Here is a 72,089-nt window from a genome sequence, read left to right as displayed (position 1 = left end):
GAGATACCCTCCGCCAGACTCCGATAGATAGCTCGCAGAGTATGATGCCGATGCAGGTATTTCTGTGCCTTTTAATTACTTTCCGTTGTAAATAACATTATACATTCTGCACGTAATAAAAACTTCATTTAGTCAGAAATTCCACTAAATATTTGTACATTTTTCAAGGCAGTTGTGGGGTCTTGCGTTATATTGCTGGATATTACTTTTGATAGCCTGGCCATGAATGTGTACCAACACCATAATTCCAGGAGCTGGAGAGGCACGGATCTGGAGAATCGCTGCTCCTTGTAGCTTTACAGGAGGTCATCCATCAATGGACACAATGGTGTCAATTTGAGCGCCTCACTCAGAAGCGAGACTCACAGCCGAACACTGCAGAGCGCCACTCAGTGACCCAGTTGACTGGCACTGTTTCTTATGGTACGGTGTAAGCGGAAAACGTTGCATAGCGGCCCGATACCTAAACCCAGCCTCCAGTAATCTGTTCCCAGCGGTTCCTAGTGGTACTTTGCCTGCATCCCCTGCAAGGATTTTTGCTTTTGTCTTCCGTGTATTCGTCAGGCTCAGCTGAAAAATCCTATCATCTTTTCGTGGTGCATTCCTCCCAGAATGATCTGTGCCTATAGTTCTTGCCACATTGTTGCCCTGAATATCATCTCGTCATCAATCGTTCTGCAGTTGTCTGTGCGCTGTGTTGGTATGATGCTCCCAGTCCCCCATGCCGATGATTCGCCTTTTCTCAAGGTCCGAAAGATTAGGATAAGTTGGCCGTGCACATCCTCTTGGACACGATGTTCTGCGATCTCCATCTGAAAAGAGCCAGCAAGGATACAGGCACTCAATAGCCATCATTTACTCACGCCGTTCACAACGGGTGGTTATAATTAAAGTGCAGCTACTCAAGGAGGTCCAGTATGGGCTGTAATTATCGTGCGGTAACGAAACTTGGAAGAAATGCTTATGCCTTAATGCGGAATCGATTTACGTCGGAGAAAAATTAGTTCAAATTTTGGCCACCAGGTGCAAATCTGGCGCTCCACACCATCTCTCCGACGCTTCCGGTGCTCATATAGAACAAATTTTGTAAGTGGTGGTTAAAAATAAAATCAACATTATGTCTTTCTCATTTGTTTGAACTTTTCTGCCCATGTCCCGCGCCTGATCTATTACATATGGTATTGCTACATTTTTATAGGTTTTTCTTGCATTCACAGCGCTAGATTTGCACGAGATGACCAAAATAGAAACTAATCTTTCTCCAGCGTAAATCGGCTCCACATTAATGTGTTAGAATATATACCAAGTTTTGCTTCCGTACGATAATTACAGCCGACACTGGATCTTTGTGATAGCTGCACTTTAATTACGAGGGGCGTTCGATAAGAAATGGAACATATTTTTTTCTGGAAGCAGGTTGGTTTTATTCGGGATTCCAGAGCACCATATTATTCCCCATTCTTTTGGCTACAAAATCCAATTTTCAATATAATCTCCTTTCAATACGACGACCTTGCGCCATCTTTCTGGGAGGCCCTGTATGTCTGCATGGTACCGACGTCTTGCTTCATAGTAACCTCGCTGTTCTCCACGTACTGCTTCTCGTAGAGTGCATCCTTCATTGGACCATACAGATAGAAGTCGGAAGATGCGTGATCCGGGTTTTAGGGTGGATGAGGAAGAACAGTCCAAGGAAGTTTGTCACTTTCTCTCTGGGACACAGACTTGTATAAGGCCTTGCTTTATCATGGAGAAGGAGAAGTTCGTTTGCGTTTTCGTGGCGACGAACACTCTCAATGAGCGCCGTAACATGCAGGAAATTTCCTTTGTTGCTCTTTATGGTCTTCTGTTAGCTGGCGGGGAACCCAATGGGCACACACCTTTGAGTACTCCAACTGATGGACGAGCGTGTCAGCGGTACCACCAGAGACGTTCAGTTGAGCAGCGAGGTGTCTGACTGCGATTCGTCCATTACCTCGAACGAGAGTGTCCACACGTTCCAACATTGTAAGAGTCACAGCTGTATGTGGTCGGCGGGCACTCGAGAGATCTGATAGGTTTGGCCGACCTTGTTGCGATAATGACATACGCCTTGCCCAACGACTTACCGTGTTTTTGATCACTACCAAGTCTCCGCAGGTATTCTGCAAGCGCCTATGAATATCTGTGGTTTTCAGCCAAAAACAATTCAATGATAGCTGTCTATTTGGAAGGCGCCTTCGTTACAGCCACCGTTTTGAAGGCTACGCATAGTGCCGCCACCTATCGGAATTTTATAAATCTATAGGGGCTGAAGTAGGAATATTCCAAGGTGTTCTACAACAAGGTCCGGATTTTTTTAAACCGGGATTGGCCGGGAAAAGAAGTATTGCATGACTTACTGAATGCCCGTCGTATATCCACCCAGTATGTAGGAATAGCTTTATTCAAATAATAAGATATAAGAATGACTTTTTAATCAACATATCCCACACGCATCACGCATGTAGTGTTCGGCCAATGTGTTCTTGGTGTAACACTTTTCATTTCCGTCGGTGTAATTTGTCTTAAGGTTCTGAAGTTAATGGAAATCATTGACATTAGGTGGAACTCCTATCAGTCAGGCCCACTGTTGCTCCAGTCGGTGTATGGCACTTGCGGTACCGTCCAGTCACCGAGGAAAATCTTTCGCCGACGAGATTCGTGGTACGTACCGAGTGAGCTGCGAAGTAGTTTTTAAAGTCGCAGCCGTCCTGCCGTCCCCTGCACGAGTTGTTAAAGACATACCCGAAAATGCGGGCGGTAATTAATATAGGGTAAAAGTGTTAGCGGGTAGCTGGGCTTTGAGCGGTGGCGTGCCCGCGCTAAGGAAGCATGGCCGCTGGCGGCCGAACAATGGGATTCTGGGCTATTTCTACTGCGGGCCGGGCCCCGTGCCAAGCCGGCGCTGCCGCCGCCGCCACTGCCACTCAATAACTTGCCTGCCGCCGCCGCCACGGTATTGCAGCTAATCGATAACGCAGAAATTAAACGCGAACCCGCCCGCCCGGCCTACGCGTGTCCCGCCGCTCGGCAACACGACACGCAGTTCAAATTTTCGACGCCGGACTTTTAGCATCAATCGTCAACACGTTGGCTGATAATTGTGAGGCCTGCGCCCCCTTTGCGTTGCTTACTAGTATTTCACTCGTCCGATTCACACGTACTCTTTCACTTCCGAGTGTTGATCACGCTGGAAATGGAACACGAAAAAGAAACAAACTGGAGTATTGAATTTCTTTCCGAGTCTGTTTACATTTGATAGTAGCTTCAGAACTGGTGTGAGCCGTCCTAGAATGTTACTCAAGCGCGTGGGCCTAACAGGGCTTAATGAACCTATGCAAAGAACGGCAACGCAAATGGTCACAGGGTTATTTGACCCATGGGATGCTGAAAATCTGTCTGTTCTTTCGGACGTGTCCTAAACAACAAACTAAACTAAACTCCGCCCAAACAGGCCATGAAGGCCCAACGCTACTGACCGGCCGCCGTGTCATCCTCAGCTCATAGGCGTCACTGGATTTGGATATGGAGGGGCATGCGGTCAGCACACCGCTCTCCCGGCCGTATGTCAGTTTCCGAGACCGGGTCCTAAACAACAGACACCACATATATAATTAAGGTGTGGCTGACCGATGATCCATATCTGCATGTATCTAATGTCAAATACCGAGTGTGGTGGCGCAGTGATTAGTACATTGGACTCGCATTCTGGAGGACGACGCGTTTGGCAATCTAGATTTAGGTTTTCCGTGATTTCCGTAATAGCCCCAGACAAATGCTGGGATGGCTCCTGTGAAAGGGCACGGCCGATTTGATTCCCCATTCTAATATTCCTTCCTTCTCAAAGTCAAATAATGATTCACAGATAATTTGCATAGAAATAAAGTAGAGTCCAGTTTGAGTGAAGGTGGTTCGATGAAGCCACTGCCAGGCACTTAAATGTGATTTGCAGAGTATCCATGTAGATGTTGATGTAGATGAGGGCCAGTTTGGTTGCACCATGTCAGTACAGCACACAATCCATATCAAGGAAGTCTCTCTTCCCTCTGTTTTAAGACCTAGACAACAAGAGCAGAGTAGAAAAAAAAACTAACAATGATTTTCGTACAAATCAGGGGGAAATAATTTCGTATATCAAAGGAGAGGGCTGAGACTGTACACAGTGTGTGCCTCTAATCAAACTCTTCCTCTCAGTAACTCTAAGACACTCTAAGACAGTAACTCTAAGACACTTCATTGACACTACTATGAAAGCTATGCACAAGGGATATGAACGTAAATGACTATAAAAGGTGGCTCTGTGTAGTGTCACTGAAGACGATACACACTATTTCTCACTACCAGACTCCTCCTACTATCTCCCATATAATTAAATAAAATTATTAACGATGATCAAAGGATCTTGTGAACTAGAATGAGAGAAAGAATTAAGTATTACGATAGATTTATTCATAATATACCTACAAAATATGGAATGTGGGTCAACATAACACCTTGATTATACACTATCTTATATTCATAAAGGAGAATGATATGATTGTACCCGGTCGAAGCAGGCCTCGGCAGGCCCAATGGTACCGACCGACTGCCCTGTTATCCTCAGTCGATAGGCGTCATTGGATGCAGATATGGTGGGGTGTGTGGTAAGCACACCGCACTTCTGAGCGTTGTCAGTTTTCCTCACCGGAGCCGCTACTTCTCAGAGAATGATATTATTGGCGGTTGGCGAAGTTCAACCAAGGGTGATAACTCGACTTTGACTGCGACATTAAAGTTATAGCCCTAACTGACTATCATCAATACAACTGACAGGATTGTGAACTAAACACGGAGACAAACTATTATAATGCACTTGGATTGGACTACAACTGCTGCTTCCGTGAATGAGCACTAAAGGACGAGAATCTTCTCTCAAGATTCCTAACGCTGGTGCTGCGCAATGTTGGAGAAAAATATAGAAAACTCGAGATGCGTTTGCGTAGTGCACCTCGGCGTCGGGTCAGACGGTGGACCCTTCATCTGCACTCTCCCTCGGAGCAACTCCGAATCTTGTCATTGCTCTTCCACCGATCCTCAACTAATAATAAACCGAGGTGACAAAAGACGTGGAATAACTCCTAATATCATGTCGGGCCTCCTTTTCCCCGGTGTAGTGGAGCAACTCGGCGTCATATGGACGTGTCAAGTCCATTGCGACAGTGTTCATGTTGGGCTGTCTGGATGGCCAAATCATTCGCTCGAAGCGTCCGGAATTTTCTTCGACCAATCGTGTCATCCAAAAAATTCCATCGTTGTTTGGGAACATGAAGTCCACGAAAGGCTGCAAATGGACTCTAAATAGCCTAACATAACCATTTCCAGTCAATGATCGGTTCATTTGGACCAGAGGACCTAGTCCATTTCATGTAAACAAAGCCCACACCATTATGGAGCTATCACCAGCAAGCATAGCGCTTTTTTGACAACTTGGATACATGGCTTCGTTGGGTCAGCGCTACACTCGAACCCTGTCATCAGCTATTGCCATCTGAAATAGGGACTCGTCTGATCAGGCCACGGTTTTCTAATCGTCTAGGGTTCAACCGCTATGTTCACGAGCCCAGGAGAGACGCTGTAACCGATATCGTACTGTTAGTAAACGCAGTCGTGTCGATCGTCTGCTTCCATAGCCCATTAACGCCAAATTCCGCTGCACTGTCCTAATGATTACGTTCATCGTACACCCTTCATTGATTTCTGCGGTTAGTTCACGCAGTGTTGCTTATATGCTAGCACTGACAACTCTGTGCAAACGCCGCTGCGCTCTCTCTCGTTAAGTGAAGGTCGTTGGCCACTGCGTTGTCTGTGGCAAGAGGTAATGCCTGAAATTTAGTAATCGTGACATACTCTTGACACTGTGGATCTCGGAATGTTTAATTCCCTAACGACTTCAAAAATGGAATGGTCCCATGCCTAGCTCCAACTACCAATCTGTATCCAAAGTCCGTCAGTTCCCGTCGTGCAGCCACAATGACGTCGGACACCTTTCCATATGAATCACCTGAGTACAAATGACAGCTCCACCAATGCACTGCCCTTTTATACCTTGTGTACGCGATACTAGCGCCATCTGAATATGTGCTTATCTTTTGTCACCTCAGTGCATACTTCCACACTATTGCGCAGACCATGGCCGAATATCCTCTTTCACACAATATCTCCCAGGCCGCGGAATGCTCCGCGTGGAGTTTTTGCCAACAAACTAAAACCGTCAGTCGAAAGCTCGGGAAACACTCGTGTGCCAATTGCGCATCACTTCTCGTACTGTACAGCGTCCCTCCATAATATGGGAAAAATTGGTCCTCCAATCCTAGTACATCGACAGGCGTCTGCTGTGACGATCTCTTACGTCACGGACTGCGTTGTTATCAATATAATACTGTTTCGCACGCAGGAACTCGTGCCTATGTGACCTGGAAAACACGTCTCAGTCTTCTCAGCCACCCAATCTCTGGCTAGCAGTGGTGTTTCTGAGAAATGTTTTTGCCAAAAATCATATACCGGTCTTAACGGAAACGGGAGGCAATATGAAGCCCCTGCTGAAACGTTGACTGCACCTCCCTTTGGCCAGAAACAATTGCCTTTCTCTCATTCCTACGCAACTTCTGCGAAAGAAGCTGGGCATTTCTCCTCAGGCTACAGGGGCAATACAGCTCACGATCTGCTGCTGGCTCTCCAGTTCTGCGTGTCCGGTGACTCTTTGTGGTTCGGACTGCAGCCTCTTGTTACGGCCATTGCCGTGTAAAGTGCTGGCCGGCTGCCCTTTGCATGCCTGTGGCCTGTTCTTCTCAGAATTCACGCTATTCAGCCTCACATGGCACAGCGGTGGCTGCCCTATGGAAAATAATCGCTCATATCCTCCACCAAGCGACCGCATGCACTTCGCTACGACTGAATTCAGCGTTGCGCCCACTGTCAACCCTCTCTAATAATCTAAATGACCACAGAACATGAGCAAATAAAGTGGAATAAATGTGGGACGAAAGGACCTTTCGTCTTACAACTGTTTTAGCAATTGCAGAATTCTACTTCCGAAGCTACCAGAGGTAGCCTGTTCAAATACTGTGGTGAAAGAAAGCTTCGTAACCAATATTTGGTCGGTTAGGGTAGAAGAGGCGGTGGTGTATCGTTTCTTATCACCAGACTACGCACCAGTGTCGTGGATTAAATCTAAAAGCCTGTCCCTAGCGTTTGTTAGAGCGGAGGCACGTGGCGCTGTTGATCATGATCGTCCATTTGCCAATGTCCTGTTACTCTTGATGCCTTACGAGTAGAGCAGGCTGTGTCGTAACACTGCGTCCTAACTTCTTCTTCCTTTCCCTAACCGTTATCGGCAACGTAATGCCAATGCACTGCACACATACTGACCGGGCATCTAACCTAAAGAGTCGCACTTAAGGCACAACGCTCACACTTCGGAAGGAAAGGCCATTGTGCGCCGAATAAGAAAAACTTTAGAAGTTAGGCGGATAAACTACTCTTCGAGTAGTTAGTAACGCACCACGGATTTAGTTTAGACCTCATATCTTGAGCTATACACGTTTCAGTACTTCCGAGTCATCACTAAAGTTTCACGACGTTATGTGCCACGTTTTAAGGTTATGCAGTGTTATTAACTTCGCTTCGCCACCAAGTTATGCTTATACCACACGGATGTTTGTAGTTGTTTATCCCATGAAGCAGAAGAAACAAATGTCTTATCATTGATGAAAGTCGGATGTGTTCAGCTATGCACCACGTAGGCACTAGGCCTGCCTGTCTAATAACCACTTAACGTTTGCATGATGTGATATATGTTAACGGACGTTCGTCAGAAATACTGAAGTGCTCTTCTTTCCTCCTCGTAGTACCCCACGTATTTGTCGTATGGATGATTGTGACGAATGTTAGCTCAGTATGCTGTAGAGGTTTGTATGTCTATTTATTGGACATGAAAACGGAGGGAGGTGTGAAGTCCGATGTGCACGCACATAATCCACACTTCTCAAATAGCACCAACAGGGCCACCAAACTTAACGCCTTCATCTAACGAGCAGATAGTCATAATCATTGTTGAACGTACGCATTCCTTGAAGAAATGGAGCCCAGTTTTGTGATTAGGGTTCGTTATCCACCACTTTTGCTCTCCTTGCCTGCCAAATCACGGTGACAAAAATTTATTTTGTAAACTGGACCCGAACCGATGACTCATGGTGGAGCGCGATCACACAATAAATGCATCAGCTACTTCTGATAGCTGTTACTGTAGAGGATCTCTGTACCCGAATCTGCTGCAGCAGAGTGCACTGGATAAGGACTAAAACTACTCGTGGGCTCCTTAAGTTGCTACTTATGCGTGACGAGGCAGTCCCCTCTTTTTCCTTCGATGTAATTTGCAGCTACGTCTACATCTGTACTACACAACTCGGTTTTATTCCCTATCGTGAATTCACTGACGACAAGACATAGTACGTTAAACGAAATAAACTTGCAATGTGTAGCTTATCATTCATGATAAACTGCCACGTAACTAGTATCCTAACTGCAACGAGTAACAGACAGTTATTGCTCATTGTTGCTGATTAGCGTCTTGTTCAAAAATGGTTCAAATGGCTCTGAGCACTATGCGACTTAACTTCTGAGGTCATCAGTCGCCTAGAACTTAGAACTAATTAAACCTAACTAACCTAAGGACATCACACACATTCATGCTCGAGGCAGGATTCGAACCTGCGACCGTAGCAGTTACGCGATTCCAGACTGAAGCGCCTAGAACCGCACGGCCACAACGGCCGGTAGCGTCTTGTTGTTTCAGTTTTAGATATGTATAAGGACCAGTCAAAACATTTTCGTTCGAAGCCCGTACAGTCCAGAAACGATATGACAATCAGGCAAAATCGCAATGAACATTGAGGCAATCATCCCACCACCGCACCAGATTGAAGATACCTGTTTGCAGAACACCGTTTCCAACTGGGTGAAGAAGCCCGTAAGTGCGTGCTGTATATCATTGTCAGAAAGGACTCGTCGACTCTTCAAGGCATTGTTCAAGGATCGAGGGCGTGATACTCGCATGGGGGGAGATCAGAACTATAGGGCGAGTACTCGATTCTCTCTCACTTGAGTTGACCTAATTCTGCGTTACATATGGTGAATGGAGTCGTGCATTGTCCTGAAGCAGCAGCACCGCTTGGCGCACCGCTCCACATCGGTTGTTCTCGACAGACACGCTGCCCGATACACATTCTTCATCCTCCGATGGATGTCTACCGGTGTTCGTCCTTCGGCAGCCAAGAAAAGAATAACAGCACGTTGGTCCTGTTTGGACGCATTTGGTAGTAACGTTGCCATAGTTCACGTTTTTCGCATTTACCGCATGTACGTTGGAATGACGTGAATGTCACACTCATCCCTCGCCTACATGTCGGTGCTTATATAACCGCATCGGAGTCGTGCTGCGTTGCATATACGCCGCAGCAAAGACCTCAAACAGAAACTTTTTGATTGCCCTTTACAGTTGTTTATAGGGGTAATTACATTATACATATTATAAGTTATATAATTATGTACATTTAATTACGTTACTGAACCAATTTTTATATGTCATGCTGGGCAACGACCAGTGAAGGAATGGGAACCATGCACTGGCGAGGATCAACGTCCGGCGGGACAGTATCGGATACATGTCAGATTATTGCTTCATAGAACAGAAGAGAAGAGTACTGTGGCCCACAGTACCACGTCCTCTGTTTGTCGACTAACTGTGCTTCCGTAACGTAGGCTCGGGCTTGTAGTGAAAGGCTTTACCAACAGGATAGGCCTGGTCGAGCCAGAGTTAGACGCTATTCTCAAACATAAGTGTACATATCAGCGGCGAGGTTCGTATAAGTTGCTAAATCATTATCTGACACATAGTTGATTAAAAGTTGAAAAAGTTTATTCACTTAAAAAAAAATTCTATACGTGAATATTGCTCCATTGACACCACAGCAATAAGCAACTCTGGACGAGGGAAGTAGGGTTAACAGTCCTTCTGCGTTATCGACAGCATCTCCATCGACCGCAGCCGGCACGGGCGCCGCACGCCGCACACAGATACGCGAGAGACGGCACTTCTGTAAACCTCCCGCCAGCGCGCTGCCGCGCGGGGGCGGGCTCGTTATCCATCGCTCGCTATTCTGCGTCGGGTGGCGCCACGCATACACACCACTAAAGGACGCGGAAGTAACATGACCTCACTGCACGGAGCTCTGATTGGCAGGCGCGTCCTTTCAAGCAGCCGCAATTCAGAGCTCTCCCCACATCGAGTGAATGTACAGAGTGATTTTTTCCACCTTGTTGATCGATGAGAGCATACGGAATAAAAAGAGGTCTAACGAACTTATGTGCGGAAATGCATGGTTTCCATGCTAGATACCATTTATTTAGTCATACTGTGTAACTGAGACTGCGGTATAATACGTGTAGTACCATGCAGCCACAGTTACAGTATGCATGGTTTCCTCCGAGAGGGTGGTACTGTTCCTCATGCGCCATGCCCTAGTGCCCTCTTCTGCCATAGTAATTGGTAATGTTGTGTCAGATTATTTTTCTTGCTGACTCACCTTGTAGTAGCTACAGCGTTGTAAACAATGGTTCAGTATTCGAATCGAGAGCTTGTCGACAAGGTGTTTACTTACGGAAAGGTAAATAGCAACGGGCGGTGGGCAGCAAGGTTCTATCAGGAGATCTATCCACACCGATAGCAACCATAGTATTCAATGTCTGCAACAGTGTTTCGCAGTTTGTCTGAGACAGGGTCGTTTCAGGAAGCAGGAAATCATGAAGGACATACCCGAAATGTTCGAACACCGCTGGCCGGAGTTGCCGAGCAATTATAGACGCTACAGTCTGGAACCGCGCGACCGCTACGGTCGCAGGTTCGAACCCTGCCTCGGGAATGGATGTGTGTGATGTCCTTAGGTTAGTTAGGTTTAAGTAGTTCTAAGTTCTAGGGGACTGATGATCTCAGAAGTTAAGTCCCATAGTGCTCAGAGCCATTTGAACCATTTTTTTGTTCGAACACCAGACTTGGCAGAAAATATGATTAACACTGTGGAAGGCGACCACCGTGTCGGTACCAGGCAGTTGGCCGCCAGTAAAGGGGAAGACAGACGACCGTGTGAAAAATTCTCCATGACAGTTGTTACTACCCTTATCGCTTGCAGGGTATGTAGGGGTTACTAGCGACAAACTTTCCACATCGGCAGCAATTTTATCACTTATTTCTTCACCAAGCAACCACAATTCCGGGATCTGTGTCATCCATCCTATTCACAGATGAGGCGATCTTTACGCGGACTAGTATCTTCAACTTTCATAAAAAAATGGTTCAAATGGCTCTGAGCACTATGGGACTTAACATCTATGGTCATCAGTCCCCTAGAACTTAGAACTACTTAAACCTAACTAACCTAAGGACATCACACATCACCCAGTCATCACGCTTTCATAACAGTCACTTGTGGGATTGTATGCAGAGGCCCCATGGTATAGTGACCGCGAATCATCAGCATCCGTGCAACCGGAATGTGTGGGCCGGAATAATTGGCGATCTTCCTTCCACGCCACCTAAAAGGCTGGAATTATCGGCGTTTCTTGTGGGTGACTTTGCCTCCCCTGTTGCAAGAAGTGCAATTGATGGTTAGAACGGTTATGTGGGTGCTGTATGATGGTGCTCCAGCCCACTTCGCCGTTAACGTCTGGACGCAACTCAAACGTTTCTTCCGTGGTCAATGGATCGGACGAGGTGGTCCAGTTTCATGGCCTGCTCGTTCACCGGATCTCAACCCGTGCGATTTCTGGTTATGGGGCCATCTCAAAAGTATCGTGTATGCAGAGCCCGTTCCAGATGTGGAGGCACTGGAGAAGCATATTCATGCTGCCTTTGACACTGTTCGGATGCAGCCTGCTCGATGTGAACATGCTACGGTGTGTACACGCATGCGTTGAGGCACATGAAAACAATTTTCAACACATACTGCAACTATGGCTGCATAGCACAGCGCGTATTACACCGCAGTCTCTGTAAACAACGTATGATTGAATAAATGGTCTCTAGCATGGAAACCATTCATTTACGGATATAAGTTCATTAGACCTTCTTTGTTCCGTATTCTGTCATCGATCAGTCCCTAGAGTTTGTACACGCTGGAAAAAATAGCCCTGTATAGAATTAGAAATATTAGTGCGGAACATTGCAGTGGGGAATGTTACATCGAAGAGTAGCACGACGTTACTAACAAGGGAACCTCCCCATCGCACCCCACTCAGATTTAGTTATAAGTTGGCACAGTGGATAGACCTTGAAAAACTGAACACAGATCAATCGAGAAAACAGGAAGAAGTTGCGTGGAACTATGAAAAAAATTAATACAATATACAAATTGAGTAGTCCATGCGAAGATAGGCAACATCAAGGACACTGGCAGTCAAGGTGCGCCGTGGTCCCGTGGTTAGCGAGAGCAGCTATGGAACGAGACGTCCTAGGTTCAAGTCTTCCTTCGAGTGAAAAGTTTAACTTTTTATTTTCAGTTTATGTGACAAACTGTCACGTTTTCATCACTATTTTGGGAGTGATTATCACATCTACAAGAATACCTAAATCGGGCAAGGTAGAAGAATCTTTTTACCCATTTGCTAAGTGTACAAGTTAGGTGGTTCGACAACATATTCTGTCATGTGACGCACATGCCGTCACCAGTGTCGTATAGGATATATCAGACGTGTTTTCCAGTGGAGGAATCGGTTGACCTATGACCTTGCGATCAAATGTTTTCGGTTCCTATTGGAGAGGCACGTACTTTCGTCTACTAATCGCACGGTTTTGCGGTGCGGTCGCAAAACACAGACACTAAACTTATTGCAGTGAACAGAAACGTCAATGAACCAACGGACAGATCATAACTTTGCGAAATTAAAGAAAGTAAAATTTTCAGCCGAGCGAAGACTTGAACCAAGGACCTCTCGTTTTGCAGCTACTGACGCTAACGACGGGACCACGATGCTGCTGAGCTCGCAATCTCCTTAATGTTGCCTATCTTGCACATGGACTACTCAGTTTGTATATTTTACTAATTTTTTTCACGGTTCCATACAACTTCTTCCTGTTTTCTCGATTGATCTGTGTTCAGTTTTTCAAGGCCTATCCACTGTGTGAACTTATAACTAAATATGAGGGGGGTGCGATGGGGAGGTTCCCTTGTAAGCAGTGCTAACATTGTGTCTTATACTATGAGGTGACAAATGTCATGGTATAGCGATTTGCACGCATACAGATGGCGGAAGTATAGCGTACACAAGATATAGAAGGCAGTGCACTGGCGGAATTTCATTTGGACTCAGCTGATTTATCTGAAAATGTTTCCAACGTGATTATGTCCGCACGACAGAAGTTAACAGACTTTGAAAACGGTATGGTAGTTGGAGCTAGACGCATGGGACATCCCATTTCGGAAATCGGTAGGGAATTCAGAATTTTGAGATCCACAGTGTCAACAGTGTGCCGAGAATACTAAATCTCAGGCATTGCCGCTCATCACGGACAACGCAGTGGCCGACGGTCTTCACATAACGACCAAGAGCAGCGGCTTTTGCGTAGAGTTGTCAGTGCTAACAGACAAGAAACACTGCATGAAATAACCGCAGAAATCAGAGTGGGACGTACGATGAACACACGTTAGTACAGTGCGGCGCAATTTGGCGTTAATGCGCTATGCCAGCAAACGACCGACATGACTGCCTTTTCTAACAGCACGACATCGACTTCAGCGCCTCTCCTGGGCTCGTGACCATATCGGTTGAACCATAGACGACTGGAAAACCGTGGTCTGGTCAGATAAGACCCGATTTCAGTTGGTACAAATTCGTCCGATCTCCTGTGGGAATCTCTAAGTAGCGAACAGGAGTATATTGGACAGGGACTGTAGATACGTAACGCTCGGTGGGGGTGTGGATCGGCCGTTAGGGGTACCGAGATACTCTGTGCTGTTGCGATAACGCTGTGTCCCCCATGACGCAGTGGTTACCGCACCTGCATAGGAAGAAGAAGATCCTGGGTTCGAATCCTGGTCCAGTACACATTTTCGCTTGTCGCCGCCGATTTCGCTTAACGCCCCACTGCAGCTGATAGCAGTATCACCCTTTGCTTTACCTCTACATTAATGGTGCCTCACTAGTCAGCTTTGGACTGTAGTCATTTTCAAATGCAGCTGTATGTTATGACGTGTGTGCCACGGCAGAAATTCCTAAGAAATTTTGGTCTTATGTCAAAGCGGTAGGTGGATCAAAACAAAATGTCCAGACACTGTGATCAAAATGGCACTGAAACAGAGGACGACAGACTAAACGCCGAAATACTAAATGTCTTTTTCCAAAGCTTTTTCACAGAGGAAGACTGCACTGTAGTTCCTTCTCTAGATTGTCGCACGGATGACAAAATGGTAGATATCGAAATAGATGACAGAGGGATAGAAAAACAATTAAAATCGTTCAAAAGAGGAAAGGCCACTGGACCTGATGGGATACCAGTTCGATTTTACACAGAGTACGCGAAGGAACTTGCCCCCTTTATTGCAGCGGTGTACCGTAGGTCTCTAGAAGAGCGTAGCGTTCCAAAGGATTGGAAAAGGCCACAGGTCATACCCGTTTTCAAGAAGGGACGTCGAACAGATGTGCAGAACTATAGACCTATATCTCTAAGGTCGATCTGTTGTAGAATTTTGGAACACGTATTATGTTCAAGTATAACGACCTTTCTGGAGACTAGAAATCTACTCTGTAGGAATCAGCATGGGTTTCGAAAAAGACGGTCGTGTGAAACCCAGCTCGCGCTATTCGTCCACGACACTCAGAGGGCCAAAGACACGGGTTCCCAGGTAGATGCCGTGTTTCTTGACTTCCGCAAGACGTTCGATACAGTTCCCCAAAGTCGTTTAATCAACAAAATAAGAGCATATGGACTATCGAACCAATTGTGGGATTGGATTGAAGAGTTCCTAGATAACAGAACGCAGTAAGAGTGATTTCAGGTGTGCCGCAGGGGAGTGTCGTAGGACCGTTTCTATTCACAATATACATAAATGACCTTGTGGATAACATGGGAAGTTCACTGAGGCTTTTTGCGGATGATGCTGTAGTATATCGAGAGGTTGTAACAATGGAAAATTGTACTGAAATGCAGGAGGATCTGCAACGAATTGACGCATGGTGCAGGGAATGGCAATTGAATCTCAATGTCGACAGGTTTAATGTGCTGCGAATACATAGAAAGATAGATCCTTTATCATTTAGCTACAATATAGCAGGTCAGCAACTGGAAGCAGTTAATTTCATAAATTACCTGGGAGTAGGCATTAGGAGCGATTTAAAGTGGAATGATCATATAAAGTTGATCGTCGGTAAAGCAGATGCCAGACTGAGATTCATTGGAAGAATCCTAAAGAAATGCAATCCGAAAACAAAGGAAGTAGGTTACAGTTCGCTTGTTCGCCCACTGCTTGCATACTGCTCACCGGTGAGGGATCCGTACCAGATAGGGTTGATAGAAGAGATAGAGAAGATCCAACGGAGAGCAGCGCGCTTCGTTACAGGATCATTTAGTAATCGCGAAAGCGTTACGGAGATGATAGATAAACTACAGTGGAAGACTCTGCAGGAGAGACGCTCAGTAGCTCGGTACGGGCTTTTGCTAAAGTTTCGAGAACATACCTTCACCGAGGAGTCAAGCAGTATATTGCTCCCTCCTACGTATATGTCGCGAGGAGAGCATGAGGATAAAATCAGAGAGATTAGAGCCCACACAGAGGCATACCGACAATCTTTCTTTCCACAAACAATACGAGACTGGAATAGAAGGGAGAACCGATAGAGGTACTCAAGGTACTCTCCGCCACACACCGTCAGGTGGCTTGCGGAGTATGGATGTAGATGTAGATGCCATCATATTTAAAACCAATTCTTGTGGTGTAAGAACAGAAATTTTTTCCTAGACACAACTAATATTACTGTTCCCACATAACGCGAATTGACTTTTCATATGAAGACACACACGTCATTGGTCTAATTTTCAATTTGAAAAATGGCCTTCGGTCGAAACCGATTCGTAATGCACAGTAAATGTTGAAGTATAAGTTTAAACTTCTTCCCGAAAATTGAACTGACAATAATGGGCGAAATGGGTTTGATCTTCGAAAGACACGCTAAGGCTGTGGACATGATTATGGGGAAATAATATACATTTAAACGTACAACTGTCTCTTACGCCTGTTAACTTTAATTTCCCTTGGTTTTTTTATTAATTTTGCCGACCGCGAAAGCGAGCTTAATGCAGTATAGGCATACAATAAATAATTTTGCGAGAAATATACGAGGTGAACATTAATAAAAACGACAAACTGCAGCGATGGATTCCTGACTGGAAACGGAGGAAAAAAGGTCCTATGAACATGTGTCCGGAAAGGTGTGCGTGCAACGACAACAAATGGTTGCGGAACACAGTACAGAGCTGAATCGCTTCCATGGGATTGCAGGTGACAGGGATAGTAGCGGTTGTCATGCAGGATACACATAATCGTACTTCGGCTTACACCATGATGACGGGCCACTTGCTTGGAGCTAGTACTAGGGTTCGTCTCAGTATCCTGCAGAGCGCGGTCCTCCAAATCTGGTGAATCCACTGTCAGCCACCTTCCTGCACATTCGTCTGTCTGAAAGGACCTATGATTACGCAAACGCTGAAAGGGTTTGAAATGATGTACGATGTGGCTGGTGTCAGTAAGGGTGTTCTGGTATGGTCGTGCTGACTCTCGATCGTTTCCATCTGCTTCGCCGTACACAAACACCGTCTCGGCTTGTTCCCGACATTAATATCGGACCATTCTGCTGTTTACAGTACGCTGCGTCAACCACACAGTCTGCAACACACAAGGAATTCACAGGATGTGTGATCAGAGGAACCGTCATTCGTCAGCGAAATCTGTCGTGGCAACGATGCATTTCCAGACACATGCCCATAGGACCTTTTTCCCTCCATTTCCAGTGAGAAATTCGTACCTGCCGTTTGTTGGTTTTATTAACTTTCACGCTGTATTTATCATTACGGATAGAATTCCACTGCACGAATTAGTACCCTTTGGCGGGAATTTCTTTTCATATCAAATGGTTCAAATGGCTCTAAACACTAGGGGACTTAACATCGGAGGTCATCAGTCCACTAGACTTAGAACTACTTAAACCTAACTAACCTAAGGAGCCGGCCGAAGTGGCCGAGCGGTTAAAGGCGCTACAGTCTGGAACCGCACGACCGCTACGGTCGCAGGTTCGAATCCTGCCTCGGGCATGGATGTGTGTGATGTCCTTAGGTTAGTTAGGTTTAAGTAGTTCTAACAAGGGAACCTCCCCATCGCACCCCCCTCAGATTTAGTTATAAGTTGGCACAGTGGATAGGTCTTGAAAAACTGAACACAGATCAATTGAGAAAACAGGAAGAAGTTGTGTGGAACTGTGAAAAAATAAGCAAGATAAACAAACTGAGTAGTTCATGGAAGATAGGCAACATCAAGGACACTGGAAGTGCAGGAGCGTCGTGGTCTCGTGGTAACGTTAGTCGCTGTGGAACGAAAGAACCTTGGTTCAAATCTTCCATCGAGTGAAAAGTTCAATTTTTTATTTTCAGTATATGTGACAAACTCTTATGTTTCCATCACTTTTTTTGGGAGTGATTATCACATTCACAAGAAAACGTAAATCGGGCAAGGTAGAAGAATCTTTTTACCCATTCGCCAAGTGTACAAGTTAGGTTGGTCGACAACATATTCCTGTCATGTGACGCACATGCCGTCACCAGTGTCGTATAGAATATATCAGATGTGTTTTCCTGTGGAGGAATCGGTTGATGGTGGTGGTGGTTAGTGTTTAACGTCCCGTCGACAACGAGGTCATTAGAGACGGAGCGCAAGCTCGGGTTAGGGAAGGATTGGGAAGGAAATCGGCCGTGCCCTTTCAAAGGAACCATCCCGGCATTTGCCTGAAACGATTTAGGGAAATCACGGAAAACCTAAATCAGGATGGCTGGAGACGGGATTGAACCGTCGTCCTCCCGCATGCGAGTCCAGTGTGCTAACCACTGCGCCACCTCGCTCGGTGTTTTCCTGTGGAGGAATCGGTTGACCTATGACCTTGCGATCAAATGTTTTCGGTTCCCATTGGAGAGGTACGTCCTTTCGTCTACTAATCGCACGGTTTTGCGATGCAATCGCAAAACACAGACACTAAACTTATTAGAGTGAACAGAGACGTCAATGAACGAACGGACAGATAATAACTGTGCAAAAATAAAGAAAGTAAAATTTTCACTCTAGGGAAGACTTGAACCAAGGACTTCTCCTATTGCAGCTGCTCACGCTACCACGGGACCACGGCGCTCCTGGGCTGCCGGTCTCCATGATGTTGCCTATGTGACCCATGGACTACTCGGTTTGTATATTTTGCTTATTTTTTCACAGTTCCACGCAACTTCTTCCTGTTTTCTCAATTGATCTGTGTTCAGTTTGTCAAGGCCTATCCACTGTGCCAACTTATATCTAAATCTGAGGGGGGTGCGATGGGGAGGTTCCCTTGTAAGTTCTAGGGGACTTATGACCACAGCAGTTGAGTCCCATAGTGCTCAGAGCCATTTGAACCATTTTTTAACCTAAGGACATCACACACATCCATGCCCGAGCCAGGATTCGAACCTGCGACCGTAGCAACAGCGAGGTTCCGGACTGAAGCGCCTACAACCGCTCGGTAACAACGGCCGGCTCTTTTTATATCTAACTAAATATTTCTCTGAGACCGTCATCAGGAACAACTTTTCTGTACTTCTTCCTTCGTCTTACTCGGATTCACCAGCGATACGGAAAAAAAACTATTCTTACAGTTTATTATATACGATTTCTACGATCAACCGTGTAAATTTTCTTGTTTAGCTCAATGGTTCAACGAAATGGAGTTACGACAAGAGACATCTCGGTTGCATTTCCTTTGCCCCAAAATACGTGTACTATTCTAAAGAGCATTTCAAGGCATAAGATACTTTTTGCGATACTGTTTACAGTCCTTGTTTACACAAACATTTGGTACCATCATAAGAATGAAACGTGCGAAAATCTTTCTCGAAATAACTGGCACGAATATAGTTTCCTTTCCACCAGCAGTTTAAAATTTCTGTGAGAGGGGCGTCAGGTTAAATTACTTAAAAATTAATGTGTTAAATTTTGAGGAAAAATGCTCATAGATACCTTTCGCAGATTGAAATTTTGGCTTTTGGCTCGCCTAGTTGACATCCAAACACGAAGAAAAACAGACGAAATTTTCAGATAGAGGATAGAGGATAGAATCAGAAATCCAAGTCCCTGTCTCTTCTGTCCCTGATGCATTCACGATCCTTGCGACGTACTTCTTATCTCCCATTTATTGCAGTTAACTATTCATGTCTGTTCACGTCAGTGTCGTCGTGTTATAAAGAAATCTCTGACCCGGAAAGACTGGAGCTGCGACTTTTGGAGGGATGGGTTGCGTGCCGGCTTTGCGTCGCCGTCGGCGGGGGACGAGTGAAAGACCGGAGCGCGGCCCGGAACAGCCGGAGCAATTCAATTAAGGCAGTGCCGTCTTGGGCCGCGGCGCTGTGTCTCGCGAAACGAAGGGACGTCACGCCTCGTTGTTCTCTTTAAGTCTCTGCTTTCCACTTTAGCCGTACAGTGAATTCCTGCTCACCATTAGCTGTTCGTTTCCACTTCGTTCAGATATAGTGGGAGAAATTGTTCTGTGGCAGAAACGTTGACGTTGGCGACTCGTAAATGTGATGTGCTATGTCATCCTAGTAGCGGAAACGGATATTTTCTGAATTAGCAGCTTCCAATAACGCTATACCTCGGAACGCTTCTTCTGGATACGACACCGAGCGAGGTGGCCAGTCGTTGGCATACTGGATTCGCATTCGGGAGGACATGGTTCAAATACACGTCCAGGAATCCAGATTCAGGTTTTCCATGGTTTCCCTAAACCGCTCCAGGAAAATGCCGATGGATGCTTTGGAAAGACACGGCCGATTTCCTTCCCCATCGCTGCAACAATCCTAGCTTGTAGTCCGTCTCTAGATGTCGGCGGGACACCAAACACTCATCTTCTTTCCTTTTTCTGGACACGGTGGTTATACGCAGTGATATAAAACCGTTTCAGCACTCTGCTATTGGAAGAATACTTAGAGCTATTTAAAAGATGATAGACGGTTGTTACAAAGACTGGTAGCTGATCCTCAACATAAGTAAACACAAAGTAATGTGTATAAATAGACGAAAAAAAAGAAGGAAAAAACCAGTCACTGAACTGTACAATCGGTGATCAATCATTGAAATCAGTTACAACGGTCAGGTATACAGGAACGACCACACAAATATAGTCGTGCGGTAGGCAGGCGCAAGGTCGGCATTTCATGGAAGTGTGATTCATTTAAAAATAAGGGTGCGACCAGTTCAAATGTTCAAATGGCTCTCAGCACTGTGGGACTTAACATTTGAGGTCATCGGTCCCCTAGAATTTAGAACTACTTAAATCTAACTAATCTAAGGACATCACACACAGCCGTGCCGAGGCAGGACTCGAACCTGCGACCGTAGCGTCGGACGGTTCGAGACCGAAGAACGTAGAACCGCTCGGCCACACCGGCCGTACATGAAGACATCTCAGGAAACAATGTAGGGCCGGCCGCGGTGGTCTCGCGGTTCTAGGCGCGCAGTCCGGAACCGTGCGACTGCTACGGTCGCAGGTTCGAATCCTGCCTCGGGCATGGATGTGTGTGATGTCCTTAGGTTAGTTAGGTTTAAGTAGTTCTAAGTTCTAGGGGACTGATGACCACAGCAATTGAGTCCCATAGTGCTCAGTGCCATTTGAGCCAAACAATGTAGGGATTTTGCTACGGTTTTGACTAATAGACAGACTGATTCCCGAGGAAGGTTTATGTATATACCCACATAAAAAAAGTTTTGCATCACCCCGGTTTGCAAAACTCCTGAAGATAGACGTTGACTGTGGATATTGTAGCACAGACACAGTACCTTTGACTGTTCAGAGATGTCACTAAACCCGCCCAAAGATGTAAACAACCATGCATGAGTAGCGCCTATTAGACGGAGGGGGTCAGACAGTCGATTAGTTCCTGTCACTCCACCAGGAAGGAGCTACACGGCTCGTGTTGTCTGTAGTTCAACCATGCATAGACGGTCAAAACCGAGGTTCGATCGTGTCCACATTGTTACTTTGTACCAGCAAGGGCTCTCAACAAGGGAAGTGTCCAGGTGTCTCGGAGTGAACCAAAGCGATGTTGTTCGGACGTGGAGAAGATACAGAGACACAGGAACTGTCGATGACATGCCTCGCTCAGGCCGCCCAAGGACTACTACTGCAGTGGATGACCGCTACATACGGATTATGGCTCGGAGGAACCCTGATAGCGACGCCACCGAGTTGAATAATGCTTTTCTTGCAGCCACAGGACGTCGTGTTGCGACTCAAACTGTACGCAGTACGCTGCATGATACGCAACTCCACTCCCGACGTCCATGGCGAGGTCCATATTTGCTACCACGACACCATGCAGCGCGGTACATATCGGCCCAACAACATGCCGAATGGACCGCTCAGGATTGGCATCACGTTCTCTTCGCCGATAAGTGTCGCATGCGCCTTCAACCAGACAATCGTCGGAGACGTGTTTGGAGGCAACCCGGCCAGGCTGAACGCCTTAGACACACTATCCAGCGAGTGCAGCAAGGTGGAGGTTCCCTGCCGTTTTGGGGTGGCATTATGTGGGGCCGACGTCATGGAAGGCGCCGTAGCGGCTGTACGATACGTGAATGCCATCCTCCGACCGATAGTGCAACCATATTGGCAGCATATTGGCGAGGCATTCGTCTTCATGGACGACAATTCGCGCCTCCATCGTGCACATTTTGTGGTTGACTTCCTTCAGGATAACGACATCCCTCGACTAGAGTGGCCAGCATGTTCTGCAGGCATGAACCCTACCGAACATGTCTGGGATAGACTGAAAATGGTTGTGTATGGACAACGTGACCCACCAACCACTCTGAGAGATCTATGCCGAATCGCCGTTGAGGAGTGGGACAATCTGGACCAACAGTGCCTTGACGAACTTGTGGATAGTATGGAACGACGAATACAGACATGCATCAATGAAAGAGGACGTGCTATTGGGTGTTAGAGGTATCAGTGTGTACAGCAATCTGGACCACCACCTCTGAAGGCCTCGATGTATGGTGGTACAACATGTAATGTGTGGTTTTCATGAGCAATAACAAGGGCGGAAATGATGTTTATATTGATCTCTATTCCAATTTTCTGTGCGGGTTCCGGAATTCTCGGAACCGAGGTGATACAAGACTTTTTTTGATGTGTGTAATTTATTATCGCTAAGTTGATAAAAGTTGTTATCGGTTCCAAATTTAATTGGCGTTAGGAGCGACATCTCGTGGCGGTGATGGAAGTTACGAGCTGATCAGCTACAGAGGAGGCGGTGTCTGACGAAAAAAGCAGTGAACTAATTATAGAGCAGCTAAGCTCGACCAGAATCTGTTCATTCATGGTCCGATCAAAAGTATCCGGAAGTCTATTAGTGGTGATTAAAAAATGGTTCAAATGGCTATGAGCACTATGCGACTTAACTTCTGAGGTCATCAGTCGCCTATAACTTAGAACTAATTAAACCTAACTAACCTAAGGACATCACACACATCCATGCCCGAGGCAGGATTCGAACCTGCGACCGTAGCGGTCACGCGGTTCCAGCTGAAGCGCCTACAACCGCACGGCCACACCGGCCGGCAGTGGCGATTAATATGGGTTGTGACAGCTCTGCGCCTTTATGATGTCTTGAAACCTGCTGGGGTCACTTTCAGTGAAGTGTCTGAGGAACCGAAACCAGAGAAGGTAGTCATGTTGGATGCTGGGGTACGGAGTGAGCAGACGTTCTAACTTATCCCAAAAGTGTTCCACTGGGTTCAGGCCGGGGCTTTGAGTAGGACAGTCCATTTTAGAAATGATATTCCCCACAGACCACTGTCTCACAGATGCTGCTGTATGGAAATGTGCATTGTCATGCCGATACAAACAATCATCGTCTATGAACTGTTCTTCTACTGTACGCAGTACACAATAAAAAGTGTTCATATCCGTCCACATACTGCGTTTTTTAAGCGTAGTAAGAGTACCACATCGTAACCTTGTCTGTGACTTCCAGCCACTCTTAGCCACTCTTCTGTCTTCCCCCCTGTCCCTTCCGGGCTCCAATCCGGATGTTCATTTCCGTGGATGGGAACTAGAGGGCAGGCATACTTGTGAAGTTGACAAAGGTACAACGAGGGATCGCCATATTGTGCCCAAACCACATCGTAACGCCTTCACATCTCCGCCTTCCATCCGAGAACATGTAGTGGACTTCCTGTAACATTCTGTGTCAGGCCGTATTATTGACCGGAATCTAGTGGCAGCCGGACTAGGGAATTACCGTCACATGCGTAGGCTGCCATACACAACACAACAGAAACTACTGCATTTAGAATGCTGCCGCGATCGGGAAGCAGTCGCACTGTGTTCAGTGATGAATCGTGATTGTGCACTATCCGGGATGATCATTGTCAGAGAATATGGTGGGGATCTGGGGAGAGGTGCCATTCTTCCAACGTCTTGGAGAGGCACAGTAGTGTTAGCGCTGGCGTCATAGTGTGGGGACTCATTGAGTATGACACCAGCTAATGGCTGGTAGTCATTGAGGGAACTTTGACAGCACAACAGTACGTCAGGAGTATCCTGCGTCCTCATGTATTACCCCTCATGCGAAAGTGTCATGGGGTCATTCTTCAACGGGAGAACGATCTTCCAAGCATGGCACGTGTCTCTATTAACTGTCTGCGTGATGATGAATTACTCTTGTGGCCAGAAAGATCCCCAGATCTGTCTCCGATAGAACATCTGTGGGAATAGCTCGGACATCAGCTCTGTCCAGTGCCAGTTTCCAGTATATCGAAGACCGATTACAAATAGCTATGGGCCGGCTTGCCTCAAGAGACGACACAACGGCTTTATGACACACGTGCATACACTCAGATTAGAGGAGGTGCTACGTCATACTCATAAGTGGACTCATACCGCCAAGTTATTTGTAAATCTGACTCGAATTTGCAAGCACTGAAATAAAATTACATACCCTTTCAAACTGTGAAGTTTCATTAGTTTTTTCGTCCCCTTCTTGGTGCTTCACATTTTTTTTATCAGGCAGTTTAGTTTTCAGATGAGGGAGGGATTGTTAGGTGTGAGTGACGGCGGTGAGTGATGATTTTGGTGAGTTGGGAATGGGGTATAGGAGAGGAAGCGGCCCCACCAAAGTACGTTCTTCAGGGCTACCATGACTTTAGTCTCTCCGCTTGGCTTCTCTCCATTATTCCAGTGTCACAGCAAAGTACAAGCCTTTTTGCCTCCACCTCTTCTATGTTACTGACGTTCTCGTGATTGACCTGTCACGCTCCGATAGGGAGCTTATCAAAACCAACTAACTCTGACTGTAGGCAATGCTGCTAACGATGTAGAAGTGAAACTGAAACGCAGCACCGAAGTATACTAATTGAAATTATGGCGTAATGATTTAGAATAAAGTTTTCCCTTGTTTTCTTAAAACCTTCCAGACGATCGACGGGATATCTGGAAGTGCAGTCACGCCACATGCCGTTGCCAAATGCGTGCGAGCAGCCGGGCAGCAGCGACCCCGTTTGCGGGAGGTTAGTAGAGCGAGTAGCGAGCGGGAGAGCTCGTTCAGCTGGAAGCGACGCAAGACTGCACACCCCACAGTTCCTGCCTCCCCGAGGCAAGTCAGGGCGCCGCAACGGAACGTCTAAAGCACTCGAAAGGCACTCGTCTCGAAATTGTATTTACTTAGGAGGAGTGTCTGCCGTTCTCACACTCATCGAGTGCCTCTGTTGTCGAAGTTAGTGGTCAATTACTTTCTGGTGAACTTCCTATCGGAACCCGACAGACCTATCGCAAGAGAGGAAAACATCTGAAATCTAGAAATGACTTCGAAGATTGAGTCAGAAAACTTTTTAACTAGCTGTATCTCTGGGGCATCAGGAAGGAGTTTCACACTGGTCTGCTAAGTGCAATTTGTGTGTGATGAGCTTCCAACGGATCTCCACCCAACTTATACCACCATATCCATTATGATATGTGCTCATGTTACTAAATACAGCATATTTATCTTTCCTTCCTACTCCAATACATTTGATTCCGAAATCATTTTCAATCACCACATACCCTTAAATATTCCTAAGTTACTTCACTGTTGCCACTGGTCCTACACTCACACATCACCTCTTCTCAGCCACATTCCTTCTATCATCTCCATCCCCCTAGTGAGGATTTTTTAAGTAAAATCTTTTTTAAAATCCGCTGTGTGCATTTTCTTTGCTTTAAAAATCGGTTAGCTGAAGAGCTTGTTTTACACTGCTGCCAGCTCGCTTCCCATCTTTGCGGAAAAACCGAGCGAGGTGGCGCAGTGGTTAAACACTGGACTCGTATTCGACAGGACGACGGTTCAATCCCGCGTCCGGCCATCCTGATTTAGGTTTTCCGTGATTTCCCTAAATGCCGGTATGGTTCCTTTCAAAGGGCACGGCCGACTTCCTTCCCCGTCCTTCCCTAATCCGATGAGACCGATGGCCTTGCTGTCTGGTCTCCTTCCCCAAAAAACAACAACTCTTTGCGGAAAAAGGAGGATGAAACTGAAATGTGAGTTTCTTCTCACCAAAGACAAGAAATAATGAAGACTGATTTCCTGCTTCCGAGACTAGAACACCATCAAAAGAATACCATAGTTACACACACCATCCTGAGCGTCATACAGTTACACACTAAACTAATGGATTTAGCAGCAGGAAGTGACGTCAGAGTTAAACGTTCCATGGGCGATGAGGTCATTAAAGGTGGAGTACATGCAAGTTAGACACATGCAGGGAAGGAAATCGGCAGTGACCTTTTCAACGGAATCATCTCGGCAGTCGCCTCAATGGATTAATGGAATCAGCGGAAAACCTAAGGCTGGATAGACGACTGGCAATTGAAACCTCGCTTCTTCCGGAGGTGGTGCCTGTTTGTTAACCATTGTGCCACCTCGCTCTTTTAGGATTTAGTCTTTCGTATATGCAGATACAATGCCGCTGTGGATTTCGTGAGAGAAGCCATTTTCCTGCGTGGAGTTTGATTCATAATTTAGCGGTTAGCTAATTTCATTCCCTTGAGCATTATCGAGCTACATCACAACAAAAAGCGTATTGAATGTTACTTACTTCCTTATCCATCGGTCACCAGTCCTGCAGACAACGTGCTGCATCAACAATAAGTGTCCACTGCATTCTAGTCTGTCTGTTACTCTTTCGTCTCAATTGACTTAATTCAGAGCTTCTCCATCTTTCTTTACGTCGTCCTCACATCTGTTTCTTTACCTACCCATGGATCTTTTTGTTGTAATATGGGCAATCAAAGCCTGTTTAAGAAGTTTGGTCTCTGGCACACGGATTACATGACCTGCCCACTGGAGCTGTCTGTTCTTTTGATGCTGTAAAAGTTTGGCTACTTCTTGATCTCACAGATTTCATTATTATTTTTTGCTCTTCGAGTATCTCTCACCTGACCCTAAATTCTTCTCGTCGTCTTTCTTCCAAATGTTAGAAACTTTTGCGTCTCCGTATTAGTTACTGTGCACCCTTCTGAATCATAGAAAACAATGGAGCGTGTAATGGCACTGTAGATCTTCATTTTCGCAGAATATGGTATGGCATTTTCGTTTACGTCTATGGGTATTTGCTTACAACAACCATATCAACATCCCCGGTGTTTGAGCTGAACAATAGACTTAAACTTGTGTCCGTCAATTGTGAAAGTGCTGGTGTGCACATTTAGTTCTGCCAGCTTGCGTATGTTCTGTTTTTTACTTACTTATGAGTAGTACTGCTTTAGTTGCTGCTATGCCGATACTTTTATTCATCTCCCCAAGGTATAGTTCACTCTCGATCACTAACACTATGTCGTCTGCGTAAGCAAAAATCTCAAAACTGCTACCTTCCTTTCGTACCCCATTACACCCTCCATCATTGCTCTCCCTTACGAATTCCTCCAGTGTGATTTTAAATAGTAAGAATGACAGTAGCCGGCCGGGGTGGTCGAGCGGTTCTAGGCACTTCAGTCTAGAACCGCGCGACCGCTACGTCGCAGGTTCGAATCCTTCCTCGGGCATGGGTGTGTGTGATGTCCTTAGGTTAGTTAGGTTTACTCTAATAATTTCATTGAGTTTACACTGAGGTGACAAAAGTCATACGATAGCGATATGGATATGTAAAAATGGCATTACTATCTCTTACACAGGGTATAAAAGGCCAGTGCATTGGTGGATCTGTCATTTGTACTCAGGTGATTCATGTGAAAAGGTCAAAGGCGTTATTATGGCCGCACGACGTGAATTAACAGATCTTGAACGCGGAATAGTGGCGTTTGCTAACAGACAAGTAACAAGTAAAATATTTTTGAAAAATCAGCATCTTATTCAACAGCTGTGTCACTTCTTTGTTTAAAATACGTTAAACAACAGACCATCCACACGAGGATAAAAAGTGACATACAGCTATTGGGCAAAAACGTGATTTTTCAAAAAATTTCGAACAAGTTGACAGACGGTTGTGAAAAGAATTTGAGAACGGATATGAGTGATATAGGGGAAGCTGCGTGATTTTTGGGCAGTTTATTTTGTGAAGTGGGAAATAGCAATGCTGCGCGTTATCTCTAACAATTCTATTCCGGGCCGCGCGGGGTAGACGCGCGGGCTAAGGCGTCTTGTCACGGTCCGCGCGGCTACCCCCGTCGGAGGTTCGAGTCCTCCCTCGGGCATTGGTGTGTGTGTTGTCCTTAGCGTAAGTTAGTTTAAGTTAGATTAAATAGTGTGTAAGCTTATGGACCGATGACCTTAGCAGTTTGGTCCCATAAGACCTTATCAAAAATTTAAAAAAAATTCTATTCTGTTCATCAATCTGTGCATCTTAACTCAGATTTTCGATAGAATTAAACAATCATTTTTCAGCATACACTGCTTCCACAGCATTTCAGATCGAACAGAGAGTAACAGCGTATCTAGACTTTATCTCATCAGGTACGCGAAGGTAAAACATTTCATTTCAGGTAGTCAGATGTGGATATCTTTCAGGATGATCGGTCACCTGTTTCTTAGTGAGATCAAGGGAATCACCATCCATAACTTCTCCATTTTTTTCAAGTTACCGCAAGTGCAGCGATAGTAGATTAAGGTACACTTAAAGTAAATGGATCCTCCTAAAATTTTGCCACTAATGCTCACAGTTTTATGTTTCGATGGTAAATGTTCTGGTTTTGAGCGCTTGACAAATAGACCCAGAGAGAAACGGCAGCGGGATATGATTAAATGAGCAATGTGGTTGTAAACGCATTATGTATGTTTAGAACTGTGGAATAATCGTGGTGACAAATTTACGAGAAGCGTGAAATTCGTGGTATATTCTTCGTAAACATTTTGATTAAACTCTATGTGTATACTCGATATGTCACTTAACACGGTATCTTTGTGACTGATTTGAGATCATTAGATGCTCCCTTGCTTATTCCATTCGCTTAAAGGCGAGGACTGTTCACTTTCGCTAATCCACTGATTCTCTTAACTTATTGTGATCCCTATACAATTTATATGTAGGAGGCACTAGAATTATTTACAGTCCATCTGAATCATTGGGGGAATGAGTATGACCAACATCGTTTCGTACGAGGAACGGTGCCATTTTTTACAACGACACAGACTTTAATTCTGTTAATATTCGCGTAAGATTTTCATATAGAGTAAGCGACCGGTTAAAAAATTAGTCGCGTGCTTGTACTCCTTTTTGTTGTGAGGAAGTATCGAAAGAACGTTTTCCACTTTTTTTTCATACTATCGATAAGAATGGCTCATTCACGTTGAAATCATTATAGACGAATAATTTTTACACTGGATAATCTATTTTTTATATACATAATTTTAGAGGGGACATCCGAAAATTCTGACAGAGCCCACCATCTCCCCAAACACCCCGTCCCCTTTGCTCTCCTGCCTCGAGAATCAATTCAGTTTTGTCTCACGTAGCTCAGAGCGTCTGTTAGATGTAGAAAGCGTGTCTTAGTCATAGAGTGGGAACAGTTGAAATATTGCGTAACAAGGGGCATGGCTGCATTCGCATTGACGTGGTAGGCTGTGTGACGTGTTCCGCGTGATTCAGAATGTGGCACTGCTATTTAAGTGAGCAGATGATGTGTGAAGAAAGTTAAAGGGGACAGCCACTTTACAGTGAGTTTGGGCTTCAGCCGAAACACCGGTGTTGCTCGTCTCCTCGGACCACTCAACGTGCTTTCCACGCGCGGCTAGCCTCACCGGTTAGGATGTTGGGCAAGGTTTCGAGACGAGAGCTCGAGGAAAGCACCACCCGAAATAGCCAAGATAAAGCTATGCTTCTAAACATAGCACCCTGGCGGCCCCGCCTGCCAGGAACACATCTCCGCAAAGCTCAGTTGTAACTTGTTCGTGGGCGCCTTATCGGCATGTCCGTAAACAGAGTAGAGTAGCCATCAGAGACGCCTGCCAGGTCTGTGTCATCCGCGCTGCAAAGTGTCCCGACAGCGTCTACTTCCTAATCTTCACTGTATCTTGTCTCTTAATAAATAAAAGCGGATACCTACTAAGACCAGGAGCGACAATTTCTGTATTACTGCAGTATGTGACTCATCTGCTCGGATGCACGTGAGTTTACATTCTTTCGGTTTTTTTTTTTTTTTTTTTTTTTTTGCTCCCTGAAACTTGGAAGGTCACCTGTCGCCCATAAGTTCCACTTAAAATGAAGTTACGTTAATGGTAATTATTCTTATCCTCATAAACTATTTGACGGAAATTCTAAGAGCTGTTCATTCATGTGTTAAAGTCTCCACGTTCCTTTGATACCTTCTAAGTTTTCCTTCTGACGAGCGTATATAAAGAGCAGTCAAATGAAGACGGTACGGATTAAAAAAAATAAGCAAACTATTTATTATTTCAAAATTTATCACTATAATTATTAAAACATTGTTATTTTACTCATGGTGGATCAATCAACAGCATACACATAGTCCTGGAAAACCATATGGACCACAACAAAACAAACTGCCATTCATTGGAACTTACGTAAGTGAATACAAATATTTCACATTGTGAAGTTCCAAAGTTAATGGAGGATATGTCCAGCAACTTGGGTACGGAATATTTTTCATTTTTTTCCAGTATCCGTCACAGTTGCGATAACAGTTGTCTCTTTGTGGCGTGTAACGCATGAAGAGGCACTAATTAATTAAGTTCCAACATAAACGAGGGTAGGACTAGCAAATTAGGTACGTAATCATTTTTTATTTTTACAATATCCGTCACAGCTACAATAATAATCATCTCTTTGTGGCCACAAAGAGATGCTTATTATCGCAATTGTGATGAATATTGCAAAAAAACAAAATTTAAAAATTTTCAGATTATATAAAAAAATACAAGCACTTTAGCGTTTTTTAATTTTTGAAGCATCTTGCAAAGTGGCAGTGAATATTCAGATGTCTGTGTGCAGTGCAGGGGCAGATGTCACGTTGCTGGCCAAAACGTCTATGTAACTGAAAATATTAGCAATCTTAAGATGGGCACTGTAGCCTGAAACCGGTTATGGCATTTAAATAAAACATTTTAAAAGTATTTGTGGCTAGTTGCGTTATTCACTTACATTTGTCCCACTGTGAGACAAGACTGTCAGTGCCTTCATGGCAAAATTTTTGAGGTTGCCTACGGAACTATGGTTGTACCCAGGCGTGCACCTCTTCGTCCGAAGCAAATCGTCGGCCACGAAAGTCTTTCTTCAGGGTTCCAAAAATCGTTTGGCGAGAGATTTGGACTGTATGGAGGATGTCCAATGGCATTCCAACATGTTGCCAAGTTGGTTTCGAGTGCGTTGCAAAAGTTTCACTGGGAAGCCCTTACACATAGTCCATACATTCCCTATCTCTCCCCCTGCGATTTCCGTATTTTTGGAGCTCTGGAGAAAGACATTCGTGGCTGTTGATTTGCTACGGAGGAAGGGGAGCTCACCTGGGTACAACAATGGTTCCGCGAGCAATCGCAAACATTTTTCCATGAAGGCGCTGACAGTGTTATCTCGCAGTGGGATAAATGTATTAACAGTTATGGCGATTACTTTTGAAATAATGAACAGTTTACTTTCCATTTTTCCATCTGTGTCCTTTTCATTTAGCTGCCCCATATAGAAATTTCATGGAATGTGGAGTTACAGATGTTTGAGTAAATCTGAATATCAGCTCTCTGCGATGATGTCGTGAATTACTATTTTGACGTTTGTTTTCGTGTTGTCACAAATGAAACGTACTTTTTATCTTACTCTCCGGGCAACCTTAGTTTGAATGGATGTTTTATTAGTCGAATATGCACCCTCAGTGTCGTACTAGTGGAAAAGTCGTACTAAGGGTGGAACTGTTTTATACGAAGAAAACTTTCATCTGTATTTTCGTTGACTACTTCTCTGACGAACCTTTTCCTCGCCGATACATGATACAACTGCACAATGCGATAAGTGGTTTCTCGGAAGTCTGGATAGTGTGGTGGCCGGCCGGAGTGGCTGAGCGGTTCTAGGCACTACAGTCTGCAACCGCGCGAACGCTACGGTCGCAGGTTCGAATCCTGCCTCGGGCATGGATGTGTGTGATGTCCTTAGGTTAGTTAGGTTTAAGTAGTTCTAAGTTCTAGGGGACTGATGACCTGAGAAGTTAAGTCCCATAGTGCTCAGAGCCATTTGAACCATTTTTGATAGTGTGGTGCATGCAGAAAACTGTCGCAGTTTAAATTCTGTCGTTCTACACTTCTTTGTCACATTGATCACGTTCTCGTACTGTTATACTGTTTCTTGTTGTAGGTTCAACGTCGACTTCTTTATAAAAGGTTAGTGGCTGACAATACCTGTTTGAAATTATGTAGGGAGTTAACGAAATTGAAAGGGCTTTATTTTGCAAAACCGATAAAATCAAGACGTGTCGTCAGCGCCGTTCAACTGTCTCTACGTTATCTAAGTTCTAGAATTCATTAGAAACAAAGCTCTGTTCCATATCTGAAAACTTTACCAAATACTTCCCCTAAAAGGAAAGACTAAAATGTTAGGAATTTAACAGATACTGTGAAGTTAACGTTGCTATGAAAAAGTACTGAGTGTGCCCACGAAACAAACAAAACGGCCACAAAATACTAGACGAAAAAATTAGAAACCACGGTCGATAAGTATGCATAGCGTCTAACTATCTCGCCTCGCATAGTATCTGAAAAGCATTAGATTTTATGTCTACAGCTCACTCCTGTGTACTGTAATGAGTCTAGGTAGTCAATGACGAAAAAAGCTATCTAAAAGTTGCTGATAGCTCCTTTTAAAGATGCCATTGTGTTTTTTAACTTACTATCTTTCAAATAATTATTATCAATGTTCTGAATTTTTGAAATATTCGGTAACAGTTTGTGTCGATTATGGTGCATAATTCGCAAAGATGTAGGGGCTTGCACCCACAGCGAACGATGGGATGTTGTAACTCGCTTTCACCGCCGCCAAAAAAATTTCGGGTAACCTTCAGTGCTGAAAAAACGATGGTGTCCATGTTCTGGGACAGCGAGGGCGTAATCCTTACCCATTGCGTTCCAAAGGGCACTACGGTAACAGGTGCATCCTACGAAAATGTTTTGAAGAACAAATTCCTTCCTGCACTGCAACAAAAACGTCCGGGAAGGGCTGCGCGTGTGCTGTTTCACCAAGACAACGCACCTGCACATCGAGCCAACGCTACGCAACAGTTTCTTCGTGATAACAACTTTGAAGTGATTCCTCATGCTCCCTACTCACCTGACCCGGCTCCTAGTGACTTTTGGCTTTTTCCAACAATGAAAGACACTCTCCATGGCCGCACATTCACCAGCCGTGCTGCTATTGCCTCAGCGATTTTCCAGTGGTCAAAACAGACTCCTAAAGAAGCCTTCGCCGCTGCCATGGAATCATGGCGTCAGCGTTGTGAAAAATGTGTACGTCTGCAGGGCGATTACGTCGAGAAGTAACGCCAGTTTCATCGATTTCGGGTGAGTAGTTAATTAGAAAAAAAGTCGGAGGCCTTAGAACTTGAATGCACCCCGTATCGTATGGCAGCGAAACTTGCTAGATATGCTAACGCGTTAATGCGGAACCGATTTACACTGGAAAACAAAGTAGTTCCAACTGTGGCCACCAGATTCAAACCTGGCGGTGTACACTGTTTGTATGAGGGTATGACATCCACAATGTCATTTGACAAGCCATAAAGTGAGTGAACAATATCGCTATCTCGGAGAGTAGCCGTGTGCTCTTAGTGAAACTGTTTTATGTGAACGGCAGCGATTACATTGCCGACTGAAAAGTCTGAGGAGAGGCACAACTTCATTAAGTGGTTTAAAGAAGATGATAATGAAATTCGAAACCACAGGTGGGCTTGGAGTGGCACCTGGAAGAGGAAGGCGTCCTATCCCGGTGGAAGTTGTTGACGCAGTTGTTGCTGTACTGACCGTACAGCATGTGCACCGGGTAGTGTTAGCGCTCCAGCAGTGTCACGTGAATTGTCCATCCGATGGCCAACAGTATCAACAGTATGGAAAGTTTTGCGGTCTATTTTACATTGGTACGCGTACGACATCCAGACGGCGCAACAACTGAAACCTCATGATCTGTAACAATGATCTGGATTTGCTCTTCGGTTTCTGGCACGGACGGAAGTTGACGACAAGTGGCCGGGGAACATTCTATGGAGTGACAAGGCAAATTTTACACTACGGAGTACATTCAATATACAATCCGCCAGGGTACGGCACGGTAGCTCAGCATGTTCAGTCAGAGGGTTAGTTGCCCCCTGTAGTAAAAAAACTGAGTGAACGGATTAATGATGAACTTGAACAGGTGTCATGGGACGTCCGCCCCGAACAAATGGAAGGAACAGTGACAAATAAAATGGGATCAATAAAAAAAGGGCGCTAATGCGCTGCTTCCTGGACTCGGGTAGGCGCGCCGGTCCCTGATCGAATCCGCCCGGCGGATTAACGACAAGGGCCCGTATGCCGGCCAGCCTGGATGTGGTTTTTAGGCGCTTTTCCACATCCCGCTAGGTGAATACCGAGCTGGTCCCCACGTTTAGCCTCAGTTACAAGACTAACAGACATTTGCAAACTTTCGCACTCTTCCATGGCTTACACTAGACCCAGACAGATGGTATTCTACTTGCGTCCCAGGGGGTTGGGGGTGGCGGCAGGAAGGGCATCTGGCCACCCTCTGCAACCAACACTGCCAAATCCGTAATAACAAGGCCGACCCCGCGTTGAAGAAGGACAAAGGCCGAAAGAAAAGTGCAGTGAATGTACAGAACTGCCGAATCGGGGGTACTGTTAAACTGCAGTCGTCGTTGGTCCCGTTCTTGCAGGATCTTTTTCCGGCAGCAGCGACGTCGGAAATTTGATGTTTTACCGGATTCCTGATATTCACGGTACACTCGTGAAATGTTAATACGGGAAAATCCCCACTTCATCGCTATCTGGGAGATGTTGTGTCCCATCACTCGTGCACCGATTATAACACCACGTTCAAATTCACTTAAATCTTGATAACCTGCCATTGCAGCAGCAGTAATTGCTCTAACAATAGCGTTAAACGCTTGTTGTCTTGTATAGGCGTTGCCGACCGCAACACTGTATTCTTCCTGTTTATACAGGGTGTTACAAAAAGGTACGGCCAAACTTTCAGGAAACATTCCTCACACACAAAGAAAGAAAATATGTTATGTGGACATGTGTCAGGAAACGCTTACTTTCCATGTTAGAGCTCATTTTATTACTTCTCTTCAAATCGCATTAATCATGGAATGGAAACACACAGCAACACAACGTACCAGCGTGACTTCAAACACTATGTTACAGGAAATGTTCAAAATGTCCTCCGTTAGCGAGGATACATGCATCCACCCTCCCTCGCATGGAATCCCTGATGCGCTGATGCAGCCCTGGAGAATGGCGTTTGTATCACAGCCGTCCACAGTACGAGCACGAAGAGTCTCTACATTTGGTACCGGGGTTGCGTAGACAAGAGCTTTCAAATGCCCCCATAAATGAAAGTCAAGAGGGTTAAGGTCAGGAGAGCGTGGAGGACATGGAATTGGTCCGCCTCTACCAATCCATCGGTCACCGAATCTGTCGTTGAGAAGCGTACGAACACTTCGACTGAAATGTGCAGGAGCTCCATCGTGCATGAACCACATGTTGTGTCGTACTTGTAAAAGCACATGTTCTAGCAGCACAGGTAGAATATTCCGACTGAAATCATGATAACGTGCTCCATTGAGCATAGGTGGAAGAACGAAACTATAATGAGCTCTAACATGGAAATTAAGCGTTTCCGGACACATGTCCACATAACATCTTTTCTTTATTTGTGTGTCAGGAATGTTTCCTGAAAGTTTGGTTGTACCTTTTTGTAACACCCTGTATACCTCTGTATATGAATGCACATGCCTATACCAGTTTCTTTGGCGTTTCAGTGTACATGTAAGTGTGGTGTCTGTTCTGTCACATATATAGCATGCAGCTGATAACTGAAAAGTTCACACACTCGATTGCTGTAAATCTCCCTCTAATAACGAAGGGTGCTAGTTGTTATGTGAAAAGCCTGTCTGCTAATAATTCCACTTTTAAGTACCATTGTTAACAGACAGTCGATCAAGAAGACGTGACTTGTTCAAATCATCACTAGCAGGATACAACTGCTAGAGGTAGTCGTAGCGTTGGTGCATTAGTCGTAGAAATTTTATTTTTACTGTTATAACAGTTATTATTTGACTTTAGAATTCCTTTCCTATATAACAGTTTCTTATAATTGGGACCATCAACGTTGATGGAGAAGATCTACCAAGAGCTGAAAAATTTAAATACGACGGTTCTACAATTTATAGCGATGGCCATCTTACAAACGAGGTCAACGCAAGGACACAGGAAGCATGGATAAAGTGGCGAAGGACAAAAGGCGTCACCTGTGATTGTCGGATTAAGAATAATCTGAAGTCAAAGATCTACCTGACTGTCATCAGTCCTGTTGCTCTTTACGGCACCGAGTGTTGCTCAGCTACAAAAGAGGCAGAACGACGATTAGCGGTCATGGAGACTAAGATGCTTAGACGGACGCGTGACACTACTCGACTGGATCAAGTCTCGAATCACTCTAGCAGAGATCATTTCGGGGTCGCACGGACCCAAAGAAAATGCGGGAAAGCCGTCTGCGATGGTATGGACACGCGCTGGCCGCATAGGACGATACCACTGTAAAGGCAACATACGCAGTGGAAGTCATGGGAAAGAGACCCAAGGGACGAGCTAGCTGCAGCTACTCTGCACAACGACCTGGAAGCTGTAAATATTCATCCAGATCTGGCCCACGATGGAACGAAACGGAGACAGCGAATCCACATGGCTGACCATGCCGCCAGGCAGCACAAAAGCTAAATGAAAAGAAGAAGATTATAACTGAGAAGACTAGAATGAAATGTTTCCATAGTTTCTTGCTGGGGCACACGGCCTATAGTAACATCAATGCCGTATGCTATGCAAAAAACAGTAATAAAAAAATAAAACAAGTGTCGCATTGTTCTGGACCACAGATCACTACAGGAAGAATATCAAACGATTATGTGCCTTTTTCTGATATACTGCTTAACATTCTGTGGAAGGTTACCTGATAGCTGTAGCCCTAAAAATTCTGCACTCCCCACTGTCGCATGATCGTAGCTGCGTTGATTTCTGTGAGACTGTTGTCGGAAGCCTCTGCAGCAACATTTGCCAGTAGTTGGAAAGGGAAGAATCTGCGTGACCTCTGGGTATCTTTCGACGTTACTTACGGTCATGTTATGCTCCTTATCCGACTTTCTTTGAAACTGAGGATCACTTGCGCTAGTTCCTGTTCAGTCAGGTATTGATTACCACAGAAAATTGATGTAATGCATAGACAATCCATCAGCTACCCGTCTCTGAGGCAAAATTTTCACGAACGTTAGTCGTTAGGTGTAAGCGATGGTCCACCAGACTGCTCAACATGCATACAGCTTCTTCAAAACTGATAATTTTTCATGAAAACGTTTGACGTCTCATATTCCTATCAAATATCAAGGATTTTACAACGTATCATTAGTGTGATAAGTGAAAGCTACTAAAATATTGACAGGAAACATCCAGAAAGCATGAATTTATCAGCCAGTTTTCTTACAATAAAATTGACAATGAGTACCAGTAAGCAATTCTGTAATTAATGAACAAAGTGTTAATTCACGAGTATTATCTTGAACTACCAATCTACTAATCAGATAGGACCGATGACCACGCTGATTGGTCCCTTCCCACAAATCTACCAACCAACCAACTGTGGCTACGAATAACGATTCTCCATAAATAATTCTTTCAGATTACTCACTGAATATCATAAACAACGAATTTTTACTTCATATTTAGTTAAAATTTCAATGATAATTTAAGAAAGTTCTCAATGAGGGTACTTACCTTTTGACGAAATGAAGTGTACTACAGGGAGAATGACGAAATGTCTTCCCCTCGAGCTACGAGCTTAGCCTGGAAAAGTAAAAGGATAACCATATCAGACATAGCTGCAGATGACGAAGAAATTGATGAAATGTATGATGAAATAAAAGAAATTATTCAGGTAGTGAAGGGAGACGAAAATTTAATAGTCATGGGTGACTGGAATTCGTCAGTAGGAAAAGGGAGAGAAGGTAACATAGTAGGTGAGTATGGATTGGGGATAAGAAATGAAAGAGGAAGCCGCCTGGTAGAATTTTGCGCAGAGCATAACTTAATCATAGCTACCACTTGGTTCAAGAATCATGAAACAAGGTTGTATACATGGAAGAAACCTGGGGATACTAAAAGGTATCAGATAGATTATATAATGGAAAGACAGAGATTTAGGAACCAGTATTTAAATTACTTATCCCCCCATGAACCATGGACCTTGCCGTTGGTGGGGAGGCTTGCGTGCCTCAGCGATACAGATAGCCGTACCGTAGGTGCAACCACAACGGAGGGGTATCTGTTGAGAGGCCAGACAAACGTGTGGTTCCTGAAGAGGGGCAGCAGCCTTTTCAGTAGTTGCAAGGGCAACAGTCTGGATGATTGACTGATCTGGCCTTGTAACAATAACCAAAACGGCCTTGCTGTGCTGGTACTGCGAACGGCTGAAAGCAAGGGGAAACTACAGCCGTAATTTTTCCCGAGGGCATGCAGCTTTACTGTATGATTACATGATGATGGCGTCCTCTTGGGTAAAATATTCCGGAGGTAAAATAGTCCCCCATTCGGATCTCCGGGCGGGGACTACTCAAGAGGATGTCGTTATCAGGAGAAAGAAAACCGGCATTCTACGGATCGGAGCGTGGAATGTCAGATCCCTTAATCGGGCAGGTAGGTTAGAAAATTTAAAAAGGGAAATGGATAGGTTGAAGTTAGATATAGTGGGAATTAGTGAAGTTCGGTGGCAGGAGGAACAAGACTTCTGGTCAGGTGACTACAGGGTTATAAACACAAAATCAAATAGGGGTAATGCAGGAGTAGGCTTAATAATGAATAGGAAAATAGGAATACGGGTAAGCTACTACAAACAGCATAGTGAACGCATTATTGTGGCCAAGATAGATACGAAGCCCACACCTACTACAGTAGTACAAGTTTATATGCCAACTAGCTCTGCAGATGACGAAGAAATTGAAGAAATGTATGATGAAATAAAAGAAATTATTCAGATTGTGAAGGGAGACGAAAATTTAATAGTCATGGGTGACTGGAATTCGAGTGTAGGAAAAGGGAGAGAAGGAAACATAGTAGGTGAATATGGATTGGGGGACAGAAATGAAAGAGGAAGCCGCCTGGTAGAATTTAGCACAGAGCACAACATAATCATAACTAACACTTGGTTTAAGAATCATGAAAGAAGGTTGTATACATGGAAGAACCCTGGAGATACTAAAAGGTATCAGATAGATTATATAATGGTAAGACAGAGATTTAGGAACCAGGTTTTAAATTGTAAGACATTTCCAGGGGCAGATGTGGACTCTGACCACAATCTATTGGTTATGACCTGTAGATTAAAACTGAAGAAGCTGCAAAAAGGTGGGAATTTAAGGAGATGGGACCTGGATAAACTAAAAGAACCAGAGGTTGTACAGAGATTCAGGGAGAGCATAAGGGAGCAATTGACAGGAATGGGGGAAATAAATACAGTAGAAGAAGAATGGGTAGCTTTGAGGGATGAAGTAGCGAAGGCAGCAGAGGATCAAGTAGGTAAAAAGACGAGGGCTAGTAGAAATCCTTGGGTAACAGAAGAAATATTGAATTTAATTGATGAAAGGAGGAAATATAAAAATGCAGTAAGTGAAACAGGCAAAAAGGAATACAAACGTTTCAAAAATGAGATCGACAGGAAGTGCAAAATGGCTAAGCAGGGATGGCTAGAGGACAAATGTAAGGATGTAGCGGCCTATCTCACTAGGGGTAAGATAGATACTGCCTCCACAAAAATTAAAGAGACCTTTGTAGAAAGGAGAACCACTTGCATGAATATCAAGAGCTTTGATGGAAACCCAGTTCTAAGCAAAGAAGGGAAAGCAGAAAGGTGGAAGGAGTATATAGAGGGTCTATACAAGGGCGATGTACTTGAGGACAATATTATGGAAATGGAAGAGGATGTAGATGAAGATGAAATGGGAGATACGATACTGCGTGAAGAGTTTGACAGAGCACTGAAAGACCTGAGTCGAAACAAGGCCCCCGGAGTAGACAATATTCCATTGGAACTACTGACGGCCGTGGGAGAGCCAGTCATGACAAAACTCTACCATCTGGTGAGCAAGATGTATGAAACAGGCGAAATACCCTCAGACTTCAAGAAGAATATAATAATTCCAATCCCAAAGAAAGCAGGTGTTGACAGATGTGAAAATTACCGAACTATCAGCTTAATAAGTCACAGCTGCAAAATACTAACACGAATTCTTTACAGACGAATGGAAAAACTAGTAGAGGCCAACCTCGGGGAAGATCAGTTTGGATTCCGTAGAAATGTTGGAACACGTGAGGCAATACTGACCTTACGTCTAATCTTCGAAGAAAGATTAAGGAAAGGCAAACCTACGTTTCTAGCATTTGTAGACTTAGAGAAAGCTTTTGACAATGTTGACTGGAATACTCTCTTTCAAATTCTAAAGGTGGCAGGGGTAAAATACAGGGAGCGAAAGGCTATTTACAATTTGTACAGAAACCAGATGGCAGTTATAATAGTCGAGGGACATGAAAGGGAAGCAGTGGTTGGGAAGGGAGTAAGACAGGGTTGTAGCCTCTCCCCGATGTTGTTCAATCTGTATATTGAGCAAGCAGTAAAGGAAACAAAAGAAAAATTCGGAGTAGGTATTAAAATTCATGGAGAAGAAATAAAAACTTTGAGGTTCGCCGATGACATTGTAATTCTGTCAGAGACAGCAAAGGACTTGGAAGAGCAGTTGAATGGAATGGACAGTGTCTTGAAAGGAGGATATAAGATGAACATCAACAAAAGCAAAACAAGGATAATGGAATGTAGTCTAATTAAGTCGGGTGATGCTGAGGGAATTAGATTAGGAAATGAGGCACTTAAAGTAGTAAAGGAGTTTTGCTATTTGGGGAGCAAAATAACTGATGATGGTCGAAGTAGAGAGGATATAAAATGTAGGCTGGCAATGGCAAGGAAAGCGTTTCTGAAGAAGAGAAGTTTGTTAACATCCAGTATTGATTTAAGTGTCAGGAAGTCATTTCTGAAAGTATTCGTATGGAGTGTAGCCATCTACGGAAGTGAAACATGGACGATAAATAGTTTGGACAAGAAGAGAATAGAAGCTTTCGAAATGTGGTGCTACAGAAGAATGCTGAAGATTAGATGGGTAGATCACGTAACTAATGAGGAAGTATTGAATAGGATTGGGGAGAAGAGAAGTTTGTGGCACAACTTGACCAGAAGAAGGGATCGGTTGGTAGGACATGTTCTGAGGCATCAAGGGATCACCAATTTAGTATTGGAGGGCAGCGTGGAGGGTAAAAATCGTAGAGGGAGACCATGAGATGAATACACTAAGCAGATTCAGAAGGATGTAGGTTGCAGTAGGTACTGGGAGATGAAAAAGCTTGCACAGGATAGAGTAGCATGGAGAGCTGCATCAAACCAGTCTCAGGACTGAAGACCACAACAACAACAACATTTAAATTATAAGACATTTCTAGGGGCAGATGTGGACTCTGACCACAATCTATTAGTTACGAACTGTAGATTAAAACTGAAGAAACTGCAAAAAGGTGAGAACTTAAGGAGATGGGACCTGGATAAACTGAAAGAATCAGAGGTTGTACAGAGTTTCAGGGAGAGCATAAGGGAACAATTGACAGTAATGGGGGAAAGAAATACAGTAGAAGAAGAATGGGTAGCTATGAGGGATGAAATAGTGAAGGCAGCAGAGGATCAAATAGGTAAAAAGACAAGGGCTAGTAGAAACCCTTGGGTAATAGAAGAAATATTGAATTTAATTGATGAAAGGAGAAAATATAAAAATGCAGTAAATGAAGCAGGCAAAAAGGAATACAAACGTCTCAAAAATGAGATCGACAGGAAGTGCAAAATTGCTAAGCAGGGATTGCTAGAGGACAAATGTAAGGATGTTGAGGCTTATCTCACTAGGGGTAAGATAGATACTGCTTACAGGAAAATTAGAGAGACCTTTGGAGAAAGGAGAACCACTTGTATGAATATCAAGAGCTTTGATGGAAACCCAGTTATAAGCAAAGAAGGGAAAGCAGAAAGGTTGAAAGAGTATATAGAGGGTCTACACAAGGGTGACGTACTTGAGGACAATATTATGGAAATGGAAGAGGATGTAGATGAAGATGAAATGGGAGATATGATACTGCGTAAAGAGTTTGACAGAGCACTGAAAGGCCTGAGTCGAAACAAGGCCCCCGGAGTAGACACCATTCCATTAGAACTACTGACGGCCTTGGGAGAGCCAGTCCTGACAGAACTCTACCATCTGGTGAGCAAGATGTATGAGACAGGCGAAATACCCTCAGACTTCAAGAAGAATATAAAAATTCCAATCCCAAAGAAAGCAGGTGTTGACAGATGTGAAAATTACCAAACTAACAGTTTAATAAGTCACAGCTGCAAAATACAACCGCGAATTCTTTACAGACGAATGGAAAAACTGATAGAAGCCAAACTCGGGGAAGATCAATTTGGATTCCGCAGAAATGTTGGAACACGTGAGGCAATACTGACCCTACGACTTACATTAGCAGAAAGATTAAGGAAAGGCAAACCTACGTTTCTAGCATTTGTAGACCTTGGAGAAAGCTTTTGATAATGTTGATTGGAATACTCTCTTTCAAATTGTGAAAGTGGCAGGGGTAAAATACAGGGAGCGAAAGGCTATTTACAATTTGTACAGAAAGCAGATGGCAGTTATAAGAGTCGAGGGGTATGAAAGGGAAGCAGTGGTTGGGAAGGGAGTGAGACAGAGTTGTAGCCTATCCCCGATGTTATTCAATCTGTATATTGAGCAAGCAATAAAGGAAACAAACGAAAAGTTCGGAGTAGGTATTAAAATCCATGCAGAAGAAATATAAACTTTGAGGTTTGCCGATGACATTGTAATTCTGTCAGAGACAGCAAAGGACTTGGAAGAGCAGTTGAACGGAATGGACAGTGTCTTGAAAGGAGGGTACAAGATGAACATCAACAAAAGCAAAGCGAGAATAATGAAATGTAGTCGAATTAAGTCGGGTGATGCTGAGGGAATTAGATTAGGAAATGAGACACCTAAAGTAGTAAAGGAGCTTTGCTATTTGGGGAGCAAAATAACTGATGATGGTCGAAGTAGAGAGGATATAAGATTTAGACTGGCAATCGCTAGGAAAGCGTTTCTGAAGAAGAAAAAATTGTTAACATCGAGTATAGTTTGAAATGTCAGGAAATCGTTTCTGAAAGTATTTGTATGGAGTGTAGCCATGTATGGAAGTGAAACGTGGACGATAAATAGTTTAGACAAGAAGAGAATAGAAGCTTTCGGAATGTGGTGCTACAGAAGAATGCTGAAGATTAGATGGGTAGATCACATAACTAATGAGGAGGTATTGAATAGAATTGGAGAGAAGAGGAGCATGTGGCACAACTTGATTAGAAGAAGGGATCGTTTGGTAGGACATGTTCTGAGACATCAAGGGATCACCAATTTAGCGTTGGAGGGCAGCGTGGATGTTAAAAATCGTATAGGGAGACGAAGAGATGAATACACTAAGCAGATTCAGAAGGATGTAGGCTGCAGTAGGTACTGGGAGATGAAGAAGCTTGCACAGGATAGAGTAGCATGGAGAGCTGCTTCAAACCAGTCTCAGGACTGAAGACTACAACACAACATCAGACATAGTACATTTCATCGACTAGTTTGGTATTAAGTTACGAGGAAAACACATTTCCTCTTCGTCCTTTTTCATACTCTGTTTTCTTTCCCTCCCCCCTCCCCCCCAATCTCTCTCTCTCTCTCTCTCTCTCTCTCTCTGTCTCTCTCTCTCTCTGTCTCTCTCTCTCTCTCTCTCTCTCTCTCTCTCTCTCACACACACACGCACACACACACACACACACACAAACAAACAACAAAACACATACATACATACAATTGCATAAAGGTCTCAAAAATCTCTAAAATTAAACCTGCATGAACAGAATTGTACTACTACATAGATATTTAAAAATTATAAGAACAGACACATTTCGCTGAAAAATTAGTTATACGCTTAACGTAAACATAATACTTCAGTCGCTGAATGTTAATGTAATACGCGAAGAGGTTTCCAAGCCTATAGCTGTGTCTTTCATAACAAAAGAATTGGATTCGTAAGTAAATAGAACTAATACAGACGCCTAGAATAACATGAATCGAAATAAAAAAGACTCCAGTAATAGTAACGAGAAAGAAGCCACCTGCAACGTTACTTACATCTAATGATCATTTTTTTTAAAATACGATCAAACGGGACGACACTGCCCAATAGATATTTTGCTCAGTTACTAACCCTTGTTAATGACATCACACGAATCTGTGTTCGAAACATCCATCAAATTGACTGTGAGCCTGCTTCACGCTATAGTCTAAATAACTGTATTTATTAACCTGATATAAGACATTTGACCAATTTCATTCGGTCAATAGAATGTCAATCACTCACTATGGTACAGTCATATGGTAAAAGTGGTTGAAATGTCGGATAGGGCATAAAATTACGTTATTAAATGATTATGAGTGCTTAATCACTTGGTTGTTGATCTCTGAAACTACTAAAGTACCTTTCTCTTTGTAAGTGAGGATCATGTGATAATCATAATAGTTGTATTAAGACTCAGTACACAAAAGTAGAAACTGTGTGACTGTGACTTTTTTAATTGCATTGTATTCTAGATTCATTGTAAGTACAAAGGGCGGCATCTATCTTCTGTCATCTCGACCACCATAAAAGAGAACCAGCATTCGTTACGTGGTCACGCTCACATGAGGAGTCTGCGTATTTGACACTGAGGACATTCCCTTAGTCTGCAGCCAAATGGCAGACAAAGAGAAAGCCTGTAAAATCCCAGAAAGTAAGTAGATGATAGATTTTCGATCCTACGTGATGACTTTTGATGTTGTTGTTGTTGTGGTCTTCAGTCCTGAGACTGGTTTGATGCAGCTCTCCATGCTACTCTATCCTGTGCAAGCTTCTTCATCTCCCAGTACCTACTGCAGCCTACATCCTTCTGAATCTGCTTAGTGTACTCATCTCTTGGTCTCCCTCTACGATTTTTACCCTCCGCACTGCCCTCCAGTACTAAATTGGTGATCCCTTGATGCCTCAGAACATGTCCTACCAACCGATCCCTTCTTCTAGTCAAGTTGTGCCACAAACTCCTCTTCTCTCCAATTCTATTCAGTATCTCCTCATTAGTTACGTGATCTACCCATCTAATCTTCAGCATTCTTCTGTAGCACCACATTTCGAAAGCTTCTATTCTCTTCTTGTCCAAACTATTTATCGTCCATGTTTCACTTCCATACATGGCTACACTCCATACAAATACTTTCAGAAACGACTTCCTGACACTTAAATCAATACTCGATGTTAACAAATTTCTCTTCTTTAGAAACGCTTTCCTTGCCATTGCCAGTCTGCATTTTATATCCTCTCTACTTCGACCATCATCAGTTATTTTGCTCCCCAAATAGCAAAACTCCTTTACTACTTTAAGTGTCTCATTTCCTAATCTAATTCCCTCAGCATCACCCGACTTAGTTCGACTACATTCAATTATCCTCGTTTTGCTTTTGTTGATGTTCATCTTATACCCTCCTTTCAAAACACTGTCCATTCCGTTCAACTGCTCTTGATAGAGAAGACGAAAAATATTGTGACTGAATATTGCTCGCCCCCCCTCCCCCCCTCCTAATGCAAGTCCACCGACCACCACAACCATCGTGGAGAGGGTGAGACAGATGTTAGCGTGGAAGTGGTAGTAGCACGGGACGGGTTGTGACATTTTGGGTGAATCGATAAGAGGGCCGTCGCATACATGATTTGTCTCTCCAGAGCCGCCGACTGCTAGGGGCAGAACGCATCGTTCACAGCATCACTGCTTTAAATAAGCAAATGGTTCAAATGGCTCTGAGCACTATGGGACTTAACTTCTGAGGTCATCAGTCACTTAGAACTACTTAAACCTAACTAACCTAAGGACATCACACACATCCATGCTCGAGGCAAGATTCGAACCTGCGACCGTAGCGGTCGCACGGCTCCAGACTGTAGCGCCTATCACCGCTCGGCTACTCCAGCCGGCGGCTTTAAATAAGCAGTTCCGTCATATGTGCCACCCGTTGTGCAGCGAAAATATAAGCAGCTACGCGTGCATCGTTGCCCAGAAGTCTTTTTCAGTAGTGTCTCACGCCAGTAATGTCTCTGAGACTGAACTGAGAGTGCTATCGTGTTACACATATTACTGCTGGTGAGAAGAAGAACGTAAGGCAGCAAAAAGCATACGTCTATTCTGGACTGCCGTGGTCTTATGTTGATTACTCCCTTGAAAAGCTAATCGTTGATGGAACTGGAATTTGGAATAACAATTTTTCTCGCCTAAATTAGTCGCGTACTCGCTTTCATCGAAATTCCTGGACTCAGTTGCCCTGCTGGTATAGTTTCATGAGTACTGGATTTCAATGTGTGTAAAATGGCGCAATTTCCTGACAGATGAAAACGATCTGCTATGTCAGGGGGCGAACCTAGACCCTTGCCTTTCGCCGTCAATGATCTTAACAACTGGTCTACCTAAGCAGGCCTCAGGGCTCATCTCGGAGTTTCAGTGCGTCAGTACTTTTCTTCTACGTTCCAAATTTCACCAAGGCTGAACTGCATGCTTCGCCACACTAGCAGTTCTCTGTGGATTAAGAAAGCATGGAATGGCTTAGCCGCAAACTCTTAGTGGTCGCCGAAACGAATCTTTCTCTTCGCATGAGAGGAGAGTGCACTGTTCTGGTACTACCTAACAAATTAAAAATGTGTACTCGTTCAGCAACTTGCGCAGAAGAACCTCTATCGAATTTGGAAATAAAAGAGACAGACAGATAAACGATTTGAGTGAGACTCTGGATAGCTCAACTGATAAGAGCACATTGCTGAAATCTCGGTATGCGTCCCAGTCCGCCACAAAGCAGTAACCGGGTGGGTTGTATCTGCCGATATCGGATATTGGTTTTGATCTGTGACGAAAGGTTGCTGTGGCGTGTGACGCAATATTTGCGCGAACACAGATATAACAGAACCCCGAAAATATTTACTTTGCTCCTTTATTATTTTAGGGCTTTAGGTTGTGGTGACAAACTGATCTGTAGCATAGCCCATGGCTAGGTTAGCCTGAAAGGTGACAGTTTAGTTTTGAGCCGACAAAGCAAACGAATATGATACAACGAGAAAAAAAAATTCTAGTTATGGCGCGTATTTTACCTATATTGAATTTCGATGGGCGATGAAGGCTCGACAGTTTGATAACATTATGGAGCAAAGTAGACGAGTGGTATCGGGAGCTTCAGTATTTCCCTTCAGTCTCTCACGAAGTTTAGTGTAATGTAGCTTCCGTTTCGGGGAAAAAATTCATTCTGGGAACAAGATACTCTGTGTGTTTCTAAAAACTCCCACATCTAAAAACTCTCACATCAAGCACATCAATTGCAGCCGGGTTTTGCTCAGTGGACTAGTGTACTAGAATGAAGAAGAAAAACGGTTTTGTTATGTTCGAAACGCGCTCCGACTTACTTTTATTCAGTGTAACGTAGTATGGCATTCAAGCCACTTATTGCATCAAGAAATCTAAAAATAGCGTGAATTATGCTTAGGAAATATGAAAATATGCCTTTTAATTTTTATACGGCTCATATGTACTGCTAATGGAGACAGCGCAAGTACCTTAGTGTCCCATTTGCATCGAGTTATGGTTGGAATCGCCGAAAACCTTACATATAAAAAATTTTGGAAGATTTTGAAAAACTTGCAGTGTTTCCATCGAAATGCACAGTGCTGTCATAGTACTGGGTGGTTATAATAAAAATGCAGCTACACACAGAGGTCCACTGTGGGCTGTAGTTATCGTATGGCAGCGAAACGTGATAGATATGCTAATGCGTTAATGCTAAACCGATTTACGCTGGAAAAAATTAGTCCCCATTTCGGCCACCAGGAGAAAATCTGGGTCTGTACAGCGCAACGTTGACGCCTTCGGTGCTTATATTGAACAAATTTGTAAAACTCCGCTGCGCCCGCCCCAAGCCGGGGGCCTCACCAGACAAGAGGTGTGGAAGGAGGAGGGGGAGTAGTAACAACGTTGTTAAAAAAAAAACAAGGCTCACCTGGCCCTGGTGATAGTACCTTGTGAGGGCTCCTTGCTAGGACTACAATGACGCCCGCGGTGGCCGAGCGGTTCTAGGCGATTCAGTCCGGAACCGCGCGACTGCTACGGTCGCAGGTTCAAATCCTACCTCGGGCATGGATGTGTGTGATGGCCTTAGGTTAGTTAGGTTTAAGCAGTTCTAAGTTCTAGGGGACTGATGACCTCAGATGATAAGTCACATAGTGCTCAGAGCCATTTGAACCATTTTTAGGACTACCGTGAAGACCTCAACGGCAGGAAGGCGGAGGGAATAGTTCTCGGTACGGTGGAAGTAGCGGAAGAGGCAACCAAAGCAAAAATCCACTTGGCCTCTGTCTTGAAACAAGCGGCTAAGTGGGAGTTACTTCTGTAAAATATCTGGGAGTATGTGTACGGAACGATTTGAAGTGGAATGATCATATAAAATTAATTGCTGGTAAGGCGGGTGCCAGGTTGAGATTCATTCGGAGATTCCTTAGAAAATGTGGCCCATCAGCAAAGGAGGTAGCTTACAAAACACTCGTACCAGGTCGGGTTGACAGAGGAGATAGAGAAGATCCGAAGAAGAGCGGCGCGTTTCGTCACAGGGTTATTTGGTAGGCGTGATAGCGTTACGGAGATGTTTAGCAGACTCAAGTGGCAGACTCTGCAAGAGAGGCGCTCTGCATCGCGGTGTAGCTTGCTGTCCAGGTTTCGAGAGGGTGCGTATCTGTATGAGGTATCGAATATATTTTTTCCCCCTACTTATACCTCCCGAGGAGATCACGAATTTAAAATTAGAGAGATTCGAGCGCGCACAGAGGCTTTCCGGCAGTCGTTCTTCCCGCGAACCATACGCGACTGAACAGGAAAGGGAGGTAATGACAGTGACACGTAGAGTGCCCTCCGCCACACAGAGTTGGGTGGCTTGCGGAATATAAATGTAGATGTAAATGTAGATGTAGTACGGCTGAAAACCGTTCCTCGGAGCTAACAACCTCGAGTAGAATCCTTAGGGGCTTGTTCCCCTAACCCAACAAACAATCAACAATGGTTACGTACCTTGTAAGAGATTTTACCCCAGAGAGTAAACAGTCTCAAATTTGGAAGGAAATTAAATGTAGGCCTTGGGATTCTGGGGGCCTACAGCAATGTGCGAAGTATGAGTCGAAGCATCCTGAAACCTGCCTTAAGCAAGCAACAAATAAAATTAAACACGAAAATATAAACTATTTGGCAACTTTCAACGTAAACTCACTTCTAAAAACAGGAAAACTTCAAACGTTAATAAATTTTATAAAACAGAAAACTATAATAACAGCACTCCAAGAAACAAGGTATACTGATGAACATTCATTTGATTCAGAGGGATTCAAAATCTTCAAAGGGAAACTGGGAAAGAGAGTTATGAAGACTATACCCCAATTTGTAACAGGATACATTGTAAACCAAAATACATTAAACTCAATAGTAGAATTTAAATCTATCAATGAAAGACTTTCAAAATTAACCTTCAAATCAGTAATTAAACTGTATACCATTGTAAATACACATGCACCAACAAATGAGAAAAACAGAACACAAAAAGAACAAACAGAATTTTTTTGGCAGGAACTGTCAAACACCTTAGACCAGATTTCATTCAAAAACACAATAATATTACTGGGAGACTTTAATGTTCAAATCGGCAAAGAACGCCATCACCGATCCATAGTAGGCAAATTCCCTGCCCATAAAAGAACCAACGCAAATGCAGAAAGACTTATTAGTTAATGCAGAGAACATGACATAGTTCTAAAATCTACATTTTTTCAAAGAACTCCCTAGGAAACAAACTACATGGGTATCCCCGAATCCAGTATGTGGGGAGAGACAACTTGACCATGTTGCTAGAAGCAGACAGTCTACATCAGAGATACTCAATGTAACAGTTACTAAGAGTGCATGTTTAGATTCAGATCACTATCTATCTATCGTTAAATTCAAAATTAGGCCAATATATAAAAGAAACAGCCAATATCAACCTAAATAGTTTGACACTCAGAAATTAACTAAAGCAGATAATTTCAGGACACCTTTGGAAAAGAGAACACCTAAAACATGGGAACAACTTCAAAAAGACTTGGTACTGACAGCAGAAGAAACCATTCTCCTTACCAAAAAATGGAAACATGCCTGGTGGAATGATGAGTGTGACGAACTAATCCTAACAAGGCAAGGAGCTTGGAACATGTGGAACGCAAATAAAAATGATAAAAATAGGAACTCCCTAAAAGAAGCCCGGAAGCAAGCATCAAAAGGCCTTAAAAAGATCAAAGTACAAATACATGAAAGACCAGCTAGCATCAACAGACTTCAACTTAAAACAGAACAATGCTAGGGATTTTCACAAAACTTTCAAAAGTAGCTTAAAGAAATACACTCCACCTAGTCTATTTTTCACGGACCGAAAAACGCAGAAAACTGCATATAATAGCACATAGAACTATAGAATACTTACCGAAAACTTTGAAGAACTATATAACTGTGATCCACCGAAAAGTTTAATTTCGATATTGTAAACCCAACACCACCTGACTCAAAGCCGCCAACCGCAGAAGAAATAAAAGAAATCATAAAAGACCTTAAAAATAATAAACCTGGAGAGGATAATATAGTTGCTTAACTATTGAACTACTCTAGTGACAACATGATACAATGTCTATCAGAAATATTCAAAGAAATCTGGACAACACACAGCTCACCATCAGAATGGACATCTGCACTAACACATCTACTACATAAAAAAGGAGTTGCTTAACTATTGAACTACTCTAGTGACAACATGATACAATGTCTATCAGAAATACTCAAAGAAATCTGGACAACACACAGCTCACCATCAGAATGGACATCTGCACTAACACATCTACTACATAAAAACGGGAAGAAAGACCCAAGCAATTATAGGGGACTCTCCCTCTTACCAGTGACCTATAAGTTCTTGTCTAAGGTGTTTTTAAAAAGAGCAGAAGAAATATTTGACAAACAACTAGGAAAGTATCAGGCTGTATTGAGGAAGGTAAGGTCATGTGCAGAACAAATATTAAACATAAAGAACATAACAGAAATGAGGAAAATCAGGAACTTAAAATATATAATTACTTTTGTGGATTTTAGAAAAGCCTATTATTCAATTGACAGAAATACACTGCTTGATATCTTAAAAGAATTGTGACTCGATACCAAAACAACTGATATAATTAAAGCAACTTTGAAAAACACAAAATCGAAAGTAAAATTTAGGGGAGAGCTCTCAAAATCGTTTGAAATAAAGTCAGGTGTCCGACAGGGAGATGGTTTGTCACCTCTGCTTTTCAATTGTGTGTTAAGAAGGTAGTTAGAGAATGGAGGAAGGCCATAAATGGCCATCAATACTAAAGGGATATATCGAGGAAGAAATACAAACAAGATAACTGTCGACTGTTTAGCCTTCGCAGATGACATGGCATTGACTACAGATTCGCTAGATAATGCCCAAGAACAGATAAGAGAACTGATAAAACAAGCAACCAAAGTAGGACTACAAATATCCTTTGAAAAAACAGAGTTCATGACAAATATCTGTGACGCTCCTCAAAATATTGCAGTTGACAACAATACAATACACAAAACAGATTCCTTTAAATACCTAGGATAGTGGATTTCATGAAATGCAAAAGCAAAGACTGCTATAGAAACTAGAGTGCACGAAATGGAAAGAGTGTTTCATATGACCAAAAACATGTATAATAAAAAATCCTTGTCCTGGAACACGAAATTAAGACACTACCAAACAGTGGCCAGACCTGTTGCGGCAGAAACACTTAAACTAACAAGAAATGGACATCTTGAGAAACTAGAGAAGGCGAAAGAAGAATTTTAAGGAAAATACTGGGAGCTAAAAGAAACGATATGCTGGATACAGGTTAAGACCAAACAGAGAGCTATACTTGAAAACTGTAAAACTAACTGATGTAATGAGGAAGAGAAGACTAGTTTTCTGGACATATATTCAGAATGGATAACAACAGACTAACCAAGCGGATATTCACATTACTCAATAGCTACAAATCCAAGCCCGCATGGTTCATAGAGACTGAAAAGGTCATGGAAAACGCTGGAATTACACGAGACACAATAGAAAACAGAACACATTTCAGAAAGGCAATTCAAAAGGCAGAATTTCAGGAGGGAAAGAAAAAACAATTAGATGAAAGTGGACTCAAAAAGAAAGGGAACAACACTCTAAAAGGATGAGGGAAATTTGGAAACTAAGGAAATCTAATAAAATGAAGAGTAGCCAAAGATGATTCATCGTACCCTCTAAATGGGTTATTAGAAAGAATAAGAGGAGGAACAAATTTGTAAGCAACGGTAAAATCAGCATTATGCCTTTCTCACTTGTTTGACATTTTTTTCTGCTCATATCCTGTTCCTAATCTATTACACGTGGAAACATTTCTATACGTCTTTCTTGCATTCACAGCGCCAGATTTTCACCTTGTGGCCAAAATTTAAACTCGTAATTTTTCCTGCGTAAATCGGTTCCGCATTAGAATATCTATCAAATTTCACTGCCATACGACGATCGCAGCCCGCACTGAACCTTTGTAACTGCACGTTAATTGTAATCACTTAGTATAATCGGAACTCGACATATTCTACACATACGTGAAAAGTAATCGGAACTCGACATATTCTACACATACGAGAAAAGAAATAAAAGTTTGTGTTGGTTAAGAAGTGGAAGACCAGAGGAAGACAGGGTGGATGGAGCACAAGCAAGCCTGAATGACCTGATACGGCTTGCGTGGGAAGTGACTATTCCGTGCAACATGTTCAAAGATACGGCTGACGTATGGCCGAATTGGTCTGGCCGCTCCCAGCGTTGTCGCTTCCTAACGACTCAGTATGAACGTGCAGCTCTTGCTCTTCTGTTTGCACATAATGAAAGCCTAAAAGCCTGAGATTCAAACAACCAAAAATACGGTGCAATGGCCTTCAATCTCACACTGCTCTTTCTGTTCCTTAAAACAAACGGAAATGACGGGCAAAGGGAATAGCACCGGGATGAAGTCATTTAACACTCCTCCTGCATAAAGTTTATTTTTACTTCGGCTGACAACTCTGAATGCATAGCGTCTGTATTCATCATCGAGTAGATAGACTGCAGCAGCCATGTTTTCCTTTTTTTCTATTCCCTCTAGAGAGCTGAAGGCTACACGGCAAATGCAAAGCGTGACAAAAAAATGTGAATCATCCACAAGGCATAGTTAGGTGCCAGTGTAACTTCGTGCACATCCACATCATCGGCGGGTACGTAAATTGTCGACACTGTGTAGCATCTTGTATCTATTGCTAGGGCGTAAGAAGCCAGCTATGCAGCCCGTTCGCTATTTCGCTTTGTGCCAAGTGAAACACGAACCCACCACTGTTTGACACTCACTCTTGAGTGTAGATGAAGCAGTCAGATGTTGCGTATCGGAAGACACAGCGACGACCAACTTCCAGCTGATTGCGGACAGCAGCCAATTGGTTCAAATGGCTCTGAGCACTATAGGACTTAACATCTGAGGTCATCAGTCCCCTAGAACTTAGAACTACTTAAACCTAACTAACCTAAGGACACCACACACATCCATGCCCGAGGCAGGATTCGAACCTGCGACCGTAGCGGTCGCGCGGTTCCAGACTGAAGTGCCTAGAACCGCTCGGCCACACCGGCCGGCAGCAGCCAATTCTCCTTATGCCCGTTCACAACAGGTACAGTCCATATCCATATTGTACTACGTAAAATACTAAATAAAACCCGGGTTCCTGGGTTCGATTCCCGGCGGGGTCAGGGATTTTCTCTGCCTCGTGATGGCTGGGTGTTGTGTGCTGTCCTTAGGTTGGTTAGGTTTAAGTAGATCTAAGTTCTAGGGGACTTATGACCACAGCAGTTGAGTCCCATAGTGCTCAGAGCCATTTGAACCATATTTGAACTAAATAAAATCTTAAAATTTTAAGGGTGATCAAAAAATTCTCGTTTGGAGGCACTACAGTACAGAATCGGTATGAAAGTCAGGCAAAATCACCTTGAGATTTGAGGCAATCATCCCACAGACGCACCAAGTTGAAGAGACCCATTCGGTAAAACACTGTGTTCTGCTGCATGAAGAAGTCCGTACCTGCATGCTGCACGTCCTCATCCGACAGGAATCGTTGACCCGTCAAGACCTTTTTTACGGGACCGAAGGCGTGATAATCGCATGGGGAGAGATCATGACTATAGGGCGGGTGCTCGAGTGTCTCCCTCTTGATTTGGCTTAACTTCCATGATATGACATTGGAACGTGGATTATCATGAAGCAGCAGCGCCCCTTGTCCCTGTTTTACAAGGTGTTTCGCCTTAATTGCACGCCATAATTTCTCCAGTATTACGCAGTAGCGTTGGCCAGTGATGGGGCCACCAGGTTCTTTGAAATCAATAAGAGTGAACATCACGTTTCCAGCAGACGATTGGCTCTTGAACTTCCTGGGACGAGGAGTCGACTTCTTGGGACGAGGGGTCGATGGATAACACCACTGTATCGTCGACACTTTCGACTCCGGTTCCCAGTAGTGGCACCAACTTTCATTGCCTGCTACAATGCGCTCAAGGAACGTGTTGCCTTCAACACTGAAACACATGTGGTGGTTCAGGCAAAAGGTAACCGATTTCCTCTTTGCTTGTTGTATCTAGCATATCCATTTATGATACACCCTTGGAACAAGTGGACCATTTCCTCTACCTAGGAAGCATACCATCATCATCATCATTTAAGACTGATTATGCCTTTCAGCGTTCAGTCTGGAGCATAGCCCCCCTTATAAAATTCCTCCATGATCCCCTATTCAGTGCTAACATTGGTGCCTCTTCTGATGTTATGCCTATTACTTCAAAATCATTCTTAACCGAATCCAGGTACCTTCTCCTTGGCCTACCCCGACTCCTCCTACCCTCTACTGCTGAACCCATGAGTCTCTTGGTTAACCTTTTTTCTCCCATGCGTGTAACATGACCCCACCATCTAAGCCTGTTCGTCCTGACTGCTACATCTATAGAGTTCATTCCCAGTTTTTCTTTGATTTCCTCATTGTGCACACCCTCCTGCCATTGTTCCCATCTACTAGTACCTGCAATCATCCTAGCTACTTTCATATCCGTAACCTCAACCTTATTGATAAGGTAACCTGAATCCACCCCAGCTTTCGCTCCCATACAGCGATGTTGGTCGAAATATTGAACGGTGCATAGATAACTTAGTCTTGGTACTGACTTCCTTCTTGCAGAAGAGAGTAGATCGTAGCTGAGCGCTCACTGCATTAGCTTTGCTACACCTCGCTTCCAGTTCTTTCACTATGTTGTCATCCTGTGAGAATATGCATCCTAAGTACTTGAAACCGTCCACCTGTTCTAACTTTGTTCCTCCTATTTGGCACTCAATACGTTTATATCTCTTTGCCACTGACATTACTTTTGTTTTGGAGATGCTAATCTTCATACCATAGTCCTTACATTTCTGATCTAGCTCTGAAATATTACTTTGCAAACTTTCAATAGAATCTGCCATCACAACTAAGTCATCCGCATATGCGAGACTGCTTATTTTGTGTTCACCTATCTTAATCTCACCCAGCCAGTCTATTGTTTTCAACATATGATCCATAAATAATATGAACAACAGTGGAGACAGGTTGCAGCCTTGTCTTACCCCCGAAACTACTCTGAACCATGGAATCAATTTACCGTCAACTCTAACTGCTGCCTGACTATCTATGTAAAGACCTTTAATTGCTTGCAAAAGTTTTCCTCCTATTCCATAATCATGTAGAACAGACAATAACTTCCTCCTAGGAACCCGGTCATATGCCTTTTCTAGATCTATAAAACATAGATACAATTCCCTGTTCCACTCGTAACACTTCTCCATTATTTGCCGTAAGCTAAAGATCTGGTCCTGACAACCTCTAAGAGGCCTAAACCCACACTGATTTTCATCCAATTTGTCCTCAACTAATACTCGCACTTTCCTTTCAACAATACCTGAGAAGATTTTACCCACAACGCTGATCAAAGAGATACCTCTGTAGTTGTTACAATCTTTTCTGTTTCCATATTTAAAGATTGGTGTGATTACTGCTTTCTTCCAGTCTGATGGAACCTGTCCCGACTCCCACGCCATTTCAGTTATCCTGTGTAGCCATTTAAGACCTGACATTCCACTGTATTTGATGAGTTCCGACTTAATTTCATCCACCCCAGCCGCTTTATTGCACTGCAATCTATTGACCATTTTCTCCACTTCCTCAAATGTGATCCTATTTCCATCATCATTCCTGTCCCATTGTACATCGAAATCTGAAACATTACTGATCGTATTTTCACCTACATTGAGCAACTCTTCAAAATATTCCCTCCATCTGCCCAAGGCATCAACAGGATTCACCAGCAGTTTTCCTGACCCGTCCAAAATACTTGTCATTTCCTTCTTACCTCCCTTTTGAAGACTGCTAATTACACTCCAGAATGGTTTTCCAGCAGCTTGCCCCAAACCCTCCAACCTGTTTCCAAAGTCTTCCCAAGATTTCTTCTTGGATGCTGTAATTATCTGTTTGGCTTTGTTTCTTTCTTCAACATTACTTTCTCTGTCTACCTGAGTTCTAGTATGTAGCCATTTATGATATGCCTTCTTTTTCCTTTTGCAGGCTGCCTTGACTGTGTCATTCCACCAAGCTGTTTGCTTCATCCTACCTTTACACACTACTGTTCCGAGACATTCTTTGTCCACTTCTAGTACTGTGTCCCTGTACCTTGTCCATTCCTTTTCCAGTGACTGCAGTTGACTACATTCAACTAACTGGTACCTTTCTGAGATCACTGTTATGTACTTGTGTCTGATTTCCTTATCCTGAAATTTCTCCACTCTATCCTCCTACACATGGGCCTGACCTCCTGCACTTTCGGCCTCACAATACCAATTTCACTGCAGATTAAATAGTGATCAGTGTCGTCAAGGAATCCCCTGAATACACGTGTGTCCCTCACAGCCTTCCTGAATTCCTGATCTGTTATTATATAGTCAGTGAGAGATCTGGTTCCCCTGCCTTCCCAAGTATACCGGTGAATGTTCTTATGTTTAAAAAAGGAGTTTGTGATTACTAAGCCCATACTGGCACAGAAATCCAAGAGTTGTTTCCAGTTCCTGTTGGCCTCCATATCCTCTCCAAATTTACCCATAACCTTTTCATACCCTTCTGTTCGATTTCCAATCCTGGCATTAAAATCACCCATGAGCAGAACACTGTCCATGTCCTTTACTCTAACCACTATATCACTGAGTGCGTCATAAAAACTACCCATCTTATCTTGATATGTCCCTTCACAATGCGAATATACTGACACAATCCTAATTTTCTTGCTAGACACTGTCAAATCTATCCACACCAGTCGTTCGTTTACATACTTTATTGCAACTACCCTGGGTTCCATTTCTTTCCTGATGAAAAGCCCTACACCCCATTGTGCTATTCCTGCTTTGACTCTTGACAGGTAGACCTTGTATTCTCCCACTTCCTCTTCTTTCTCACCCCTTACCCGAATGTCACTAACAGCTAAAACGTCCAACCCCATCTTACTTGCAGCCTCTGCCAGCTCTACCTTCTTCCCAGAGTAGCCCCCATTGATATTAATAGCTCCCCATCTCGTTACCATTCGTTCGCCGAGTCGTATCTTAGGAGTCCCTGGTTTGTCAATTAGAGGTGGGACTCCGTCACCTCCAAAGGTCCGAGGCATTTTGCTCTGATTGTTGTCAGCATCATATTTAAAGTACCAGGGAAGCAGGTTGCTAGCCTTGCTTGCCCCGGGTCCCATTGAGTTTTACCCCTAACGGTTGAGGGACTAACCGATGGATTTGGTAGTCTTTGCCGTCTGAGCAAAAAGGTGGCCACGACTCGGAATATGTCCGAGGTTCCCAGCCTTATTCCAAAGTGACTGGTATCCCGACTGTCAGGACCACTTGCTTGGCCACTCAACGTTGCCCGTGGTTCATGAACTAGGACATGATACCAGGAACCCATATCATACTGTCATCTAAATGCTCATCTGGAAAAGATGTGGAGAATAGATTACGTGCTGCCCATGTAGCATTTGGACGTCTTACAAAGCGTGTCTTCCTGAGTAAAGACCTAACACTGTACACCAAACTGATGGTGTACAAAGCTGTAGTCATTTCCACCCTGCTATTAGGTTGCGAAACCTGGACGTTATATTGCTGTGATCTGAAGAAACTTGTAAGTAGGCTGTTTATGTTTTCTCTATGTAAGTAGGCTGTTTATGTTTTCTCTATGTAAGTAGGCTGTTTATGTTTTCTTATTGGCAACGTTACGTAGCGCTCAATATGAAAATCACTGGCTGTGCTGTGTGCAGTCTGTGGCTAGTTTGCATTGTTGTCTGCCATTGTAGTGTTGGGCAGCGGCAGCTGGATGTGAACAGCGCGTAGCGTTGGGCAGTTGGAGGTGAGCCGCCAGCAGTGGTGGATGTGGGGAGAGAGATGGCGGAGTTTTGTAATTTTTCATGAACTGCTATATTTATATATGATGATATCAACGTCACATCACCTTATATGTGGACGATATTCTAATAGCAGAAGCTTCATGGGAACTACATAATCGCATCCTCAACAGTTTGTTACGTATTTTAGCAGAATCTGGAATTACAGTTAACTTGGAAAAGTCTGAATTCGGTAGGACAAAGGTGAAGTTTTTGGGACATATTATTTCTTCTGAAGGCATTCAGCCGGATCCTGAAAAGTTAGAAGCAATCAGAGCCATTCCAGTTCCATCCACAAAAAGACAAGTCCGCAGTTTTCTAGGTCTCGTAAATTTTTACCGTCGTTTTCTGAATATGCAAATTCTTGTTACACCAAAACTTTGTTCTCTCACTAGAAAAAATACTATTTGGAACTGGGACGAACAAGCACAGTTGGAATTCAATTCTTTGAAAGAAGCGTTACTTCATGCGCCAATCTTAGCTCATCCAGATCTGTCACAAGATTTCTGCCTTAGCACGGATTCTTCCAAAGTCGGTCTTGGTGCCCATTTATTTCAAGAAGCCATAGAAGATGACATTACTGTTCAGAAAACCATTGCTTTTGCTAGCCGAGTGCTAACAAAATCTGAAAAAAATTATTCCGTTACTGAATTAGAAGCTTTAGCTATCGTTTGGGCATTTAACAAATTCCGTTTCTTTCTTTCTGGTAAGCACGTAAAAGTATACAGTGATCATCGTGCATTACAATTTCTTATGTCTTCAAAATTAAATCATGACAGGTTAAAACGTTGGGCATTGTTTCTGCAAGAATTCCGCTTCACAATAGTCTACATTCCCGGCAAGGAGAACATTGTTGCGGACGCACTGTCACGCGCACCGGCTGGGCTTGAGAAAAGTACCACAGAAGGCAACCTCGAGAAAAATTTCAGTATTCTTTACATTCAGAAAGTCACCTTTGAAAACTTCATCACCACATTCTTAAAGGACATTGCTCATGAACAAGATAAAGATCCGATTTGGAAAGACATCAAGAGCAAATGGCATGAAAAGACACACACACAGATTCGGCATTATTACCTGGTTAGAAACAACATACTCTTCAAACGCTGCACTGTTGATGACAAGCTATGGGTACTTTGCATTCCTGACGATTTTGTTACTAAGCTCATTTGGTACATTCATTTCAGCTACGCACAATTTGGTCCACGAAAATGTTATCATATTCTTCGAACGACTTGTTATTTTAACAATATGGAAAAAAGAATTCGAAGAGTCTTGTCTATTTGTAAACTTTGTCAAAAGGCGAAACCATCTACTGTCTCACATCGTGCTCCGTTGTTTCCTATTATTCCTTCTAAATTAAAAGAATTTGCTGCTGTTGATCTCTTGGGACCGCTTGTCAGAACATCCAATGGATTTTCGTACGTTCTAGTCGCTGTTGAACTTACTTCAAAATTTGTTTCTTTCACTCCGTTACGTAAAGCCACTGGACGATCTGTCTCCAACGCCTTTGTTAAAAATTTCTTACGTGAAGTTGGCCACGTTGCTAAAGTCATTTCAGATAACGGACCGCAATTTAGATCTGCAGTTTGGTCACGGACGCTTCGGAATCATAAAATCAAATCTGTTTTTATTTCATTGTACTCACCACATTGCAACCCGTCTGAACGGATTATGAAAGAAATCAATAAGCTTTGCAGACTTTATTGTCACAGAAAGCATCAGCATTGGGACAGGTATCTACAATTATTTCAAAATGTGCTGAATGAAATGCCTCATGATTCCACTGCTTTACCACCTACTCTTGTACTAAAGAATGAAGAACCACCGATCAGAATCAGAGAGCTTGTACCTTTCCCAAATACACGTAAACTTCGACACAAAGAAATAATTGATTTGGCTCTTAAAAATATAAAATCTGCAGCAAACAAAAGGAGAAAACTACACGGTAAAGCAAATGCAAAGAAATTGTATATTGGTCAGAAAGTTCTCATTAAAGCTCATTCATTGTCACATAAGAAGAAACACTTGAGTCACAAATTCTTTCTAGTTTACAATGGACCTTACAGAATCCGACGTATACCACATGATAATTGCGTTGAAGTTGAAACTCTGCGTACTAGGAAGAGTAAAGGTTTACACCACATTTCACATGTAAAACCGTTTATTGAAAGATAATCTGCTTTTTAACTTAGTCTTTGTCATAAAATTTTTCGCTTCACATTACTAATATGCTTTGTCAGACTTAGAATCTGTTAACATACAACAATGTTTGAAGTTAAATATTCAATCAAGAACCAAGAGAACTTATTTAAACAGAAATGAAGAATGCATTGTTATAGTGAACAGACGTCACAGTGTAATTGTGTGTGTACATTCTTGCTTGTTAGTTGCACGATTAGAACATTTACCAGTACTGCTAATGAGATTTTAATGCAACATTTTGGTTTACGTGAAAATACATTTGGGGTTTAAAGTACTTTCTGTGAGATTAAAGATGACTTAGTATTTGGTTTCTTTGACAGCTACACGTTTATATTACGACACTACTAATGTGTGACATAATTTACATTGTTGCTTTTGCGGTGTATCTGTTTTATATCTGCACAGTTTTTCTGAAATCTTCTGGAAAGCAAAACATGTTTTATTAGTAACTTTTGTGGTATAGCTACAATGAGACTGCCTTTTCCGTAGCACAACAATACGTTACAGCACAGTACTTTCCTCATCACGGCAATAAGCGTAATAACTAAGATATCTATACGCAAAGCATTTCACTTTTGTTTATCATGTGGTAAGTACAGTGACTTCTGCAGAACTTAGGTTTCGGAGGACGATAACTACGACACTTCCACAGAGATTATGTTGCGACAAGATGCACAGTTTAGCGCTACAGTACACGCATTTGAGTGATCAATTTTATACTTAAAACATTTATTTTTAAAGATTTTTGAATTACAAAGAAAGTTTTCCGTGATATATTTCATTCCATTGGTGTAATCTGTAACACCTGAGGGTATAATTACATTAATCCTCAGGGGGGTACACGCCTACTTTGTGTACCATGTGTTTGGCAAGCACAAGGAACCCTAGCTAATATGGTATTTGCTTATACAACTTTACACATCGGTACCATATTTCTCTAACACACAAATTACACAGCTATCTGATCATTTAACTGAGAGATAAACATTTTTTTTACTACATCAGTGACACATGTTTACGCAATACACAGTTGGGTAACTTCACACTTATGAAACTGTATTTTGTCTGTACTTTGTAAACTGTTCATATTTTTTCGGAACCATTGTGATATTATGAGAGCTTTGAATGATGTATTTGGTATGGATTCATGATTTTTAAAGTATGTTTGAGGCAGATGACACGATGTGTATTATGCTGTTGAGGTATGTTTATGATCAATAAGCTGATGCTATATGAGGAATTTGGTTATGCTATGTATTTATTATGATGAAATATTGAAGTGCCGTCGCAAGATTGACGTGTCGACGAATATATATATATATGTGTAATAAGGTAAGGAATAATGAGCAGTGATTAGGGACTCTGATTTGTGAAAAAGGTTGTTGGAAACCAAGAATCGTACTTTAAGAGTTATGAAATGTGTGACTGTATCACAATGCTGACGAATATTTTTTTTGGACACTTATATTTATAGGATTTTGTTTCTACAGATTTGTTACGCAAATTTTTGACCTGTGAAATGTTTATATGAGACTGTCACTGTAGCGGAATCTGCTGCCGTAAATATTTCCGTAAGAAAGTTAAGTGACCACCTGCACGTAATGCGTCGTGGGCACCCAGCTGTGTCGGACGCCTGGAGAGAGGGCCATTGGCGCGTGCCTTTCAGAGCACAGGAAGAAAAAAAAAAAAGGAGGCCATTATCCTGGCCATTGTCATTCCTTTAGAGAAAGCATCGCAAATCCGACACGCTGATTACTTGGAAACATATCGTACTTTCTGATATTTACTGAAATGCCTAATGAAATGACAAGAAATAGTTTGTCTACACACCTGACTATGACTACTGTCTTTCTAGATGAGAGATTTTTTTACTACTTATGAAATGCCACATGACTATTGAACGATGTTCTTACGCTTTGCTTTGTACATAGTTGCTTATTTCATTTGATATCTAGTTTCTAGCTGCACTGCAACATTGGTTAAAATAGAATTTTATAGATGTACTAATATAAATATTTTCTGTCTACAGTCGAGTAAATAATAATTTTTTTTCAAAAAAAATGAGGAGCACAAAACGACATTTACCTTCACAGTAACTGCATACATAATTTTCTTTTCAACTACTTGGTAATATTTTTGGTAGAATAACTTCTTGTGGTGCACCACTTTAATTAGTTAGACATTAAGATGTGATTATACATTTCCCTTATCTGCATTGTTATCTTTAGTGTACTATTTTTTCTGCGTGAGCTATGTCATGTTTAGATATAAGCTGCTGTTTGCCAGGCATAGTGCTACTGAATTTTAAATTGTGTTACTCTGTTAAGCTAGTTTTACTACTGACTTATTTTTCTCGTTACTGTACATTGGCTCATATTAGTTGTAATTTTGCATTTTATCTGTTAATTTAGATTTGCTGCTGCTTGCTTTGCAAATTGGCATTTTTTTTGTCATTGCTGTTTGTGATAATTTGTTATGTGATGCTGCATTGCCTCGTTCCTTAGTTTAGCATCTGAGCTCAGTAGATTTAAGTTAGCTTAAGAGGGGGTAGACTATATAAGAAACGAACTATGGAGAATAGGGGAAGAATGCTTTGAAAGTTACATGAAAACGGTTTGGGCCTAAATGAGTATTGTACAATCAGAAATAATTATTTTGAAAGAAATATGAACAGAATACAGAAAGCATGCTTAGATAGAATTTTTTTGGTGGAAACAAAGGATGAAATAAGAGGAAAGATATATGAAGTTTTGGGTTGGACTGCAGTACCAAATGTTACACTGAAAACGAACCCTGTCCTTTCCTATTGGTGTTATCCCACTATGTGTTTGTGTACCCTTGTGTATTTTTCTTCCTGTCTCTGTGTAGTTTCATAGAATTTTTTCTTCTTTTAATATTAAGCTACATTCACTATGATGAGGAATATTGTTATCCTCAAATATAATTGGCATTAATAATATGTTATTTACTTTGTAAAGATGTTAGACATTATTAATTCTGTTCTGTTTCATGCTCATGTGTGAAATTGATGTTTCAAAAGTTATTCTGATCTTTTATGTATTTACTAATGTCATAATTCCTGTAACACTGATGTATATGTTATTTCGATTCTTTTGTAAAGCCCATATTACTACAATTGTTATCTGTATTGTTATGTTTTTAATGATGTATTTTGTACCTTTTGTAATTATATTTTCGTGTTATAATATTGTAATTGACACCAGTTAATCAAATTAAGTAACTTGTAAGTTACATTTCACTGCACACGTTTCTGTTGGTCATAGTATATGGACAATATGTGAGAAGTAGGGACTGATAGTGTTTGCATGTGTGTTAATGATTCAGCAAGGGACTGGATAACAGCATTGCTCGTTCTAAGGACAATTCCAAAAAAACCTTTGTGAGTGCACAAGTGGTGGTTTATGGACTTGCTATATTCTCCGCAAGACTCTTCGATGGTGAATGTGCACCTGCACAATCGCAACAGATGGCTGCTGGCAATCTCTACAAGGACTACAGTGGGTCTGCACCTCTGGTGGCCCACCAATACCATTATCTCTGCAAGGACTACAGTGGGTCTACATCTTTGATGATCCATCAATACCATTATTTCTACAAGGACTGCAGTGGGTCTGCACCTCTGGTGGCCCACCAATATCGTAATCTCTACCAGGACTACGGTGGGTCTGCTCTGTGATGACCTACCTACCAATATTCGTCAGAACTTCGAATGACTCTGCTGTGGGTTTGCTCTGTTGTGGACCATTACCTGTATGCATGTCACGAGTCAGCACTGTCTTTCCGTTGGAAGGACAACACTACTTCTTCAAGACTGCATGGAAATCCACTACTTCTGTGTGCAATTTCTTTTACTAATGAGACTTTGTGAAAAAAAACCTGTAATTACTGTTATGATGAATGATCAGGACTATCTTTATGGACTGTGAGAAAATTTTAGCTTTTGACCAACATTGTATCAATAAGTGTGTGCATTTGATTTCTTTGTTATTGTAATTATGAAAAATTTTATCAAATCATTATTGGCCACTGCCCAAAAAAAATTTGTAAAATTTTTGTGGGGAGCATGGGGGCTATGTAAGTAGGCTGTTTATGTTTTCTCTATGTAAGTAGGCTGTGTATGTTTTCTCTATGTAAGTAGGCTGTTTATGTTTTCTTATTAGCAACGTTACGTAGCGCTCAATATGAAAATCACTGGCTGTGCTGTGTGCAGTCTGTGGCTAGTTTGCATTGTTGTCTGCCATTGTAGTGTTGGGCAGCGGCAGCTGGATGTGAACAGCGCGTAGCGTTGCGCAGTTGGAGGTGAGCCGCCAGCAGTGGTGGATGTGGGGAGAGAGATGGCGGAGTTTTGTAATTTTTCATGAACTGCTATATTTATATATGATGATATCAAGGTAAATACATTGTTTGTTCTCTATTAATATCTTTCATTTGCTAACTACCCCTATCAGTAGTTAGTGCCTTCAGTAGTTTGAATCTTTTATTTAGCTGGCAGTAGTGGCGCTCGCTGTATTGCAGTAGCTTGAGCAGCGAAGATTTTTGTGAGGTAAGTGATTTGTGAAAGGTATAGTTTAATGTTAGTCAGGGCCATTCTTTTGTAGGGAATTTTGAAAGTCAGATTGCGTTGCGCTAACAAAATATTGTCTGTCAGGTTAAGGTCAGTCGTGTATAAATTGTTCAAAGAGGACGTTTCAAACTAGAACGCTTCAACCAACAGAAGCTAAGATATGTCATGAACCTGAAATGGGATGACTTCATATCCAACACGGCTGTTCTTGAGAAAGCAAAAATGTATAGCATGGAAACTCTTATCATTGGGCATCAACTCAGATGGGTCGGACATGTCCAGCGGATGAAAAATGACAGACTTCCATGCCAAATGCTGTACAGCGAAGTGAGCACAGGTAAAAGGCCACGAGGTGCCCCTCTCAAACGTTATAAGGATCAGTACAAGAAAAATCTGAAAAACGTGAACATCTATCAGAGTAACTGGTCCACAATAGCAGAAGATCGAAGTCGCTGGCGCTCAGTTACCTCAAATGCTCTTGAAAACTTGAACGTCGAAGAATGGAGAATGACAAACGCTGGAGACGTAAACTCCTCCAGGCTCAGCCACGTCCTCCACCTTCCATCAGCTGTAATGTCTGTGGCCGCCTGTTCCACGCCAGGATTGGATTGCTAAGCCATCAACGACACTTCCACGCCTGAACCGTGACAAAGGAAATCTCAGAAGAGAAACGAAAACTCGGATACGAGTATCAGCCGACGACGACGACGACGTTGTATCCACTGGTTGTAACTCTTACAATAGCCTAACTCTTGCCGGATAAGGTGTTGCACACTACCGAAGCTGATGGCGAGGTCTTTTGCTAGCACGCGAATAGTTGTGCGCTGGTACGCTCTGATCACATTATCAATCGCCCACTTATTATTTTCCGTAATGGATGAGGCTGGCCTCCCAGATCGACCAGCGTCTTGTGTCGAATCGTGACCATTATGGAACTTGGCGCAAAATTCTACAACGGTAGTTTCCGAAAGACATGCTGCCCCGTACACGTTCTTCATTCTCCAATAGGTGTCTACCGCTGTTTGTCCTTCGGCAGCCAAGAAAAGAATAAAAATTCGTCGGGCTTTTTTCTACAACTTTGGTAATAATTTCGTTATAGTCCACGTCGGGACGACACGAATGCAATACTAATTTCTTGCCTACAAGCCTGTGCTTATATACTAGCATAGGAGTCGCGCTATGTTTCATATACGCTACAGCAACGCCCTCAAAAGGAAACTTTTTGATCGGCCTTTATACAAACCAGTGAAGAGTAGTTCATGAAGTACAAACAGACCCTCGCAAAAGAGAAAATTATCCGACTGCGGCGCTACTTTGGCTGGAATTTATGCAAAATATGAACATATAAACGAGGAGAATAAACATGCATTAAAATCTGCTCTGCAGTGTTCTGACTATAGTCTAAGATCGCAAGTTGCAGAAGCTCTTAAAACAGAAATAAATATCTTTACTGAAAATGAATATATGAGCACTCACTTTTTACTAGAGACTCTGCTTGCATAAAAGCTACTGCAGGAAATGAGTATCAAAAATCTAAAGCACTGATCTAAGCTATGCGCTGCGTACTAATACGAGATTTAAGCGGAGTGACGTGACGTGGCCCTTCTGGTGGTTGGAAGCTACCCGTTAAAGTTGTCTCACAAAAAGATACGCGCTAAAATTTACTTGAAAACCTAGATTAAGTTAGTAAACATTATCCTACACAGTAAACTATTCCTCCCTTACAGGCCATGAAGGCCCAAACGTACAGACCGGCCGCCGTGTCATTCTTGGCCCACAGGCGCCACTGGATGCGGGTATGGAGGAGCATGTGGTCAGCATACCGCTCTCCCTACCGTATGTCAGTTTCCGAGACAGGAGCCGCTACTTCTCAATCAAGTAGGTCCTCAGTTTGCCTCACAGGGGTTGAGTACACCCCGCTTGCCAACAGTGCTCGGCAGACCGGATGGTCACCCAAACAAGTGCGCTTAACTTCGGTGATCTGACGGGAAGCGGTGTTACCACTGCGGCAAGGCCGTTGGCCACGCAGTAAAACACAGGTAAAAATCACTTCGTCGCAGAAGTACGTGAGAAACAGAAACTAAAATAAATTACTCAATATCAGACAAACTGGTACAGCTCCAGCCGCGTCCTCTTTCCTCCTAGCAGCATAAAGATCTGAAGTTCTCGAATCAGTTAACGTAGACGAAGGTTTCAGTGATCTTGAGGCTGTGATAGCAAGTATGAGTATGGGAATTGCAGGGAATGTGAAGAAAGGTTCGAAAATATTTCTACTTATCAAGAGTGACAGGATATTGCACAGTATCTGAGTAGTCAATACCGAATAGTCAGTGTTAAGGGCGAAGGTATGGAGCACAAATGGAGAAAATTTAAAAGCATCATTCGATATACCTTAGACAAGTATGTTCCGAACAAGGTCTTAAGCGATCGGAAAGATCCACCATGATTTAATAGCCATGTTAGAAAACTGCTACGTACACAAAGACTGCTTCATCACAGATTTATGAGAAGCCAAAAAGCAAGCAGACAAACGAAAGCCGAACGAAGTGAAAATGAGCATAAGGAGAGCAATGAGACAAGCGTTCAGTAACTTTGAGAGTAAAATCCGATCTGACCAAAAACCCTAAGTAAAATCATTAAGACGTTCGAAGTTATCTATTCAGTCACTTAGAGACTATGATGACTGGAAACGGACAATGAGGGAGAGAAGGCCGAAACGCTGAATTCGGACTTTCGAATCTACATCTACATCTGCATGGTTCTTCTGCAATTCACGCTTAAGTGCCTGGCAGAGGGTTCATCGAACCATTTTCGTACTACTTCTCTACCATTCAACTCTCGAATGGTGCATGGGAAAAAGGAACACCTAAATCTTTCCGTTCGAGCTCTGATTTCTCTTATTTTATTATGATGATCATTTCTCCCTACGTAGGTGGGTGTCAACAAAATATTTTCGCATTCGGAAGAGAAAGTTGGTGATTGAAATTTCCTAAATAGATCTCGCCGCAAAGAAAACACATCAGAATACCGTAACATGAGCCTACCTTTATAGTATCGTACGTACTTCGAAAGGGCAGGTATTGAGATAAGAGATCGCGGAATAAAAAACAACTACCATCGCTTTGTAGTGGAAAGGCTCCTGGACCAGATGAGATACTTCTAAGACTCTGCAGAACTTGCTCCCTCTTCTAGCAGCAGTTTATCGTAGTTCGCTAGAGTAACGAAGGATACCTAGTGACCTGAGAAAAACGCAGGTCCTTTCCGTTATCAAGAAGGGTCGTAGGACAGATGCATGTAATCTCCTCTATAATAATCAACATGAGATCCGCAAATAGAGATCTTGCGAAACTCAGCTCGTTTTGTTCCTCCATGAGATCCATAGCGCTGTAGAAAACTACGCTCAGTTCGACGTCCTGTTCATTGTCCATTGACTTCGCGAAGGCATTTGAGAGCGTCCCGCACCGCCGTTTAGTAAAAAAATGAGCTTACCGAGTATCAAGCCAGATCTACGACTGGATTCAAGACTTCCTTGCAGGTAGAAGTGAAGACGTGGCTCTTAAAGGAATAAAATCGACAGATGTGTAGGTATTTTTCGTTGTATTCCAAGGAGGTGTGATAGGATCGTTATTGTTTACAATGCACATAAATGATCTCGTAGAAAACGTCGGAAGACTGTTCACAGATGGTGCGGTTGTCTATAAGAAAGTATCAACGCGGAAAACAGTATCGATTTGCATAAAGACATACAGAGGGTTCAGGAATAGTGCTAACTTCAGCAGTTGATACTGAACATAAGTAATTGTAGAATACTGTGTATTCATCGGAAAAGATATCTACTACTGTACAATAACACTGTTGATGACAAACTGCTGGAAGCGGAATCTACCGTAAAATATCTAGGAGTAACGATGCAGAGATACCTTAAAAGGAAATGACCACATAAAACGAATAGCTGGGAAGGAAGATGCCAGCCAGAGATTCATAGGAAGGATCGTAAGGAAATGTAACTCATCCAGAAAGAAATGCCTTACAAGGTCCATGTTCGACCGACTGAAGTGTTGTTAATCAATATGGGACTCTTACTAGGTAGGGCTGATAGAAGAGATACAGAAGATTCAATGAAGAGTGGCGCGTCTCATCACGGGATCGTTTTTTCGGCGCGAGAGCGTTATAGAGATGCTCAACAAACTGCAACGGTAGACGCTACAAGAGAGGTGTTGCGCATCACGCAGAGGTTAAGTACTGAAATTTCGAAAGAGTGCTTTCCGAAAGTGCTACGCCACGAAGATGACGTTCTACAGACGCGAAACTTAACCGACAGGAAGAAGACGCTGTGATATGAAAATGATTAGCTTTTCAGAGCAGTCACACAAGGTTGGCGCCGGTGGCGACACCTACAACGTGCTGACATGAGGAAAGTTTCCAACCGCTTTCTCATACACAAACAGCAGTTGACCGGCGTTGCCTGGTGAAACATTGTTGTGATGCCTCGTGTAAGGAGGAGAAATGCGTACGGTCATGTTTCCGACTTCGATAAAGGTCGGATTGTAGCCTACCGCGGTTGCGGTTTATCGCATCGCAACATTGCTCCTCGCGTTGGTCGAGATCCAGTGACTGTCAGCAGAATATGGAATCGGTGGGTTCAGGAGGGTAATACGGAACGCCGTGCTGGATCCCAACGGACTCGTATCACTGCAGTCGAGATGCAAGGAATCTTATCCGCATGGCTGTAACGGATCGTGCAGCCCCGTCTCGATCCATGAGTCAACAGATGGGGACGTTTGCAAGACAACAACCATCTGCACGAACAGTTCGACGACGTTTGCAGCAGCATGGACTATCAGCTCGGAGAACATGGCTGCGGTTACTCTTGACGCTGCATCACAGACAGGAGCGCTTGCAATGGTGTACTCAACGACGAACCTGGGAGCACGAATGGCAAAACGTCATTTTTTCGGATGAATCCAGGTTCTGTTTACAGCATCATGATGGTCGCATCCGTGTTTGGCGACATCACGGTGAACGCACATTGGAAGCGTGTATTCGTCATCGCCATACTGGCGTATCACCCGGTGTGGTGGTATGGGGTGCCATTGGTTATACGTCTCGGCCACCTCTTGTTCGCATTGACGGCACTTTGAATAGTGAACGTTACATTCAGATGTGTTACGACGCGTGGCTCTACCCCTCATTCGATCCCTGCGAAACCCCACATTTCAACATGATAATGCACGACCACATGTTTCAGGTCCTGTACGGGCCTTTCTAGATACAGAAAATGTTCAACTGCTGCCCTGGCCGGCACATTCTCCTGATCTCTCACCAAATGAAAACGTCTGGTCAATGGTGGCCGAGCAACTGCCTCGTCACAATATGCCAGTCACTACTCTTGATGAACTGTGGTATCGTGTTGAAGCTGCATGGGCAGCTGTACCTGTACACGCCATCCAAGCTCTGTTTGATTCAATGCCCAGGCGTATCAAGGCCGTTATTATGGCCAGAGGTGGTTGTTCTGGGTACTGATTTCTCAGGATCTATGCACCCAAATAGCGTGAAAATGTAATCACATGTCAGTTCTAGTATAATATATTTGTCCAATGAATACCCGTTTATGATCTGCATTTCTTCTTGGTGTAGCAATTTTAATGGCCAGTAGTGTACTTCTCCAAAAAGGTATCTCATTAGGACACCACAACGAGAAAATTCGAAAAATCAGATCTTACCAACAATCATTCTTCTCACAAGCCATTCGAGAGTGAAGCAGGGATGGGGGATCAGTTAGTAGTACCAGAAGTACCCATCGCCACACACCGTCACGTGACTTGCGGAGTATTGATATAGATGACGTAGTATGTGGGGAAAAGATTGCCGTTCGATCTAGAATATACATTCAATGTGGTGCGTAATTCCTTGGGAAGGATGTTTCATATAATGACAAACTCTTTTATATAGTGGCTCCCTGGTTTCAGAGAGGGTGCTAATATCCTTGAGGTCTTCTTCATCTGAGAGCGAGTGTATTTGATTAACAATATGCTGGAGGGCTGTTGTGAGGAAGAAGTCAACTATTAAATCCTGATAATAAACGCATGTCTATAGAGTCGCTGCTGAACTCATTACGTGACTACTCATAGTTACTGTAGATACTGTTGTCTGAAACTCGAACCTTTCCAACACTCCGCTTACAGCCAAGGAAACGTGACAGGCTGCAGTTCCCTAACCGCAGCAGCATTTCGCCGACCTTGAGCAATGGCATTTACGTACAGAGTTGTGCCGCTTTAGGCAGACGATGGACAATAGCGTTACGAAGTTAACTGTAGTTAATAGCTGTAATATACTAAACTTATCTCTGTTGCTCTGTCAATGAGTGTGGCAAGACCTCGCAAATATAGAACTCCCTCGC

Source organism: Schistocerca serialis, chromosome 3 (genome assembly GCF_023864345.2).
Source record: "Schistocerca serialis cubense isolate TAMUIC-IGC-003099 chromosome 3, iqSchSeri2.2, whole genome shotgun sequence".
NCBI lineage: Eukaryota > Metazoa > Arthropoda > Insecta > Orthoptera > Acrididae > Schistocerca > Schistocerca serialis.
Note: the sequence above shows the minus strand (reverse complement) of the source record.